This window comes from Hemiscyllium ocellatum, chromosome 3, assembly GCF_020745735.1.
Source record: "Hemiscyllium ocellatum isolate sHemOce1 chromosome 3, sHemOce1.pat.X.cur, whole genome shotgun sequence".
Classification (NCBI taxonomy): domain Eukaryota; kingdom Metazoa; phylum Chordata; class Chondrichthyes; order Orectolobiformes; family Hemiscylliidae; genus Hemiscyllium; species Hemiscyllium ocellatum.
In genome coordinates, this window is record NC_083403.1 from 63968334 (window position 1) to 64040422 (window position 72089).

Genomic DNA, 72089 nt, shown 5'->3' on the forward strand with positions numbered 1-72089 from the left:
TAACACCATTGGCCCTTATCTTTCAGCCTCATGTGCGATACCTTGTCAAACACCTTTTTGAAGTCCAGGTAGATAACATCCATTAGCTCTCCTTGTCTAACCTGATCATTACTTCCTCAAGGACTTGTAGAAGATTTGTCAGGCATGACCTCCCCTTGATGAAACCATGCTGACTTTGCCCTATTTTACCAAACACTTCCAAGTATTCAGAAATCTCATCCTTCACAATGGATTCCAGAATCTTACCTATGACCAAGGTTAGGCTAATTGGTCTGTAATTTTCTGTCTTTTGTCTTTCTTTCTTTTTAAATATGGGTGTCATTTTAGTGATTTTCCAGTCCTCTAGGACCCTCCCTGATTCTAGCGATTCCTGGAAGATCACCACTAACTCCTCCACTATCTCTTCAGCTATCCCCCTTAGAACTTTTGGGGATGTCGCCCGTTCGGTCCAAATGTTTTATCCGTCTTCTGGCCATTCAGTTTTTGTCGCACTTTCTCCTTGGTGATGGCCACCATACTCAGCTCTGCCCCCTCACTCTCTTGAATCTTTGGGCTATTACTTGTGCCTTCCTTTGTGAAGACTGACGCAAAGTAATTATTCAGTTGCCCAGCCATTTCCATGTTCCCACTATTACCTCTACAGTGTCATTTTCCAGCAGGCCAATGTCTACTTTTGTGTCTCTTTTGCCCTGCATATATCTGAAGAAACACTTACAGTCTTTCTTGATATTACTGGCTAGCTTACTTTTAGCCTGGATGCGGAGGACGCCCAAGAAGAGGAATCTCCCACAGGTCTGGCTGCCTCCCATCCTAGAAGGAAATTATATTTAGATATAGTTTGGAGTTTTTTTGCAATTTTGTTTCTGCCTATTCCATATCAGCTTCCAATTATTTCCCTGTACTCATCTGCTTTGTGCTCAGACTGGGTAAGTTCATTTGCATGCTCTCTAAGGAAGACAAGTGGCCACAGAGCAGAGCATGCATGCGTGGAAGTTCGATTTCGCTGCTCCTTGGATGCTGCCTGAACTGCTGTGCTCTTCCAGCACCACTGATCCAGAAAGTGCGTGGAAGTTCTGCTGTACCATTGCTTTGGACTTATGCATTTTGAACTTTCACCCAACCCTGTCAGGAAAGTTTTACAATGCTCTTCACTGAGCTGGCTCTCCTTGTAACTTTGACAATCACCTCAAACCTATTTTGATAACTTTGGGTTATTGACCCTTCAGCCTTTGTAAATAGTTTAGCTTAAGTTACTCCATTATCAAATCTCATCTTAACTTTCTCTGCTCAAAGAATAATCTTAGCTTCTCTGGTCTGTATTGTCCCATAATTACTCATCCCTTGACAAAGAGTTAACTACTCAACAAATGTCATAAATAGCTGATTTCTTCAAATATTAACCAGTGGCTGATAAAATATTAACTATCCTTAACATTAACAGATGTTCAGCTCCTCTAACATTGTGGAATTGAAACATGGCAGAAAGCATGAGTAACTTCCCATCAAAAGAACTTTTCACCTACAAAGGATGTAACATGTCAAGCATCCATACCATTGAACGGCTGGATCAAATGGAAAATTACAATGTGCATGATTACAATGTTTTTGTGGTGACCTATCCTAAATCTGGTAAGTGGTTGAGTAGACAGTTGACATTATTCATGCCCTTAAAATAGTACATGTCCCATACAGAATGGGATCTGTCCAGCTAGTGAGTACAACATAATGAATTATATTAATTCAAATAACTACCAGTACTGAGATAAGATAAACCAAGATAATTCTTCATTCATTTCTTTTTTCATAACTATGTAGAGGCTTGTCCTTTAATGCATGTGAAGGTCAAACAGTTTTTATAATTGCAGCAGAAAACATCGAATGTGGTAGCATAAAAAAGTACAAAATTTTGCAATGGCAGAAGTGTATAAATCATCAATCCTGGTGCAGGCACCACTGCTTACTTATTTTCCCGGTTTTCTTAATTTCAACATCCGAATGGGATACATTGTGGGGATTTTAAAATGGCCGCGTTTGGATCTTGTCAATAGTTACTACAAATTTTATTCAAGTGTAGGCTTAGAACCGCACTTGATAAATATCCATCTTGGTTTCTCATCATGACAACTTATAGTTTGTGTTTTAAAATTCACTTGTCATTGACTATCTCAGCATTTATATCACATACTCTTATCAATAAACAAAGCTACATTAGTTGTTCAGATGTCCCTTTCATGTACTCATTAAGCCTGTGAAGCGTTTTTATCGCTGTAGCTCTACAGTTCCCGCTTGTCTACCTTCTTATGCCTTGAGGGTGTTATTTATCCTTACGAAGGTTGTCTCATAACTTATATCACTGCTAGGTTCCCACATGTATGGAAACATATCCCATCATTCCTCCAGCATTGATTATATTTCCCATCATAATTCAAGAAAAGTGCTCATATGTTGAGACAGGAAGCAACCCACTTGGATACTCAACCCAATTTCAGTCCAGAGATCCTTCTGGATCCTGTTGGTGTGCCATCCCTCAGCTTTTACCTTGCAGTTCGTATGGTTCAAACTGTCTTCTAACCTCCTGATCTTTTTAAAAGTATGTCTTAACCACTTTAAGTCAGTATCGTCTTTTTTCTTATCCCTTGGCCCACAGAGTTGGCCCATTTCTCAGCCAGCTGTCATTGCCCCCAGCTGTAAGCATCAAGCAATAGGGACAAAATGATTACCAATTAGACAATAATGGCACATAGGAGCAGATCACTGTGTCCAAGGATGGATTTGTACACTAAGTTCCCAGTTGCACACATCCTGCCAACAAAGTGGTGATTTTCCTTGTCTTTCCTAGTGGGCCAGTTCTACCAAGAGTTGCAGCAGATTGAGAAGATTGCCATTGATCTAGCAGTGTTGACGTAATTGCTCTGGCAGAGGTGGTATATCCTAGTTGAGCTGTTGACATAGTCCCGAAGGCTACCAGTATCATCATGGGGTTTTGGCAGTATATGTTGATCAATTTCTCATGCCAATCTATACTGAGATGTCTGGGGTGGAGCAGAAGGTTAAGTAGGATATCTCACAGATTTTGTTCATGTAATTAGAAGACCTTTTATTAGAGTTATACAGTAGCTTGCATCACAAGCATTACAAGTCTGTATTGGTTTATAGCTGCACCACTCCAGTTTATTGTGGTTCTGTTCGCCGAGCTGGGAATTTGTGTTGCAGACGTTTCGTTCCCTGTCTAGGTGACATCCTCAGTGCTTGGGAGCCTCCTGTGAAGCGCTTCTGTGATCTTTCCTCCGCCATTTATAGTGATTTGTACTTGCCGCTTCCGGTTGTCAGTTCCAGCTGTCCGCTGCAATGGTCGGTATATTGGGTCCAGGTCGATGTGCTTATTGATTGAATCTGTGGATGAGTGCCATGCCTCTAGGAATTCCCTGGCTGTTCTCTGTTTGGCTTGTCCTATAAAAGTAGTGTTATCCCAATCGAACTCATGTTGCTTGTCATCTGTGTGTTTGTCCAGCTCGGCAAACAGAACCACAACAACGAGCACCCGAGCTACAAATCTTATCACAAACGTTGAACTCCAGTTTAGTTCCCACTAAGCTATTCCCTCCAGGGTTTCACCCAACAGTATGTCATTGTACACAGTGTAATCAGATCCTTCAATCATTCAGATATTTTCAACTTGGCAAACAGTATGTCCCTGATGGTATTACAAATATGGTGGCACCAATCCCAAGAAGATGCAATAATAAATTTGTTTGGACTATTCCCTGAGTTTGGTGAGATGCAAATTTTTCCCTGCTTGCCAAGCCCCTACTTCACTCTGCATATGTCTGGGTATAACCCTGTAATGAACATTCTTAATTTCCCACTCTATGATACTAGTAAGTCTCAAGCCAGTATATAGGACTACCCTTTTAACTAGCTGTGCTTCTTATAAATCTATGGCAAGAGTGCATATTTTGTCACTCCAATCAATTTTTTTTTCTAGAGAATTCTATCATACTTCAATAAGGTTTGCTGCTCTCATTAAACAAACAAAACGAAATTGAACAACAACGTTAATTTTATTAAATTCATTCATGGGATGAGGGCGTCACTGGCTAGGCCAGCATTTATTACCCATCTCTGTTTGCTTCAAGAGCAGTTAAATCACCCACATTGCTGTGGGTCTGGAATCACGTGTAGGCAAGGATGGCAGTGTCCTTCCCAAAAGGACATTAACAAACCAGAGGGGAGTTTTCCAACAACTCATAATGGATTCATGGTTATCATTAGACTCTTAATTTCAGAGTTTTATTGAACTCCCATTCCATCATCTGCAGTTATGGGCTTTGAATCTAGGTCCCCAGAACGTTACCTCAGTCTCTGGATTAACGATTCAGCGATAATACCACTGGGTCATGCGGTGCGATTGTTTATGAAAAAATGGAAAAGGGCAGATAATACTAAACTATTTGCCTATGGTTTAAGGAGAAGAGTAATGGTCATCAAACAAAATTGTGTGTAAGAGATTAAGCACAGAAATCAAGGGGTAAAGAATGCAAAGGTAAAGTCACCATATTCTTACCAGACCATAGGTCTATGATAGCTAGTTTACAAAATAAAATGGTGAAGGCATGAATTATTTCTCCTAGTTTATGATTCTGTAAATTACTGTGTCACAGGTTGGTTAAATATATGAAGAAATAGAGGGTAAAAGAGCAATTGAAGAGATAGGTAGGAAACAAAAGCTCAAAATTTATTGAAATAAACTATGCAAAATATTAAAGCAAACAATAGAAAAGTTGGTGTATAATGGGCAAACAGAATTGAATTGCATTTAAATGAGGAAATACAATTTTGAAAACTAAGCAAACAATGAAGGTATACATTCTATGGAAGATTGCTTGAATGTGGAGATAAACAGACAGACCTAGAGATACAAATGTATAATTCCCTTAAAATGTGGCTATTTGCCAATAACAGTATCTTTTATAAATGAGAGTAGAGTTCAAGAACAAACAAACAGTGATAAATTTAAACAAGTTTTTTATTAAGCCACAGTTGGAGTACATTGTGTATTATGACTGTACAGAACGTTTGGGTCATGCAGAGTGTCATGCACAAAGTTCCAAGAATGATAATTGGTCATGAGATATGATTGACCAGAAACTGAACCGGACCAGGCATACAAATACTTTGATTACATCTGTATGTTAGAGCTAGGAAGTTTGTGGGAGTAAGTCACCTCCTGTCATCCTAAAGTCTGCCCGCCATTTGCAAGGCAGAAGTCAGGAATGTGATGGAATACTTCCGACTTGCCTGGATGAGTACAACTTCAAGAACATTCAAGAAACTTGATACCAACCAGGAGAAAGCAGTCCACTTGATTGACATCCCATTTATCATCTTTAACACTCACTGCCTTCCCCACCAATGCACAGTAACATCTGCAAGTTGTACTGCAGAAACACACCTATGTTTCTTAGAGAGCATCACCTAAACCCATGTCTTCTAGCATTAGGAAGGACAAGCTTGATTTGAAACTGTATCATTATTCTTCCATTGTTCTTGGGTCAGAGTTCTAAAGCTGCTTTCTTAATATCACTATGGCTGACTGTACACCCCGTGGACTGCAGTGCAGCAAGGCAGTTCAGAAACCACCTTTCCCCAGGACAACTAATGATGGGCAATAAATGTTGGCCTAGCCAGCGGTGTCCGTAATATATCTACAAATGAAAACATGATAGATGTCACTTTTGCTTTTCAATAATAATACTCATCACTTAATACATGTATTTGAAGAGATTACTTCATGATCACTCTGAACTTTTATCAAAATGAAGGAACAATATGGATGCAAAGTATTATGAAACATATTTACATGAACAGAGATCTACAAGCAGGGGAGTGCAAACCATCTTATTCTGTAGTTCCCTGGCTGGAGATAACACACAAGGAGATTAATACTAATGATCGCCCATCTCCATGTTTTTTTGTTACACATCTACCTTATCAACTGATACCAAAAAGTCCAAAGAACAAAAAGGCTAAAGTAAGATTTCTCACTTGCGAAGCCATCATGAAATTAAACTACAAACTGAAAACAAAATTCCTGGTAATTATAAGTATGATGATCTGGTTTTCAAATTTAAAATGTACAAGTGGCAAATAAAACTTCTTTGGTATGATTGGTATGGGAAAGGTACATGGCTTTAAAACAATGGGTCAACCATTTGGAACTTAGATGAAGAGAAATTTCTCAATTAAGATGGTTGTGAATTTCCACATTTACTACATCAAAGAGATACAAATGTTTGGTTGATGAGATTGATACATCTTTGATTACTAAGGAATCAAGAGATAAGGTGATAGAGTTGGGTGGGAGCTGTGGGGTGGCATTGGGGAGGTGAACTTGGAAATGGAAGTGAGGTGAAGTTTCACTATGATCTTATTGAATAATTGAGGAAGCTCATTGTTTCGTACAGTGGTTAGTATCCCTGCCTGTAATGTGGGAACTAGGATTTAGTTCCTTGACAAGAAAGGGGCTGGTCTCTGTAATTGGCTATGTGCCAATAAGAATGCATTTTCTTGCATTTGCAAATTGGTTTTACAGAGATGAGGAGGAATTGCTTCTCTGAAAGAGTTGCAAGTCTGTGGAAGTCATTAGTTCAGAGTGCAGTGGGTGCCAGGACACTGAATAAATTTAAAAAGGAAATGGGCAAATTTTTAATTAGTAACAAATTGAAGGCTAATGGGGAATGGGCAGGAAAGTGGAGTTGAGGCCAAGGTGTGATGAGATCAAATTGAATGATGGATTAGGTTTGAGGGGTTGAAATGTTTACTCATGCTTCTAGCTCTTATGTTCTTAAAGTGCTGAAAGATCTAATGTTGCTTCCTTTTTTAATGTTCTCATTTATACATTTCATAGAATGATTCTAGATGCTTCTGTAGCAAAGGGAAGTGTACCCTACATAAGAGAAGCACATCATTAATCAGTTACATATTTGTGTTGATCAATTGGATCTCTACTATGCAGAGACTCGCTCCCATATTTAACATTTTCCAAACCAAGCTACTGAATAACTCACACAGGCAGCATTTATATTTCCCTGGTTTGGAGTTTATACTCTCCCAGTAAGGACATGTCTCATTTGCTGAAGTCCAGAATCTAGACACATCAGAAGTGGGGTGAAAATGTAGGTTTTTCCAATTATGTGCAGAGGTGCTGCAGGTTTTTCATCAGATGTCAGGTTAGTAATAACAATTTTGTCTCAAATAACATGAATATGGTCTCCTACTTTTGATTCAAATTAGTCAATGCTCCCTCAAAAGTAAGAACACAGATTGAAAACTACAATGAGCTTTGCTGTTTACAATGAAGTTTTATTTGACAGGTTATCTATGTGTACAGAAACCCAAAGGATGTTGCAGTTTCTTATAATCATTTTCACAAATTTGCTAATTATTTGAAATTCCTGAAGAAGGGCTTATGTCCGAAACGTCGAATTTCCTGTTCCTTGGATGCTGCCTGACCTGCTGCGCTTTTCCAGCAACATATTTTCAGCTAATTATTTGAAAACCCCAGAAAACTTTGGAGCTTTTCTGCAGACATTTCTGAATGGTCAAGGTAAGTTGGTATAAATTGCTCCTCACTTGAAGGTATTGTATCTCAATCCAGGTACTGGAAACCTGATATTGAACGTGGTGGAAATCAAATTGATGCACTTTATTCAAAGTCCAAAATATGAAAAATCTCAGCAACTTTCTGAAAGACAACATCTTCTCAAATGATATTGGCTGAAGTATGTTTTCTAATTTAGAGAATCAAGTGATTGTCTGGGACCTGCATTCAAATACTACAGTGACAAATCTGGAATTACAAAATAAATAACAAACATAAAACCATTGTTGATTGTTGTAAAAATCTATTGTACACTTAGTGACCTTCTCCCCATCCCTACCCCCCTCCCATTTATCTCTCCTATCCGGAGACTCCCTGCCTCATTTCTGATGAAAGGATTTTCCTGCTCCTCAGATGCTGCCTGACCTGCTGTGCTTTTTCAGCACCACTCTAATCTTGACTCTGATCTCCAGCATTTGCAGTCCTCACTTCCACCCTTTTGTAAAAATCCATCTGGTTCATTGATGTCTTTTAGGGAAAGACATTTGCTGTAGTTACCTGGCCTGGCCTATATGCAACTCTAGACCTACAGAAATGTGACTCTTTGTAACCTGCCCTCTGTAATGGCCTAATAAAGTCACACAGCTGCATTAAACTACTACAAACTCCAAAGGAATTAAACCAGATCAACCACCTGACAGCAAACAAAGCACTGAAACCGACAATGGCAAATTTAGGCTTATTGAACCTTCAAAGCCTTCCTTACTAATATTTGGAGGCAAGTGCCAGAATTGTGACTCAGACTAGTCAAGCAACAATTTGATATAATCATAGTCAAAGATCTATATGTTATAGTGTCCCAAATACTATTGTCATCATCTTTGGATACATCCTGTCCCATGTGTGGTATACAGTCAGGAGGGAGTTGCCTTAGAAGTCTTCAAATGTTGTCTCTTGACCCAATGAAGTCTCATGGCATTGAGTCAAACATGGTACAGATATCATCAAAAACAAATACTGGCAAAACTCAGCTGGTCCGGTAACATTTGCGAAGAAAAAAATAGAGTCAACTTTTCATGTCCAGTGACCCTTCTTCGGCTGCTCGGCCTATTGAGTTTCTCCAGCAATTTCTGTCTTTGTTTCAGATCTCCAACACCAGCAAGTCTTTGTTTCATATTATTATGTTAAAGAAAGCTCCTTGATTATCTTGTATCACACCTCTTAGCCAGAGAATCAGTACTTCTCCATGCTGAACAGCACTTTGAGGAAGCACTGAGGGTGGCACAAAAGCAAAATGTACTCTAGCTCAAGAATTTCAATGTCCACAATCAAAAGTGACTTGGCAGCACCAAAATGACTGAGCTAGTCGAGTCCTATAGGACATAGAAGTCAGACTGAATTTGCATCAAGTGGAGAGGGAGCCAACAAGAGGGAAAAATATACGTGCTCATCTTCACCAATCTACTGCTGTAAATGCATGATGATATCGGGAGGATGTCCACTGCACAGTCCTTGTGGAGTCAAAGTCCTGTCTTCACATTAAGAATGCCCTTCATTGTGTTATGTTGCAGTATAGACTGGCTAAATGGGATAGGTAGAGCAACTGAAGGGTGGGCATCTATGAAGTACTGTGGGCCAACAACAGCAATAGCAGAATTGTATTCAAATACAATCTTCAACCTCATGGCCTGGCAAAATCCCCACTTTACCATCAACAGAAAGCCAATGGATCAACTTTGGTTTACTGAAGAGTTTTTAAAAATTCATTCGTGGGAGAAGGGTGTCACTGGCTAAGCCAGCATTTATTGCCCATTCCTAAATGCCCAGAGGGCAGTTAAGACTCAACCACATTAATTTGGATCTGAAGTCCCATGTAGGCCAGACCCAGGTAGGGTTAACACATTCCTTCCTTAAAGGACATTAGTGAACCATATGGACTTTTCTTGACAATCAACAGTGGTTTCATGGTCATCGCTCGACTCTTAATTCCAAATTTTTATTGAATTCAGATTCCAACATCTGCTGTTGCATTACCTAGGTTTTGGATTAGCAGTCTAATGATTCATTGCCTCCCCTTAAGAGTGGAGACGGACATGCCAGGAGTAGCACCAGGCATAACTACAAATGAGGTGCCAGCTTATGCAGCTGTGGCACACGACTGTTTGTGTACAAAACGGCAAAACTGTAAATGATAAACAAGCAAAGTGGTGATTCCACAATGGACCAGATCGAAGCTCTGTAGTTCTGCCATAACAAGTCATGAAGACATAAGAATTTAAAAAATAGAAATAGGAGATGGCCATTTGGTTACTCAAGCCTGTCCAACTTCCAACAAAATCATGGCTACTCTGACCTAGACCTCACCTTTCATGCCAGTTTATCATAACACACAAGTTCCATAATTGTGGTGGAAAGGTACACATTTCACTGGAGGAGGAGGCTCCATAAATATCCCCATCCTCGATCATGGGACAACCCAGCAGGTCAGTGCAAAAGGTAAGGCTGAAGCAGTTACAATAACCTTTAGACAGTAGTATCAAGTGGATGATCCTTATATCTCTTCCAGAGGTCCCTAGCGTCACAGATAGCAGTCTTCAGCCAGTTTAATTCACTTCATCTAATATCAATAAATGATTGGAAACACTGGATACTGCAAAGGCTACGGGCCGAAAATATTCCAGCAACAGTACTGAAGAAACAAAAACAGAAATTGCTGGTAAAGCTCAGCAAGTTTGGCAGCATCTACAAGAGAAATCAGAGTTGACGTTTCGGGTTGAATGACCCCTTCCTTAGAACCTAGTTCTGAGGAAGGGTGACTCCACCTGAAATTCTAACTATGATTTCTCTCCACAGATGCTGCCAGACTGCTGACCTTTTCCAGCAATTTCTGTTTTTGTTTCCAATTTACAACATCCTCAATTTTTTGTTTCAATTTTTAAGAGTACTGAAGACTTGTGCTTCAGGCCTTACCACACTCTAGCCTATCTTTTCCAGTAGAGCTACAACACTGGGATCTACCCTGTGGAAAATTGCCCAGGAATGTCCTATACATAGAAAGGACAAATCAAACCTGGCCAATTACCACCCCATAAGTTTATTCCCTAAAGGGATAGAAGGTGTCATCAATACTGCAATCAGGCAGCAGCCTCAGCAATAACCTCTCAGTAATGCCCAGTTTGGATTCTGTCAGGGCCACACAGTTCCTAACATCATTACTGCCTTGGATCAAACATGGGATGGCACAGTGGCTAGCACTGCTGCCTCACAGAACCAGTGGCCTGGGTTCAAATCCAGCCTCGGGCAACTATCTGTGTGGCGTTTGCACATTCTCCCTGTGTCTGTGTGGGTTTCTTCCGGGTGCTCTGGTTTCCTCTCACAGTCCAAAAATGTGCAGGTCAGGTGAATTGGTCATGCTAAATTGTTCATAGTGTTCAGGGATGTGTAGGTTAGGTGCATTAGCCAGAGGCAGATGTAGGGGAATGGGTCTGGGTGGATTACTCTTTGGAGAATCGGTGTGGACTTGTTGAGCTAAAGGGCCTGTTTGCACACAGTAGGGATTCTATGGATGGACAACAGCCCTGTATTACCCCAGAGGTGAGGTGAGAGTGACTGCACCAAGAAAGCAACTCATGATAACCTTAAGGGTGAAAAGGGATAGGCAATTAATGCTGACCCAGCCAGTGAAGCCCACATACTGTGAATGAATAAATAAAAACTAATGATCATTGTCATATGGTAGATTTACATGTATTTGTGGACCTGTAGGCCTTTTATTGAATCCTGAAATATGACAATAAATCCAAATTATACTGAAGTTTGTTGTGAGAAGTTCTGAAATAGTTAAAGTGGATCAGCCACTTATTTTCTGAAATGTGATTTTTTTTTACACAACATTGATATTGGCGCCAGTTGGACAGCTGCAGCCACTTGCAAAGATCTGATCCAAGGGGCCCTTTAGTAGAATGTTTCCTTTAAATATAGTTTTCTTAAATATCTTTATCAATCCAGTCCTGGTAAAATCATTAATCTTATTATATTATGTTAAAATTTCATATTTCAAAATTCTAAAATTCTGTTTTTGTCATAGTGGATTGTGACAACTGGTTTGATCATGTTAGGAACTGGTTTGATCACGGGCATGAATTCAACATTATGTTCCTGTCATATGAAGAGATGATCAAGGTAAACTGCACTTATATTTGATTGCAATATAAATTTCAGATGTATGTATTTATATCAGAAGATATATTTAATATTATTGAGACCCACAAGTTCTACCTTTGTAGCATCACTCCTGCCTTTGCACAACTAAAACTGAAACCCTTGTCTGCACCGTGACTAATCTGAAAAACCTTGCATGTTCTAACTTCCAAATAATTTGAAGTCATCCAACCTTCTGTTGCCCACATCATTACAAGCACCAAGTTCACTCATCATCTCTGTGCGCACTAACATGGATTGTCACCTGACTAAGCAACTTTAATTTTACAATTTCCATCCTTGGTTTCAAACGCCATGATCTCCTTCCTACACAAAACTCGACACCCTCGATTTCCAAACCGTCTGACATAGCTAAACTCCTCTCACCCTAGCCTTGTTGTATCTTTAATTTTATCTTCCAACATTGATAGCCACATCTTCACTTAAGCTCCAGAATTCCTTCTGAAGGTCCTAAGCTCTGGAATTCCTTCCTCATGTCGCTCTCCTTTTCTATATTACTTTCCTCTCAAAGGATGTTCCTTAAGAACTATCACTTTGCTCAAGCTGCTTGTCATCTGTCCTCAAACCTCTACAGTTTTTTTTAACCCTCTCCAGTGATGTATTTTTGGACATTTCACTACTTTAACTGTGCTACGAAAATACAAGTTATTTTTAGTTCTCCAAATAACCATTTTATAAACTATATTTTGCTCATGCAACTTGCCTACCCATAGTTGAAAATATTTGATACATTTTGAATTTATAGCATTGTGGCTATTTTAACCTTGAAAACATCATTTTATTTCACAACAACCGTGACCATCTGGAGTTTAGGACTGCCTGTGAGATTGTGGATAAAGAGGTATTAATGATTTGCACCAATCTCCTCAGATCGTAAGAATAATATATTATCCATCCTCGTCCTGAATCTCCCTGCAGTATTCAGGCCATAGTCAATCAAACTTTTTTTGTGGATTAGGTGCAGAGGACTTTTGTTTTTGTTCTGGTCAACGAATTGAAATTCACCATCTGTGAATCCCTCTGCAAATATGCCACACATTAGGTTTTATGGCCTTTCTAAATATTCTAACCTTGGTTAAGCTGTGCATTACTTTAATGTGCAGAAAACTGTAAGATGACAATACAGCAACTGAAGAAACCTGGCCATGGTATGCATTAGTGAGCACTTCAGAAGGCATTACAGCCTAGAAAAAACAGAAGGCGGCCGGCTAGTCTGCTCTGCCATTCAATATTGTCATCCAACTCAGTACCCGATCCTGCTTTCACAACATACCCTTTGATCCCTTTAATCTGAAGAACGATATCTAACTCTTTATTGAAAACATTCAACATTTTGTCCTCAACTGTTTTCTGTGGCAGAGAATTCCATTGGCTCACCACTCCCTGTATGAAGATATTTCTCTTCACCTCAGTTCTAATTGACCTAGCCTATATCCTTAAACTGTGATGTCAAGACTATTTGGAAATGAATCCAGGGAAGAGAACTTGAAGCTGTTTACATAAAAGCAATGAAGGCTATGGGAAAATGGGAAAGAGGTGATCAGAATTATAAATGGAACTTTATTTGATGAACAGTGATTTGGTTACTAGAATGCATAATGATCACCAATTAAAAGGGGAATAGTAAGACAAACTAGACCTTACCAGGAATGTGAACAAAACAGAATCAGTAATAGTTTTTAACAGGTAAGTGGACAGGTATCCAATTTAAAAAAAAATTAAAATGAAATGGAGTATGTGTGGGGACTGGAACCATGTATGCAACTTTTGGTGGGTCAGCAGAAACGCAGTGGACTTTAGCATCTCTTGTGTTAACATGACTACATCAGGCATGGCAACAAAGTGGTCTGTGAACTGTAACTTTATGTAGCATGTTTAGGAATACTTTTGTTTTTTGAGTGTGCCAATTTAAAGACAACTTTTGCATATGGTATTGTTTCTGAAAGAGTTAATGTTTGACCTATGAGTAGAATTAAATAGAATATCTTTTATTGCCACATACTGAACTTCAACCAGTCTGATGATGTCACACAGTCTCTGGGTAGAGAATTAGTTGGAATCTGGCTTGGTCTCTCACTAGTGACACACAGGTCTTTTCCTACTTCTTATTAATAAAGTTAAGATGCCTTGGAGTTGATATTATTTGCAAATAGGTATTGTTATATATAATAAACCATATCCTTTTATCAAAGAAATGAGCCTCTCTTGCGGAGAGTTATTTGTGATCAATCCTTTAATACAGACTAATGAGCAATCCCTTAGACTAACAGGAATGATTGTTGGCAACACTCTACCTCAAGCATGAAACATAAGTGGCTGTGTCCTTGATTTCACATCATATCCAGCAGTAAAGCATTAATCTGAAACCAGATCACATGTTTGTTTATGACAACTATTTTGAAAGTTACTACATAAAGATGATGCAATTGTTAGCTCAAATGCAGATACAAAGGTTAATGTGGGTACAGTTAAAAGATAAGATGAAGCAAGATCAGCATATTATTATCTTAGGCCTGTTTCTTGCTTGAAGATTCTGAGAATTCAGCAGCTTTGGTTGTGTCAATGGTCGAGTAGTTGGATTTGCTTTCACAGGTGAACTGAGCAGAGGAGGTTCTAGAAGGGAGACAAAATTTCTAATTTTGCTTTTATAGCATTGCAGGTCGTAGTCCTTGGTAGTCTGAATCAATACAACAGTCCTTATCTGTTTGCTAATCTTCCTATTTAGAATTCCCTCTCTCATGATGCCTTTCCAAGGCCTTTTTGGAGTCCTGCTTAAGATAGTGACTCTCAACCTGTTATACAGATCAAAAGTTAGCTTTTAACTAGTGTTTAGTAGGTAGTGGATAGCTTCGGGGAAATCAGTACTATTGGAAGTGAGTACTATAAGGGGTTTTTCTCTCATGTAATGGACCACTAATTATGAATATCCTGCTAAACTAGGATTTGAGAGCAGCAATACTGAAATTCATCAGCTTTCTTGGAAGATATCTGGATAATAAAAGTGTTGACATAGTTGTGGAGCGTTCTACTTTTAAGAATATGAAATCAAACCCAAACTCAAACTACAAGATATAGGATTTCCTACGTTTGATAATTCAGTTGCAGGATTCATGAGAGAAGGTAAACATTTTAAGCTCTTAATTGTATTACCAGTAACTATTAATTTGATAAAGTATAACTAGCTATCATTAAAAGATTTCCAAATTTACCTTTGATACTATAGCTAATTTTTTTCAGTGACCAGGAAATCTCTTTTCTGTATTGACAATGAATGGTATCTTGTTATTTAATGCCCTGGATTCAAGGGCCCAACACAAGTTGATAGTGAACTTGCAGGTGAATGCAGGATAATGAAGGTGGCATTTGGTATTGAGCATAGAAATTGGGATGTCATATTATGGCTGTACAAAACATTGGCGAGGCTACTTTTGGAATACTGCATACAATTCTGGTTGCCCGGGATGTTGTTAAACTTGAGAGAGTGCAGAAAAGATTTACAAAGATGTTGCCAGGACTGGAGGGTTTGAGTCATGAAGAGGTTGAATAGCCTGCGGCTTTTTCCCTTGAAGCATTGGAGACTGAAGGGTGACCTTATTGAGGTTTACAAAATTATGAGGGACACGGTTAGAAGGAATAGCCACAGTCTTTTTCCTAGGGTGCGGAAATCCAAAACTAGAGGTGGTAGGTTTAAGGTGAGAGGAGAAAAAAATTAAAAAGACCTGAGGGGTAACTTTTTCACAGAGGGTGCATTGTGTATGAAACGAGCTGCCAGAGGAAGTGGTGGAGGTGATACAATTACAACATTTAAAAGGCATCTGAACAGGTATATGAAAAGGAAGGGTATAGTGGGATATGGGCCAAATGCTGGCAAAGAGGACAAGGTTAAATTGGGAAATGTCTGGTCGGTGTGGATGAGTTGGATCAAAGTTGTTTCCATGCTCTGTGACTCATACTTTAAGCATCGTGCCTGATTGCTGCATCTCATCCAATGCTTTGGTGCATCAATTTTAGTTCAAAAATGTCAAGAGGGCTGCAGCTGAATCCTTAATTTATTCTGCATCTCCTACATTGTGAATATAAAGTGATTTTAACTATGGACAGTTTCAGTTTCAAGTGAAATGAGTGATTATTCTAAGAAACAGGCAGATTAAATGAGTATGTCATGGACCCTTACAGCAAGGAGACAGGCCCTTTGGCCCAAACTTGTCCATGCCGACCAAAATATCCATCTATGCTAATCATGTTTATCTGCACTTGGCCCATATCCTTCTAAACCTTTCTTTATCCATGTGTTCGTCCAAATGCTTTTTAAATGTTGTTAATGTACCAGCCTCAACCACTTCTGCTGGCTGCTTATTCCATGTGTACCACCATCTGTATAACAAAGTTGCCCTTCAGGTTCCCTTTTATTCTTTCCCCTCTAACCTTTAACTGTTGCCCTTTAGCCCTTGATTCGCCAACCCTGTGAAAAAGACTAGGCGCATTCACCCAATCCATGCCTCTCATAATCTTATACACTTTTATATGATCTTTCCTCAGTCTCTTACATTCTAAAGGAAAAAGTCCTAACTTGCCCAACATTTCCATATAACTCAGATCATCGAGTCCAGGCAACATGCTTGTAAATGTCTTGTGCACTCTTTCCAGTTTAGCAACATCCTTCCGAGAACAAGGTGACTAAAACTGAACACAATACTCCAAGTGCAGCCTCACCAACGTCCTGTACAACTGCAACATAATCTCCCAACTTTTATAGTCAATGCCCTGACTGATGAAGGCCTATGTGCCAAACGTCTTCTGCACTGCCCTATCTACCTGTGACTCCACTTTCAGAGAATCACACACCTGAACTCTAAGGTCCCTCTGTTTCACTACACTCCTTAAGGCCCTACCATTCACCATGAAACTCCTACCTTGATTTGACTTTCCTCATCTCACACTTTAAACTCCATTTCTTGGCCCACTTTCCCAGCTGATCAAGCCCTACTGCAATTTCTGATAACCTTCTGATAATCTGTCCACGATACCTCCTAATTTTATCATTGTCTGCAACCTTACTAATCGTGTCTTGTACATTCTCATCCAAGTCATTAATATAGATATCAAAATGTAACAGGCCACGCACCGAGCCTTGGGGCATTCCACTAATCAGGCCTCCAGCCTGACAAGCATCCTTTCACTATTACCCTCTGCTTCCTACCATCAAGCCAATTATATATCAAATTAGCCAGCTCCCCTGGATTCCATGCGATCGAACCTTGACAGAGCAGCCTACTATATGGCACCTTGTCTAAAGCCTTACTGAAACCCATATAGATGTCTATTGCTCTGTTCTTGTCAATCTTTCTGGTCACTTCATCAAGGAACTCTAAACAGATTTTGAGGCACGTTCTCCCATGCACAAAGCCGTGCTATAGAGTCATACAGATGTACAGCACGAAAACAGACTCTTCGGACAAACTCAGCCATGCCGACCAGATATCCCAACCCAATCTAGTCCCACTTGGCCCATATCCCTCCAAACCCTTCCTATTCATATACCCATCCAGATGCTTTTTAAATGTTACAATTATACTAGGCTCCACCACTTCCTCTTGCAGCTCATTCCATACACATACCACCCTCTGCATGAAAAGGATGCCTCTTAGGTCTCTTTTATATTTTTCCCCTCTCACCCTAAACCTATGCCCTCTTGTTCTGGACTCCCTCCCCCCAGGGAAAAAGACTTCGTCTATTTATCTTATCCATCCCCCTCATGATTTTATAAACCTCTAAGATCACTCTTCAGCCTCCGACGCTCCAGGGAAAACAGTCCCAGCCTATTCAACCTCTCCCTATAGCTCAAATCCTCCAATCCTAGCTACATCCTTGTAAATCTTCTCTGAACTCTTTCAAGTTTCATAACATCTTTCCGATAGGAAGGCGACCAGAACTGCACTCAATATTACAACAGTGGCCTAACCAATGTCCTGTACAGCCGCAACATGACTTCCCAACTCCTGTACTCAATACTCTGACCAATAAAGGAAAGCATATCAAACACCTTCCTCACTATCCTATCTACCTGAGACTCCACTTTGAAGGAGCAATGAACCTGCACTCCAAGATCTCTTTGTTCAGCAACACTCCCAAGTACCTTACCATAAAGTGTATAAGTCCTGCTAAGATTTGCTTTCCCAAAATGCAGCATCTCACATTTATCTAAATTAAACTCCATCTGCCACTTCTCAACCCATTGGCCTATCTGATCAAGATCCTGTTGTAATCTGAGGTAACATTCTTCACTGTCCACTGCACCTCCAATTTATTTATATAAATGATGAAAAGTACTGGATTAGCAGTATCCTCCTAAGCCAGTGAGCAAATGACATCAAAGTACAATGTTACTTTTGTACTTTATCAAATATTAAATGTTCAAAACAGATTAAGTATTTTTTACTGCTTGCTTACAATACCTAATTTATAAATTCTACTTTTTAAGAACATTGGATATCCTTCTAAAATTAAACATGCCCATTGTTTGATCTTACTGGTCCACACTAGGCAAATTTTGCCAATCCCTACTCTAGCCTCTTTAATAGATGTCAATCAAAACTGAATCTGAACTAATCCAATGTAAACAAATCTCTTGATTAAATTGGACAAGTTTACAGCCAAAGCTACCCATTTCAGTACTGACTTAAATATGGTTATAATCGTGGCATTCTAAAGATATATTTTCTTAGAAGTGCTGTTTATTACAATTTCTGTTCTTGTACATTGTCTTTCTTACTATGTTGCACCCTTTCTTTAGGGATAGTAGGCGACTGGACGAATTATTTCACTACAGCTGAAAATGAAATGTTTGATAGAATATTCCAGGAGAAAATGAAAAACTTTCCTCTAAAGTACACATAGGAAATTAATGACTAAAAATGTTTTTTTTGCCAAACAATGCTTACAATGCACTGCAAAGTTATTTTTGATTTCATAAAGGTTTAGAACAAACATTTTTAATTGTTTCCCACAAATAACCTCTGAAATCTTCTATCATTTAACATTAATGCATGTCCTCTGGTTATGGACGCCTCAATCAAAGGTCAATAGGGCCTTCCTATCCAATCTATCTTATTTTATATATTACAATTATATTTCCCTTAGCCTAGGAATGATTGAATGGATTCCTTCCATGGTGTATATATCTATGCATTTCATGATTTCTCTAGAAAATATTTTAAAGCAACAGGCAAGCTGCTAAAAATCAGAAATAAATAAAAAAAAACATGGGGAATACTCAACAGGGCTGGCAGCACCTGTCTAGAAATGAAGAGTTAACATTAATTTTGTTTCCCTCCCCACAAATGCTGCCAAACTACATTTTTATCTTTTATTATCTAAACTATATCCAATGCATGGTCTTAGTGATAAAGTTACTACTATATGCTATAAGTACTATATTTTGGGAGATCAAAAATAATGTTATGACAAGATGCTAATAGCTTTTATTGGCTAATAAAAAGCATGCGATTAATGAGCTCGGATGAAGCTTCGCCCAGAGGCTCACTGAAGATGTTATCTAGTATGGTGATGAAACGTCTGAACATGAACCTTCCAGCTCAGCGAGCAAACCTACATCCAGAATGTCAACCTGAGCTACAAATCTTCTCAAAATACGCTAGCTCAAATCTGCTTAATAGAATAAATTAATTTTTGAGAATCACTTCAAACAAAAAGCATTTCTAATTAAATCCAAAATAGTTTTGTTTTGGAAAAAATTTATTGAATACATATGGAAGTATACATGAGGGTGGGCACAAAAAGCTCATATTTTATGACCACTACGTGCTACTTGCAGTACAAAAAGTCACAGATGCTGTGACTTCATCCTTGTTCAATGATGTACAAATTCTACCACTGTGAATGGTGTTTTTTTACAAAATAATTTTTATTGACTTAGTCTTCTTCACTTCCTAAATCAGGATTATAATCTGGATCATCATCATCGTCATCTAATTCTAAATCATCCATATCTTGGAACAGGGATTCATCAACTTCCACATTGTTGCCTGTTGTAAATAGACAGAGTAGTTTTAATCACAATCCAATTAAAGTCAAGTGAAGTAGCAATAATTTTGCAAAGGTTCCAAAGTATCCAGTTAACCAAGCATAATTTTTAAAATCATACATAACTTCCAAAGTATCAGAAAGGCAAAAATCCATAAACTAGCTTTTGTGTGCAATTGTAATAATTTAAACAGAACACTGGGACAGATTCTGCAGGTGTTGGATGTGTTTGGGGGTTTGGTCATTCACTGGAAAGTAGTCATTCAGGACTTGATGGAACAGAAAATGACAAATGAAGCTATAACATGCCAGAGGCGATTAACCTATGTGAATTTGAACCATCCCTCAGTGGGACGAATACTCATTTTTGAGAGTTGCTGAGCAATCTGATTAGCTAGCAGCTCTAGTCACCCTGGTAGTGTCAGAGCTCAGCAGTGAACACTGCCACGACTGTACAAAGGAGCACAAGAATGATGATTGCCAGAACCAGTTACATCCTAAGCTTTTAGGAGTAGGTAGGGACCCCAGAACCCAGGGTGTGGTGGTCATGTTTTGGAGGGCAGGCAGCAAGAAACAAACAGAGTATAAATTGCATAGGTAGCCCTGATGCACACAGGGTATCCTTGAATAAATTCTACTTTCTTCCGCCCCCCCCCCCCCCCCAACTTTCAACCTGACCTCAATTAACACACTGCGCACTCAGCATATAGCAAATTATACATGTCAATTGATTGGACAGCAAACTCAATTCACTTTAAACTACTTAAACATGGCAGTTCAGTAAATTCAGCACTCTCCCAACTATTGTATTATGGAGAACAGCTTGGGATGGGAAGGAAGATGTTGGGCAGAGTAGTCTTTGTATTCAGTATCCCACTCCACCAAAACCAAGCCGAGAAAGAGTTAATAAATTCCAGCCCTAGTTCATTGCTTCATGATTAGAAAATTACAAGGTTAAGAACTGCACTGTTACTTACTATATATATATTAAACAACATACATTGAAATTTGAAATTGGCAAGGCAAAGTGTTTAGCAGCGCTAACCCTATCAGTCCAGTGAACTGGTTATTAGAACAGCATTATAAAATCGAAAACAAAATGGGCTCTACCTTCTTCCAAGAACTGAATGTCAGATGTATCAAGGTTATGGTCAGTTTCAAACAGTTGCTTCCCTAAAATGTAAAACAAAAAACTTTAAAAATAAGCATTAAACTTGAAATCATTAAACACAATCAGACTTTATCAATACTCGGTGACGCAGGGACACCTCACAAAAGGGGTCAGGAAGAGTCACGAGTGACCAGAAGATTGGACAAACAGCTAAGTTTTAAGGGTCTTAGAGGCAAAGAGGAAAGTGCAAATGAAAGGGGCTTGAGGAAATAATTCAATATTACATAGGCAACTGAGGGAATAACCAAAGAGGAGGTAAGTTATTTAGGTAGTTCAAATCCCTTTTAGATAGTAGGACATGAGGGAAAGCATTTATTCCAGTGTCAATCCGATTCAAGATATTTGACTTTGATCACAGCATCTTCCTGCCTTGCACCAAGGCTTTCCATGGTTGACATTTATTATCTCAGTCACAGCTGCATGCAAACCTTTCCACCATGTCAACGTATATTCCTCATGGTGAGGGAAGGAGAATTCAAGAGAGGAAGGGAAACACAGCAAAAGAGAAACTGGAAGTTTGAGAAAGATAGGTGAGAGAACTGGGGAGTAGGAAGATGGGGAGGAATGAAACAATATGCCTTTAAACATAATGATTAAACAATTAAACATAAACATTTTAATTTGTAGACTTGGGAGCCCAATGCAAGTTTATGAAGGCCAGAGAAAGTGGAACTTTGTGCAGTGTAGGATGGAGCTAGAGTTTTGCAACAACAAAAGAGGTCTGTGAAGGGTGAAAGTCTGGACAAGAGTAAGTGGGATAACCCAGTTTACAGGTGAAGAAGACAGTATTAGCATGAAGTAAGGTGCAGAAGAAAGCAAGTAAGCCACTGAAGTCGCATTTTAAATCTGATGACAAACCAACTGGTGGCCACCGAGAGAAACCTTGATGTTTAGAGAAGCCTGATTATATTATCTCTTAGGGAACATATACAAGATGGCAACTACCACCCTCAGATTTTACATAAAGTATCCACATACCCAATATTGTATGAAGAAACCAAGATGAAAACAGATATCACAATTAGAGGAAAAAGACATTTAATATTAAGCTGCATTCATTTTCAAAACCAACATATCTAACATACCTGTTAATTTAACTTTTCCAGCCTGTTCCTCTTCTCTTTGCCGTTTTCTTCTGATTTCAGCCAACTCCGCATCAAATTTTGCTTTCCATGACAAAAAATTCTCAATCGTAACTGGTGTACCATGGAAAACTGCCTACAAGAATGTGCAGAAAATAAAAGTCTTTTAAAAAGGATATTTATGGATTCCAGTGAGTAAATCAGATATCTACAATTCAGTAAGGGAACGAAAAATGTTACGGATAGCAAAACTAAAAATCATGGCAGAATTACAGTCACTGAATATGTTGTTTTTGAACTGTGCACAAAAGTTTCAACGAAGAGTTGATTCCTTTATCCAAATGGTGCAAGGATATATTATTCTTATAACTTTGCTACAGCTGCTTAAATACACAGATAGCAGATATATAACCCACTGTTTAAGAAAGGAGCAATCTGTCAGTTTGTCATCAGTGGTTGGAAAAATGTTAGAAGCTAATATAAAGGATGTGATAACCAGATATTTATAAAATGATAGTAAAATTGGGAGAGGGAAATCATGTTTGACAAACTTGAAGCACAGACAAGGAAAGATCAGTGGATGGGGTGTATTTGGACGTTCAGATGGCTTTTAGTATATTAATTTGTCGGGTTAAAGCACATTAGAATTGTTGTGGTGGGGAAGTAGTGAGAGGTGGTTGGGACAGAGAGAGTGCAAGACATTCTCAGGATGGCAGGTTGTTATTAATGGGGTACACAGGGTCAGTGCTGGATTCATAGCTGTTCTCAGTCTATATATGTTTTAGATGTGGGGACAAATTGTAACATTTCAAAATTTGCTGATGATACCAATTTGGGTGGGAATGCAAGGGCACTTCAAGGGGACTTTGAAAGGCCAACTGAACGGCCAAGCAGATGGCAGGTAGAATATGATGCAAATAAATTTAATGCCATCCACTTTGGTCAAAGAAACAAAGGCAGGATATTTCTGAGAGAGGTTAGGAATCATGGGTTCTAAAGGAATTTGGATATACTCACCCATAAGTCACAAAAAGTTAGCAGGCAGGTGCAGCATGCAATTAGGGTGCAAACATATGTTGGTATTCATTTCAAAGGGATCGGAGTTCATAAATAAAAAGTTCTTCTGTTTACAGCCTTAGTGTGACCGCACCTGGCGTAGAGTGTGCAGTTTTGGTCTCTTTATCTCAGAAAGGATATATTTGCCATAGGGTGAATGCAACAGAGGTTCAGCAGATTAATTCCTGGGATGGAGGGATTATCTTGAGAACTAATTAAGAAAACAGAGTCTGTCTCCCTAGACTTTTGAGGTAAGGTTGAAAGATAAGGATATGATAGGGTGAATGTAGATAGGATGTTTGCCCTGACTGGAGTCTCTCGAACCAGGGACAAAGTCTCAGGAGAAGGAGTAGGCCAAGGATGAGATGGAATTTCTTCACTCAAAAGATCATGAATCTGTGGAATTCGCTACCTTCAGAGAGTTATGCAACTCAAAACACTGACGCTGCTCAAGAAAGAAACACAATGGATTGTGGAGGCTAGTGAAATTAAAGGAAATGGAGATAGTACCAATTTACTGCACTGAGGTAGAAGACCAGCCAAGACCAGCTACTTGAATGAAGGAGTAAACTTGATTGGCCAAATGACTTATCCCTTATGTTACTAAATCAGCTGTAGTATGGAATTTGATAATACACATCCACACATTGCAACATATTAACCTCGTAACTAAACAGTGCATCTTCTCTCCAGGGATAATTGATGCATTGACTAGAATATTCAAAAATTCCCTGATGTAGGAAAGGCTCCAGTGGCTTGGAAAAATGTATTAATATAACATGCTTGTTCAAAAAGGGAGGGAGGAAGCAAGTAGGAAACTACAGATCTTTGGGAAATTGGTAGAATTCATTATTAATTAATGACAGGACATTTGGAGAACCAAAATACAGTCTCAGAGTCTTACGAAGCATAAATCAAAATCATGTTTGACTAACTTGCTAGAGGTCTTTTAAGATGTAACAAGAATAATGGATAATGGTGATTCTGCAGATGTAGTATATCTGGACTTCCACAAAAAAGATTAATTCACGAGGAGTTATGGGTAATTTATTAGCTTGGATAGAGGATTGGCTAACCAACAAAAAGCAGATTGTCAGGATAAATGTGTCTTTTTTTCTGATTGGCAAGATGTACCTAGTGGGGTGCCACAGAATTCAGTCTTCAGACCCCAACTATTTACAATCCATGTGAATGATTTGGATGTGGGGATGTAAAGTACCACAGCCAAATTTGCAGAGGAAATTAAAATAGTGGGAAAGCAAGTTGCAATGAAGAAATAAGACATTTACAAATGGATATAGACAGGTTAGGTAAAGGTCAAAATTTAGCAGATGAAGTTTACCTTGTTAACTGTGCGGTTATCCATTTTGGTCAGAGGAATAGAAAGTCTGCTTATTACCTAAGTGGAGGAAAAACCTGAGTCTTGTGTGCGGAGGAACCGGAGTGTCTTGTGTATGAATCACAAAACTTGTAATCATGTACAAGAGGTAATAAAGGAAGGCAAGTGGAATTCTGGCATTTACTGCTAAAGAGATAAAGTATAAAACAGGGAAGCATTACTGCAACTATACAAAACATGAATGAGACTGCACCTGGGGTACAACATACAATTTTAATCTCCTTACTTCAGGAGGAATGTAGTTACATTGGAATTAGTCCACAGGAGGTTCTCTAGATTCATTCCCAAAATGTGGGGTTTGTCTTATGAAGGGAGATTGGGCAGTTTAGGTTTATACTGTGAAGTTAGAAGGATGAAAGGATATCTAATTCGAGGTGTGTACAAGATGCTAAAGTAGATTTACAAAGTAGATGTAGAGTTTCCTCTTGCAGACCCATCAAGAAAAAGTAAAAGTTTGCAAATAGGGATAGCAGATTTATAACAGAGGTAGGAAGAATTACTTCTCTTGAAGGGTCATGAGTCTGTGGCGTTCACTACTTCAGTATGTGGTGGATGCTGGGACCTTCAGTAAATTTAATGAAATAGACAGATCTTTAATTAGTAATGGGTTGAAGTTATGGAGAGAAGGCAGGAAAATGGAATTGAGAGAGAGATGAAATCTACCATGATTGTATCAAATGGCAGAGCAGACCTGATGGACTGAATGGCCTACTCCTGCTCCTAATTCTTATGATCTAATGCATGTTAAAGAAAGTCACGAAGATCAGGCTAAAAACAAGGGTATAACTCAGTCACAGTTCAAAATCTGATCAGTTTTTTTAAATATTCCCACCGACTATCACTATAAAGAGCTAGCAGTGGAGAACAAATTTGAAAACAGCATTAGCTATCTCAGCCAAAGTTCACAATGGAAATCACTGCAATTTAGTGCTTGTCACAGTGAATCTGAACATTAGTATATGTATATTTTCACCTTGTACACAACTACGAAGCTATAACTCAATGGTAGAGTGAATGGAGTAGTGGGGAAAATATTCTGATTCACTTATGTTTGCTTAGCATAGATTTGTTGGGGAAATGTTGAAAGACAGAGTGCTCTGGACTTCAAACATATTGCACTAGAACATCGTTTCCATTGCATCATATTATATACCAGTGGGGGAGTCAGCGTGTGTGTGAAACTTCACAATGCAAATGATGAGCCACATAAAACATAAGGTAGTCATGGCCACTGGAACTTCTGCCTTCCTGTTCACCAATTTAAGTCCACATATCTTTTAGGCAAGGAAATCAAAGGTTATCAGTAATAAATGGGAATATGGAATTCAAAACAGTAATAGATCAGCCATGATCTTATTCAATAAGAAATTTGAGTAGCAAGTTTGAGAGGCTGTGTAGCTACTTCTGCTTCACATATTCTTATATGAACAGTACACAGTTTGTTAACATATTGGACAACCTGACTTGTAAGTACAGATTACTGTGACAAGGTAATTGGACAAGTCCTGCCACTAAGACCAAGTGCAAAGCTGGTCAGTGTGACTTCGTTTGGTATATCATGGTTGCTGTGATTACACACAAGTTTTTTTAAAAGTTATGTGGTGGTGTTTGGGGGTGGGTGGATGAAAGGATATGTGCAGACAGAAAGGAATTGTTCTAGGTTTAAATTTTGTACCAACTATTATTCGTACTGGCTTACAATATATGGTTCCCTTTAATGCATCACTGGTGGTCGATATTTCAACAATCGCAGCTTTTAACAGTGGTATATTAATTCCCAGATACAAACATATTCTCAAATTCCCTTTCTTTAGCCATCTATACTAACTATAAAAATCCTAGTTGCTACAAATACATATAAATTAGTGGGTTGTAAACCAAAATACTTTGGCATACACAAGAAAGGCATAAGAAACAGAGATAACAACATGATAAAGCAAAAGTATCAGGAAGTGATAAAGAATTTCTACAGACCATAGACCTGGCTTAACTGCAAGAACAGTATTACATCAGAAAATCTTAGTACGGGAACAAGGAATGCAAAGCATAGCTCAACTGATACTGCAGATTAACAGGTGAACTATGACAATATGACTGAAATTGGGAATACTGCAGCTAGACCAGAGAAAAGGTATGTCAGGGAAGAGATTGAGACAATGAAAATTCCAAGACAGTAAACTGAACCTCAAATGCATCACTCAATTTCGAAGTCTAAAAGTGGGTTTGGGACTCAAGTTCAAAAATTGCATATGAACTGATGAATTTAGTTACTTGATACCACGGTGATAAAACATTTAAAACAAGCATCCTTGGTAGCTGTCTGTTTAGATCTTATCAATTGTTTTATAAGAAACCAAATATATGTTTAACAGAAATGATGTTCTTGTGGTATGAAGCTGTATCTGTATAATTTTAAACATTTGGCCTAGATATATGGATCAGTTAGTGTACAGATCCACATCCTGTTCTTCAAACCTTTTCAACTTCTTCAGCTTCTTTTTCTTTTAATAATTTTTCCTCTTCTTTGCGGAACTTTATTTGATCCACAACTTCATTTAATTTTTCCTGTACGGCCGTCACCAATGTGAATATCATTACCATCCCAATATTTTCTTGTATCTGCGAGAAAGACGTAATGCACAGTGTAAGAACATGATGAAAGAACAGAATATAACCAAGGGCAACGATCACTATCATGAACCAGATGCAAAGCCTGAAAAGTGAAACAGATTTGGAAGAAAATTCAATTATTGAAAATAATCAAGTTCCAAAGACTAATACTCAATGCCATCTTCATTCCTAGTTAATTTGATCCTGTTTGATTTTTCTTTCAGAAGTGATTTACTTGCCATTCATTCATCCTTCTAATCTACTCACAAACTGGTAAGACAGCAGATGGCAGCACGTATGATTAGCATAATACTGCAAAATGTGTATGAAAGAATTTTGAACTATAAAACTATAAAATCACACTCCTGACTTGTGTCTTGTAGATGGTAGAGGGGCTTTGGGGAGTCAAGCGATGAGTTACTCACTGCATTATTCCTATTCTCTGGTTTGCTCTTGTAACCACTGTATTTATGTACTGTGCCCTGTTGAGTTTCGGGACAATGAAAGTGAAGACCCAACCCCACTATTTCCCAACGATCTATTTTAAAGGGGCTCATTACTCGGGCGAGGAGCATAACATTTTGTGATCAAAATAGTTTGTACTACTGCTTTAAATTTGACATTTTATAGCACAAATGGGTTGTTTCCCTTTTGTTCACGATGGAACATTCACAGTAAATTTTTGTTTATAATCCTCTAGTTTTGCCAAGAATCTCATACAAATAATACACAGAAAATCAGCCCTCACAGGAGTGCAATACTTTGGCTATTTTTCATCAATTGAGCTGAATTGCACAATGATTTACCAGGCATCTTTCCCGGGTTTCTCTCGTTCACTTACCTGTTCATTTAATAGCGTTATTATATCTGCAACATCAGACTTTTGAACATTCTCTTGCCCAATGACTTCAAAAATTGGAGGTTCATCTGGATATTGTTCTACATATGTAAATTGAATTGTTGCCTCAACGGCTGTAAAAAAACAATTATTGAATTTAATAGTCAGTATTACAGTATCATAACAAAAAAAAACTACTGCAAATCTGAAATAAAAAGAGTGTATGTTAGAAAAGCTCAGCAGTAAGGCAGCACCTAGAAAATAAATCGATATAGTGCTTCAAACTAAAGAAGAGTTGTACTCAATTCAAATCTACTGATCCCGCCAGTTCCACTCAGTTTTTCCAGCATATTCTACTTTTTTTCAGATCACAAAACCTATATAACTTGCACAGTAGCACAAGTTAAGGTTTGAAGAAGATTGTGCATGTTGGAACAGTTAAGACTTTCTGTTAAGACCTTGCTAACAAGGCAGCTCACACTTGCTTTCTGAGCATAAACTGTGCCAAGACAGTAGTCCTTTCTCAACTGGTGATGTATGGAAATGCAGTAACACAATGCACCAATCATATTTTGCTGCTCAACGTTTGAACATTGATTTGACAATATAAAGCATATGCTGTGAATTTGAATATAACCATTTCAATATGGATAGTGGGGTGACAACATTATAAGGGTCATTCTCCACTTAGTACACATCTTGAAATGAATTCGCTGTGAACTGCATTTTGTTACAAGACAAACTGTTCTAGGATATTGAATAAATGGAAAATAATGGTCATCATAAGCATCAATATATTAAATCAGCAAACAGGAAATTGAGAGAAGTAATCTAACACAAGGATGGAATTTTCTTCATAAACTCTGAATTGGTCTGTTAGCACCTTTGTCCCAAGGAGTGAATGCAACATCTTTGATGAAGATGCTCCCTCAACTGTTAGCGTTTATGTATATCGCATGCCTCACATGCTTTCATAAGTCAGTGAAGATCATGATTCATCCCTGGTCAATATGTAGATTCACATGCGAGCTATCAAGCACCTTGATCCAAATGTCCCTAGTACAACAGATATGATATCCTGCACTGGCTTGATTATCTTGTGCCTAATTTCTGCCTGTTCCTCATATCACCATTATCTTAAAAATAAAACTATCCAATGCCCTCTTGAATGCTTCAGTTGAGCCCGCCTCCACCAAATTACCAGGCATTGGTTGTACATCTTCACAGGAACATATTTAATACTGTCAGGCATCCCTGGTTAATGTCTTTCAAACTCTTGCAGTTGTTCCTTTTTCTGGTTTGCTTCTCTCCCCTATTGTTTTCCTTTTTCCCTATTTTCCTTACTGCTGTGCCATTAAGGGGTTGTAATCCTTTTCAAACTGTCCATTAAAAAAATTAGAACTGTTGTAGCAGGCTTCAGGCACTTGATGGAGTTCATGCAAAATAAGGCAAGCTGACAGCATGAGGGCTATCCCTTACTTTTGTTGATTTAAAAAAGGGAAAAAAAACAATAAGCCATTGTACACAAGTGATATAGAAAATTGTTTTCAAGTTTTTTTTAAAGCTACACTTTTTTTGAGGAGAGCTTTATAGTTCTGCTGTGGGGAGCATTTGGTTGCCTCTTGTTTTGTAAAAATAACTCCGAATGTACGTTTTTTAAAAAAAGTCAGAGAGAGGCAGAGAAGTACAGTTCTCACAGTCTCAGCACAGGTCTGTAAACTTGTGTCATTAATTTTTAAGTAAAGGGATTTGTAGGAATGTACAGTATCTTGAAAGAATTTGGATTTTAATCAAAAAATAAAGAGTAGCTATGTTTTCTGGCTGGTTATTCTACACATCTGTACTCACAGTTAAGATGAAGTCTGAGACATTTATACCTTCATGTCACAAGCACGATTTGATGATTATATGATGATCATCTTTCAAAAGCATTCTGACACACTGAGACATAACACACATTATGATTTCCTATGCTGCATTTGATTAACTTCATAACTGAAAGCATTACAATTAATTTTCTTGCGTGCACGGGAACTCAAAAATACTCACTTTTTGAAAATTACAGCCAACTTGATGCACCGTGAAGTGGTTTACAATGGCAAAAACAGACCTGAATCTAAAGTGGGATTGCAGTACAAGTAAAAAATAAATCTAAGTCAGATTTCGAAAAACAGACTAGCAAATCTTCTGACATATCTATTTGCATGGTGTACGATGTAAGCTGCCATCTAGAGGCTAAGTGGAAAAGTATGTGAATGGGACAACAAATAACTGAGAAAGTCCATATAACATGATGCATTGAACACGTGCTACAAAATTCTGTGGTTTTAGTAGAAAAGCTAAACCCAGGAGCTCTCAAAAATGCTCAAATATTTCTGACCAGTGACATAATTCCAAATTAATGCAAATAAAGAATAATGGCCATGTGGATTTGAAGGCATTAACAATAAAAATTATGTTTCGGGCACATTTAGTGTAAGAGGTTATCAAGAGAAACAAACAATTGCTGCTTGAATTATCAATATTACAGCAGAAGAAAGATATCCAAGTTATTTTCTGTGAAACGTCCAGACTTAGTATTCATCTTGGGATTTATGAGCACAATCCATTAGAAATTTGTCTATTTTAATAATCTTCTTTTCTCCAAATATATCATACCACGTACTTTCTCAATCCTTTTTACATCATTCCGCTTCCAGCTGATCTACACTGTCAGTTAAGTAAACAATATCCTCGTTTTAACTTTCTTATTGTTGTTTCTGAATTTCTACACGGTCTTGCCCATCTTTGGCACTGCAATTTCCTCCAGTCCCACAATCTTTGAGATACCTCTTTCCTCTAATTCTGCCCTCTTAAGAATCCTTAGATTAAATTGTTCTGTCACTGCATCAAATTTTCTGTTATAAAGTCCTTGGAATACTTATTATATTTAAGATTAATAGTACATCATGATGATGTCATATGGGGACAGAGTGTTACAACACAGTTAAATCAAATCTCTCATGCAGCGTCCACCTCAAAAAAGACGCAACCACATCCTGGTGAGGTTTTGAGAGTGGATACAAAATTTTCAGTGAGGAAGCATATTTGGAGAAAGGGAGATTAACAAAATAGACAAATTTCTAATGTATAGTTTAGGGCCATAAAGCATTTTTTACTATTATCCCCCATTTAGAACAGGGCCATTAGATATTTTTAAGAGTTCAAGCTTGCACAATTTGCAACCTCTTAAATTTTGTAAGTGATCATTAATGAAAAACAATGACTCAAGGGAAAACACAAGAATCTCAAAACAACCTTAATATATACCAAAGAAAAAGATAGCTTCAAAAGAAGTCCACTCTGCCTGGCTATGACATTGCCAGAGGGATTTCCATAGACTTCCCTAGCTTCCAGGTAATTCAAACAAAGATCACTGGGTATATCTTTTTATTTGCAGCAACCTGATCCTACATTGAATGTATATTGCTTCTCGCAAGCAAAAGAACCAAATAGAGCAATCATCTAAATTGGTTGCTCGTGCGAGCATTAATACAATTGAAGCGCTGTCCAATCTCAAAATCAGATCTAACAGTGGAGCTTTAAATTAAAAATCATTAAAATTTACTTTAAAGCAGATGCTTAGAATCAGGCTTCAAATGAGTTTAGGACTCACACTTCACTAAAAGTCGGAATTATTACTTTAACCTGTCAAAATTTGTTCAGAAGATCCTTTTGGGGTTGCAAGCAGTGTAAGTCAACATCCAAAGTTGAAGCTGATCCTCTGCTGCAGCATTCTGACGTGCTTAATCCTGTCCCAGGAATACAAAATCATCCATTCATCTGTATCTGCTCCATCCTCCCCTTCTCCTCATTTCTACTTCCATCTAACTCAAATTTCTCCATCATTTCTTTCTTTTCTTCCCTTACATGTTCTACAAGCTCATTTTGTTTACCCCTCACACTAATCAAATTTCCACAAGCATCTTCCCGCCCACTGGCCGTCATTCCAGCCGATATCGTAAACTGTTCCTATCTTTAGGAGTTTGTCCCTGCTCTCTTCAGAATTCCTATTTTTACCTCTCCAAACTTCCAACTCAACATTTATCATCAAGCTTGTCAACTGTGCTGCAATATCTCTCATCCATATTGATGCCCCAAATGCCTCTGATGTGGTCACAACACCATCCACGTTCAAATCTGCTTTTCTGTTGATCTCCTCAAGGAACCATGTCATTTGAGTCTACTTTTATATATTTGATCAAACTCTCAAAATCTCTAATGGTTTTACACCTGCCTCTGAACCCATTTACCTCAGTCATAAAGATCACTATTTCTACCAATGTTCTGAAACCCATTTAGCCTTCTGCCTATGTCCAGTCCTAATCTGTGGAGTTCTGCTATCATGGTATGTCAGACATATTTGTTAGCCAATCTGAAATATCCAATGTAACTCTTCTGCAATCACAATCACCAACTACCCTCAAGTTGAACACTTTCTGCTGTCTTCCACTTTGTCCTTTAACACAGTCATTTCCTTTTTTAGGGATTATCTTTTAAGGTGCTTTCGCAATTTCCAACTTGTCTTGTGATCTGTAGATGGAATTTTAAGCAAATGCCTTAGCATCTGCATTACAAAGGCCTCTGTTTTCTTCCATTTTTTAAGTTGATTGGTTTGGTCATACAGAACTGCAGAGTTCCTTAAAAAAAAGTCAAAAGCTTTTAATCGTGTACTCATCAGGACAATTTGCAGTGTAAAAATGTGTGGCTCTGGAAAAGTGCACAGCGGGTCAGGCAGTACCTGAGGAGCAGGAAAGTTGATGTTTCAGGCATAAGCCTTTCATCAGGAAAGTAGAGCTTATGCTCAAAACGTTGATTCTCCTACTCCTCAGATGTTGCCTGTCGTGCTGTGCTTTTCCAGCGCCACACTTTTTGACTCTGATATCCTGCATTTGCAGTGCGCATTTTCTCCTTGGACAGTTTACAGGAAAACCAAAGTAAATGGAAAACATCATTGTTGCTTTTGTAGTTCATTTCTGAATGTAACACCTTGACCACAGTGAATCTGCCTGGTTTAATTTTTTAAACTTGGCAGACAATTATCATTGCCTGGTGTATTCTTAACAAAACCTCCACTCATAGGCAAAGTTACTTAAGACAGAACAAAGATAAAGTATTAAAGTTTGTTATGAAGCTGTAAAAGCTTTCAATTATGTCCACACCAAAACATAGCAATTTACTGAACCGAATTGAACTACTGCCCTTAAAAAGAGCCAATAGTGTTCTATATTTCCACAATTACAAATGTGGTTTCAGACAACCAATCAAGCTTTACATTTAAACCTATACAGAATGAAAAGAAATCCAATGCAATACCCAATAAAGCACAGGAAAGCATTATTTAACCAAATTTAGGCACTTACTTTCTTCATCTTCACCAGTGTCAGATGTTACTGTGATAGTGAAACTTGTGGGATTCTCTGACACCACTAGAAGAAAACTAAATATTAGTATCTGTAGAATAGACCAAAGACTAATAATAACTTCATTCAAATAAGATACATTTGTAAGCCAATAAACCAGTTTAATAAACATTTTTCGCTTTCATATTATAGTATGCAGTGCTTGCTGATACAGGCATATAGATCATTCTGCTATTATGTGACAGTTGCATTTCTCTGCAATCTCACGCTATTAAAAAATCACACTATGGAAAACCGCTATAGAAAACTGCACTGTGGAAGATCATTAATTTAAAAAAAAGTTACTCTACCCGTTCATCAGAAAGTTGGCATTATCCAAACAACATCCACAATTTGTCAACTGCGTTATAGCCAATTCGCGCTGACAAAGTCTGCGCTATAGCAGAACAACCTGAGTTGTGCATGCGCTGAGTTTCAAACAGTGCATGTTATCATTTAGACTTTATATGTTAAGGACTGCACACACACGGAAGTAATCTTTGAACTCAAAAAGGTCAAAGTTCATGAATCACTGAAAAAGTTAGAAGTACAGCTAGTAATTAAGAAAGCAAATGGTATGTTGGTCTTTATTACAAGGGATGTAAGTACAAGAACAAAGATTTCTTACAACAATAAATGTAGCGCCTTGGTGAAACTCCAACTGGAGAACCGGGCGTAGTTTTGATCTCTGTACTTACAGAAAGATGCAAATATTGTAGACTGTGCAAAATGTCTCACCAAGCTAATTCTTAAGGAAGAAAGAATTGTCCACTGAAGATGGATTAAATAGACTGGGCTTATATTCTCTGGAGTTTTGTAAAGACAGGCAATTTCATTCAGATATCCAACATTCTTCCAGGGATTGACAAGGTAGATGCAGGAAGGGTACTCTCTGATTTGGGCGCCCTGAACCAGGGAACAGTCTCAGAATAAGCCACAGCCATTTCAGACTGAGATGAGAAGGAATTTCTTCTCTCAGAGGTGATGAATCTCTGAAATCCTAGAGCGTTGTCAAGATTCTACATACTACAAGACAATGAAGATGGGAGTTTATTTTTGCAGTGTCATAAGTCTTTGGAACTCTTCCTCAAAAGGCGATGCAAGCAGACTTTGAACAGAGGTTGATAGATTCTTGAAAAGTAAGTGGGTGAAAGGGAACTGGGCTTGGGGTGAGTGTGGTTGAGCAGTAATCAGATCTACAATAACTTAATGAGTGGCAGAGCAGTCAGACTCCTGCGCCTAACTTGAATTGTTCATTTCATTTTTTTCACCCTTGACTTCTAGAAGGTTAGCAGAGGAAACTGACAGCCAAACGTAAACAGGTTTATGAGGTTTAGCCAGTGTTATAGTGATTGCTGTGCTTTGGTAACATTTGAGGTGAGCTGGGAGATTAAAAGTGGAAGCCTCATATATCAAAAACAGAAAGGGATTTAAAAGTTAACTCCTAAAGATGACTGTGGCCAAGGATATCTAAGTTTTGAAAAGCCAAAGGTTCCCAATGTTTGGCAGCAGCATAGGTAGGGTTACCTGGGAGTTTCAAGCAGAGTCAATGGGATATTTCTACTTGGGGTAATGGCAATGGTTTAGTAACAGTCAGAATGGAGAACCTTGACATTTGACAGCAGCTTAGGGGATTCTTCAGTGCTAAGTGCCCTCTCTATGTTGGTGCACAAAGGATAAGCAAAAGGTAGCCACAGTGAGATTGGAGAGGTGGACCAAGCACAAAGAAATGTCTGTTCATCAGTTCAGGTCCTCACCTTGAATTGTTCTCAATTTTTTTACTATATTTGCAAGGTAGGGTTCTTTCAGATCCAGACAGGGCTGCACAAGATTATATGCAACAGGAGTGATTCAGCTCATAGGTGGGGAGGATCATTAAACTTTGGATTTAAACATTAGAAATTGGATGAAATAAAGAAAGATAGTAAATGTACAGTGGGCACAAATGTGAAATAGGCACTTCGGGTGGGGTGGTGGGAGATGGGGGGGGGGGGGGGGGGGGGGGGGGGGGGAAAGGAATGCAAAGAAGATGGACAGAGCTGCTTAGACCAGATTACCACCACTGAGGTGTAACTCAATAGCTGGGAACATAATAGCTGGAGACAGTCACACGAACATAATGAGTTACAGCCATGAACAAGAAATGGAGATTCAACTGGATTTAAATGTAAATGATCAACAGGAAAGCTCTGCAGGGTTGTATGCAAAACTTTAAAATACACTACAGATTTCATTTCAAAATACACTTCTTTTAGATTAGGTTCCATACAGTGTAAAAACAGGCCCAACAAGTTCACACCAACCCTCCGAAGAGTAACCGACCCATTTCCCCCTGACTAATGCACCTAACACTATGGGCAATTTAGCACGGCCAATTCACCTGACCTGCACATCTTTAGGATTGTGGGAGGAAACTGGAGCACTGGGATTCATTAAGTTGATATTTGCTTTTCTAATAAATCAATCCAAACACGGGACCTGACAAGATGGCAGCGATTCTGTAGAACTGCTATGGATGGCACTGCCTAACAGCCAAGGCATATTGGGTTTTTTTTTGCCATCCCTGGTCAACTTGTGTAGGAATTATTAGTTTAAAAATTTAAAGAACACATATTTGTTGATAATTTGAAGTGCCAAAAGGTAAAGGAGCAAGCAAACAGCAGCAGGGAGGACACTCCTGTGCAGTACCGGACACACCAGAGGCTGCAGCAGCGGCCTCTCCCGAACCCCCAGGGGACTCAAAGTTTGTGAGAAGATTTGTAGCTCGGGTGCTTGTAGTTGTGGTTCTGTTCGTCAAGCTGGGAGTTTTTCTTGCAAACGTTTCGTCCCCTTTCTAGGGGACATCTTCAGTGCTTGGGAGCCTCCTGTGAAGCGCTTCTGTGCTGATTCCTCCGGCATTTATACTGGTTTGAATCTGCCGCTTCCGGTTGTCAGTAGCTGTCCGCTGCAGTGGCTGGCATATAGGGTCTATGTCGATGTGTCTGTTAATCGAATTCGTGGATGAGTGCCATGCTTCTAGGAATTCCCTGGCTGTTCTCTGTTTGGCCTGTCCTATAATGTTGTTTGTCATTGGAGTGTATGGCTACTAGGGGTAGCTGGTTGTGTCGTTTCGTGGCCAGTTGGTGTTCATGGATGCGGGTTGTTAGCTGTCTTCCTGTTTGTCCTATGTAGTGTTTTGTGCAGTCCTTGCATGGGATTTTGTACACCACGTTGGTTTTGCTCATGCTGGGTATCGGGTCCTTTGTCCTGGTGAGTTGTTGTCTGAGAGTGGCTGTTGCTTTGTGTGCTGTTATGAGTCCTAGTGGTTGCAGCAGTCTGACTGTCAGTTCAGAAATGCTCCTGATGTATGGGAGTGTGGCCAGTCCTTTGGGTTGTGGCATGTCTTCATTTCGTTGTCTTTCCCTGAGGCATCTGCTAATGAAATTGCGTGGGTATTCGTTTTTGTTGAATACCTTGTATATGGTGCAAAGAACACCGAACGGAGAATTCACCACGAAAGTATACAGAAAAGCCACACACACAGACCAAGTCCTGAACTATGAAAGCAACCACCACAACACACACAAACGAAGTTGCATCAGGACATTATTCAAAAGGGCCACAACACACTGCAGCACACCTGAACTACAAAAAGAGGAAGAACATCTATACAGTGAGATGCTTGGTCAGCCATGCATGATGTGACATGCTGCACCTATATCTTTGACAAAGACGCCTGATGCTTTACAATTTAAGATTAATCACAAACAGAGGAAACAGACTGCAGTCTAGAATGAAAAAAAATCGAGGCAAAGACTAATGAAGGGGGAATAGAATGTCTCAGCTATTCTGTTTTTAGGCAATTTTTTCACGAGAAAGCTTCATTCCGCTGCCCCTTTATTTTGTTGCGCTTCAGAACATAATTGCTCATTGCTGCAACACTCCATACACCTTACCTTTACACACGTGGGTAGAAATCAATTAAACTGAATCACGCACATCATTATCGCCAGAGGTAACTCTTGTGTTACAATATAGATGTTCCCATGTACAAAGGATCATGAACTCCCAAACCTTCATCCTCGGACGGTTTTGGGAAGACTAACACTGAGCCAGACTATCTACCCCCACAGAATCCTGAAGGGGGGTAACACCGGAATCGTTGACTTCTCCACTACCTGATGCTGCCTGGCTTGCTGTTCTTCCAGCCTCCTGCCTGTCTATTTTGTCGCTCTATCTACCATACTCGGTTGCCGTTTGAGATGCTGACAGCTCCCAACCGGCCCCAGTAAAGCCCCCGCCCCCTCCTCCTCCTCCTCCACCCCCGTCTCCCCCTTCCCCAGCCGCAGTGCTCAGTCTCAGGCCCAGGGGCTAGCTCCCGCTCCTCTCCTTAGCCGAAGGCCCTTGGCCCGTTCAGAGGCCTCTCACCTGTGAACGAGTCCGGGTAAATGGACTCCAGTGCCTCCAGCTCATTGCGCTGCTCCTCGGTGTAATCGGTCATGTTAAACGACTGAGAAACGCCATTGAGATAGAGAACAACGCCGACCGACAAGCCTGCTCTGCACATGCGCTCCCCGTCCTCTCCCGTCACCCGCCTCCGACAAGCCTGCTCTGCACATGCACTCCCCGTCCTCTCCCGTCACCCGCCTCCGACAAGCCTGCTCTGCACATGCGCTCCCCGTCCTCTCCCGTCACCCGCCTCCGACAAGCCTGCTCTGCACATGCGCTCCCCTTCCTCCCCAGTCACCCGCCTCCCCGAGGGAGGCCTTTTTACGCATGCGTAGAGGCCTAGCCCTGACCGACTGATGGTGTTAATCAGGGCCGGGTCCTCCCAGGCGGGGAGGCGATGGAACTCGGAGGACTGATGAAGGGAGTGGGGAGAGTTCCTCTTGCCGGTATGGCGTCGTTGGCCTGAAGGTGCGAGAGGCTTCACTGTGTGTGACTGAGTAGATTTGCGTTTACATAGAGCCTAGAACATTGCAGCGCAGTACAGGCCTTTCGGCCCTCGATGTTGTCCCAACCAGTCAGACCAATCTGAAGCCCATCTAACCTACACAATTCCATGTACGTTCATATAGATTAGCTGTTTTGTTAGGCCAAATTGAGTATTTTATGTAGAGCTGAAAATGTGTTGCTGGAAAAGCGCAGCAGGTCAGGCAGCATCCAAGGAGCAGGAAATTCGACGTTTCGGACATAAGCCCTTCATCAGGAATCAATTTTGTTATTTAGGCAAAACAGTTAAAAATAAATATGTTTTTCCAAACAATGGATTGGGATCTCTTTAAGGAAAAACAGCGACTCCCCCAAACTGTTCGGACTGAAGGTGAGAGATCTGCGCCCCTGGTAGAACAGGAATTTTCAATGAAGTCAGGATTTTCCTGGTCTCTTCGCTGAATTAAGGTTCACAGATGGTTTTAGGCTTAAAGCCGCTTTGTGCACAGGCGATGATACAGTCCTCTTTGGGATCCGTTGTTGAGTGTTCAGACTGGTTACCATCGGCAACCCAGTTTGAACTGGCCTCAGGAGCGAAGGAGAATTGAGGCAAGAGTGAGGTCCTGTTCTTTGGAAACTGGGTTTTGTCCTCTTCACTGTTGGGTTAGATTACCTGAATTCACTGGGGAAATTTTGGAGACATTTAGCTATGTCTTCCATGTGGAAAGATCCCCACCCATCCCACAGATGGCATTACCAATTTGAAAAGTGCTGCTGAGAGATGACGGCATCTGCTAAAATTTGGATGGAAAGAGTTGCTATCGTCAAACAAAAATGACATGTAGGAGCAACATTCCCTCCATTGCAGGTGAGAATCTGGTCTTTCGTTGCAGAGTGCTCCTGGTGTTGTTGTACATGACACCCAATCCAGCTTCAACATTAATTAAAGGTTGAAGATGAATTATATTTGCAGGGCACAAATCTCAAGATGAAAGGGAGATAAGTGCCAACATTACATTCATTTTTTTTGTATGGAATTGCATCAATCTAAGCATGATCCCTCAGTATATAAACAAAATATGTTAGTACACTCTGATGTTCTACCTGATCGTGGTGTTGGAAGGGATGGGTCTGGTCACACTGTTATGGAATGCTACATTGCTATGGACTATACCATTGTCTGTGTCCCTACTGGGGAAATTTATGAAGAAAAAGTTTGACCACAAATCTATAAAACCATGGTCAACTTTAATGTCTTTGAGCCCTTGTGGGAAAAGGAGATGACAAATCCTGTCAGATGCTTCTCCGAACAAACTTTCAGGGTCATTTGGCAACAGGTGTCATAGCCAGAAGTTTCAAATATGCACCAAGGTGTAAGTTAACCGATGGTGAGAAAAGTCCTTCTTAGATTTTTTGTGTCACCCTCTCCACGTACTCTTGTCGAGGTGGCTGGGGTAGTGAAAACAATTGTTACGTACCTTTTTGTGGGATGTCCCTTTGCAAAAGAGTTTAGACCAGAGTGGTGCTGGAAAAGCACAGCAAGTTCGGCAGCATCTGAGGAGCAGGAAAATCGATGTTTCAGGCAAAAGCCCTTCATCAGGAATAGGGCTTGACCAATTTGGTGTCAACTGTAAATTCACTAATCAGACCTTTTCCTCCACAAACAATAAAGATCCCAATACTGATCCCTGTGGAACAGCACCAATTACTGATCTCCATTCTAAAATAACACCCTTCCACTACTAATCTCTGTCTTTTGTGACTAAAATGAGGAGGTGCCAGTGTTGGACTGGGGTTGACAAAGTTAAAAATCCCACAACACCAGGTTATAGTCCAACAAGGTTTTTTGGAAGTACTGGCTTTCGGAATGCTGCTCCATCAGCTAGCTACCTGATGAAGGAGCAGCCCTCCAAAAGCTAATATTTCCAAATAAGTGTGTTGACTATAACCTGGTGTTGTGTGATTTTTAATTCTGTGACTAAGTCAGTTTTGTATACATCCGACCAGTTCACCCTGGATTCCATGATACTGTATCTTTTGGAAAAGCCTGCTATGCAACCTTATCAAATGCCTTACTAAAGTCCATGTAGACACCATCCACTCCCCTTCCCTCATGAATCATTCTTGTCACCACCTCAAAAAACTCAAGTTGGTGAGACATGATCTTCCTCTCACAAATCCATGTTGCCTAGCACTAACAAGTCCATTCACTTCCAAATAAATCCTGTCTCTCAACATCTTTTCCAATAGCTTCCCCACCACTGTTGCCAGGCTCACAGCCTGTAATTACCTGAATTATCTTTGATTCTCTTCTTAAACAATGAAACAACATTGGCCGTTCTCCAGTCCTCTGGAATCTTGCCTGAAGCCAAAGAGACTGCAAAGATATCTGTTTTTCCTCCCTTGCCTCCCACACTATGCTGAGATACATCCCATCTGGCCCTGGGAACCTGTCCACCTTAATATGTTTCAAGACACGCAAGACTTCCTCCATCAGTGTATTGACCTGCCGAGAGTATTCACACACCTTTCCCTAACCACATCATCCCTCATGTCCCTCTCTTTAATGAGAACTGATTTAAATTTTTCATTAAGGATCTCACCCATTTCATTGCATTCCACATGTAACCTCCCTCCTTTATCCTTGAGTGGGCCAACTCTTTCCCCAGTTACCCTCTTGCTCTTAATATATGTATAAAACGCCTTGGAATTCTACATTTCCCTGCTGGCCTGGGATGTTTCGTAGCCCCTTTTAGCCCTCCTAGTTCCATTTGCGCTTGTTCCTACTTTCTCTATGTTCTTCAAGGACTGTTTAATGCTCTGAATCATGACTGCCTTTTCCTCTGGTGCTAAATAGTGAAATGGGAGATGGCATGGGGCAGGGTGATACCAGGCACCTGGACACAAGATGGTCACTGAACAATAGGTTCAAACACAGAGCAAACACAGATACTGCCCGGGGGCCACCAGAATGCCAGCACAATGCACTCACAATCTAGTTGATTAGTTTAAGGGCGGGTGAAGTAGACAGTATACATGAGTTGCGTATACTGCCTGCTGAAGTGTCTGGGTCCAACCGATACCTTTGATAGAAATGTTAACAGTTTGATACAGACTCAATGCAAAGTGCTAATAGCCAGGGCTGCAGTAATCGTCCTTCTCAGGAATTGCGATTAGCGCCCATTACTACAGCATTGTAGTACGCTGAAATTAACAAAGGCTGCGCTGGAACTGACAATGACTGCACCAAAACTATCAACGATTCTGCAATGTTTTCAATAAGCAAACTATGTTACAAAGACAATAATCTCATCACTGACCTATTATATCACAAAATGTATAAAAGTATCTTGACGTGTCCCAGGTTGAGAGAAGATCGCAGCTGACCACTGGGCTGTTGGTGTCTTTCTCTCCCTGGACCTCCGATATTTCCTTGTACAATAAACACTGTCGTTGAACCCCAATTCTGACTCCGAGGCTGGTGGTTTTTCCCACAACAACAGCAATGTGAGCCACAGAAGATGACAGCCTCCAATGTAAATGCAGAATAACTGCTATGAAAATAAGCTAAAAACCATAAAATGCATTCTGTTTAGTTGCATTTGATGTGTCTATGTTACTGCATGCGAAGTGAACCTGGCAGAAATGTGCAAGTTATAGGTGTTCCTGAGCTCCAGCTCCAGTCCTGAAGGGCTGAGGTAGTGTGTGAGTTGGTCTGAAAGCAACCATGATGATATGATAAAGCTGGTGGTTTATGGTGCCAATTAGTGTGGATAATGGTTGGAAGAGGACAGTGTCTATTAAACATTCAGGGAAATAATGGTGAAGGCAGAGAAGTAAGTGGTGAGCTGTTGCCTTCAGTTAACTCTCTGACCTTCATTTTGGTAATTGGCACTTTCTAGTTTCTTGGTGAGGGAGAGGAGAATTGGGAACTGCATAGAAAAGAGTTGAGTTTAGGTATTTGTCAGATACAAATGCATGGAAATAAAACAGTCACTGCTCATTAGAGAGATCCTGAATTTGCATTTCCTAAGAGGAAAACTGGATTTTTTTTTCCTTAGTGGTAAGAAACTGAAATTTCCATTTTCCCTGAACTTTTCAAAACTATTTCTCCAGTGCCCGCACCATTCAAGGGAGCAGAAGTTCCACCAAATGTAGCATATTATGATCAGAATTAGAAAAATCTAAAAAAAAATGTAAATTTACTGGTTTGTCTGTTATTCTTGTTTTACAATTTTCTGAGTGAGTGTGGCAAGAGAACAGTTTGTTTTGTAAGAAATGAGCTTTAGAATTGAAACTATGTTAGCGAGTTTGGAGAAAATTTGTAGCTCAGGTTGAGGTTCTGGATGTAAGTTTGCTTGCTGAGCTGGAAGGTTCATTTTGAGATGTTTTGTTACCATACCAGGTAACATCATCATTGAGCCTCCTGTGAAGCACGGGTGGTATGGCCTGCTTTCTATTTATGTGTTTTAGGCTTCTTTGGGTTCGTGGAAGCATGGCATTCCAATTGGAACTCTATCAACAAGCACATCGATTTGGATCCCATCTATCACCCTCTGAGAAAAAGAACAGGAAATGACATCACCAACCCATGGAAACCTAAACACATAAATAGAAAGCGGGCCATACCACCCATGCTTCACCGGAGGCTCACTGATGATGTTACCTAGTATGGTGGCGAAAAGTCTGAAAATGAACCTTTCAGCTCAGTGAACTAACCTACATCTTAAAACTATGTGGCAGAACTCCAGCTTGAACTATTTGAAACAGTTTGTTTTAATTTAACTAGAGTTTAAGAAAAAATGATTATTATCTGTAAATTCAGCATACCTGTTAATGTTCTTTTACATATATGTTTATGTGACAAACATCAGAAATTGAAATTTGGTTTAAGGGAGGAAAGGAGATGAATGTAAGAGATAAGGAAAGGTTCTATCTCTCGTTTCTATGATCAAAATTTGCAAGGTTTTTGCAATGTCCGTGGAAAAAGTTCATGTGCCTCTTTTTAGTCTAAATTTCTTTAACTATGAAACCTAACTTGATGTTAGTTTATCTCGCTACAGTTTTATCACAGTTATGTGAGAAAGCACAAGAGGGACAGCAGGAGGCTCACTTAATTTATCTTTACTTCTAAAGTACATGCTACCATGTTCTGTGTTACCATTAATGAGTGTGAATACAATTGGGAGTAGTAAGGTTAACTAATGTTATGGACCAAATCAAATCTCCTCAAAATATATTAAGAAGATAGCCTAGGTCCTAATTTTTCTTATTTTAAAGGCAAGTACCAAATGCAATTTGATTGGTTAAACTACCAAATTTGGGCAGTATAGTGACTCAGTGGTTAGCACTGCTGCCTCACAGTGCCAGAGACCTAGGTTCAATTCCACCCTTGGGCAATTGTCTGTGTGGAGCTTGCACATTTTCCTTGTGTCTCTGTGGATTTCCTCCGAGTGCTCTGGTTTACTCCCACAGTCCAAAGATGGGCATGTTAGGTGGATTGGCCATGCTAAATTTCCCAGAGTGTCTAGGAATGTGCAGGCTTGGTGGAGTAGTCTTAGGAAATACAGGGTTGCAGGTAAAGTGTGGGTCTGGGAGGGTTCTCTAAGGAGGGTTGGTGTGGATTCAATGGGCCGAATTGCCTACTTCCACACTCTAGGGATTCAATTAAAAAATTTGAAACAAAACACACTTTATTAACTATTAGAAAACTTAACCATATAATACATTATTTAACTACTAACAGTAACTGTTCCAATTTACTGTAGTAACATACTGTACACACAACATTGGAAAAGGCAAATTCAGTAAAATAGATTGTCTCACAGGCAATCCTCCAATCCAGGAGGAAAAGTATCAAGAGAGTTGCATGGAGAGATGCACTGCAACTTCAAGACCCCAGCAACTGCTAACGAAAAACTAAAAATCCTGCCTCTGTAGGAGTTTGACCCCACCGATTCAGGCAGCTCCTGTTGTTCCAACCTTAGGGAAAAAACCCCAAGGCCTCACAAGCTGTTTACTTTATGGACTTTGAAGCAGACTGATCGGCACCTCTGATCTCAAACTTTCTTCATTAAAAAAAGGACAAAATGCATCTCTTAAAGCCATAGTATCATCACACCAACTTGTAAATTATGAAATTTTAGAAAGATTAGATTATATTCCCTACACTTTGGAAACAGGCTCTTCGGCCCAACCAGTCCACACCATCCCTCCAAAGAGTAACCCACCCAGACTCATTTCCCTCTGACCAATGCATCTAACACTATGGGCAGTAGAACTTCATTTGATTTTTTTGATTTGCTTTATTATTGTCACATTTACATAAGTACAGTGAAAAGCTTTGTTTGGCATGCAGTATGGACAAATCAGATGATACAATGTGCAAAAGGATAATAGAGCAGAGGGAGGAATACAATACTACAGCTGCAGAGAAGGTGCACAAAGAGTGAGGTCAGCATTCAATCTGAAATTTGAGAGGTCCATTCAGAATTCTAAAACCAGCAGGGAAGAACTGTTCTTGAATCTGTAAGTAAGTGTGATTAAGCTTTTGCATCTTCTGCCTGACATAAGAGGTTGGAAGAGCGTATAATTGGGGTGAGAGAGGTCTTTGATTATGTTGACTGCATTTCTGAGACAGCAAGAAAGTCAAGGGATTTGTAGACATGGTGATATTCTAGATATGTGGGAGTCTTTAATTTCAGATAATAAGGATTTTATATTTAAAACTTAGCAGTTCTGAATTTTGAATGATGGATAGTGTGAAATGGAACTTGAGATACCGTGATAGAGTCAGAGAGATGGAAACAGATCCTTCGGTCCAACTCATTCATGCTGATGAGCTATCATAAATTAATCTAGTCCTGTTTTTCACATATCCCTCTAAACATGTTTAATCCTTATTCTTATTCATATACTCTTCCAGATGCCTTTTAAATGTTGTAATTGTACCAGCCTCCAACATTTCTTCTGACAGCTCGTTCCATACACAGACAACCCTCTGCGTGAAAAGGTTGCCCCTTCGGTCCCCTTTAAATCTTTTTCCTTTCACTTTAAATCTATGCCCTCTAGTTTTGGACTCCTCTATACTAGGGAAAAATCCATGCCCCTCATGATTTTATAAACTTCCATAAGGTGACCATTAAGCCTTTGACACTTAATGGAAAATAGTCCCAGCCTATTCAGTCTCTTCTGTAGTTCAAACTCTTCAACCCTGGCAACATCCTTGTAAATCTTTTCTGAACCCTTTCAAGTTTCTCAACATTTTTTCCTATAGCAGGAAGACCAGAATTGAATGCAGTATTCCAAAAGTGGCCGAATCAATATCCTGTACAGCGCAACATCGCCTACCAACGCCTATAGTAAATGGGCTGACGTATAAATGATGTGGAGTTGCCAGTGTTGGACTGGGGTGGATACCTATGGTCTGATGATTCTGCCTCACTAGCTACTGATAAAGGAGCAGTGCTGCAAAAGCTTGTACTTGCAAATAAACCTGTTGGACTGTAATCTGATGTTATGTGATTTTTAACTCTGACCTATAAAGGCAAGTGTATCAAATACTTTCTTCGCTATCCTATCTACCTGCGATTCCGCTTTCAAGGAATAATGAACCAAGATCTCTTTGTTCGGCAAGTTCTGCCCTGATTTGCTTTGCCAAAATGCAGCATCTCACATTTAACTAAATTAAATTCCATCTGCCACTCCGTGGTCCATCGGAACATCTGATCAAGGTCCTGTTGTACTCTGACATAACCTTTGCTGTTGACTACATCACAAATTTTGGTGTAACCTGCAAACCTACTAACCATACTTCCTATATTCACACCCAAACTATTTATATAAATGACAAAAAGCAGTGGACCTAGCACCTACTCATGTGGCACACCAATTATCACAGGCCTCCAGTCTGAAAAGCAACCCTCCACCACCACCACCCTCTGCCTCCTACTTTAAGGCAGTTCTGAATCCTGTATTCCATGTGATCTAACCTTGTTAACCAGTCCACCAGGCAGGAGCTTGTCAAATGCCTTACCGAAGACAACGTCCACCACTCTGCCTTCAACAAGGTGGGGTATGGGTGGGTTGCGCTTCGGCGGGTCGGTGTGGACTTGTTGGGCCGAAGGGCCTGTTTCCACACTGTAAGTCTAATCTAATTCTCTTTGCCACTTTTTCAAAAGACTCAATCAATTTAGTGAGATACAATTTCCCATGCACAAAATCATGTTGACTATCCCTAATCAGTTCTTGCCTTTCCAAATACATGTTAAATATTGTTTCTCAGAATCCCCTCCAAATAACTTGCTCACCTCTGATGTCAGGTTCCCTGGTCTATAGTTCCCTGGCTTTTCTTTACCACCACATTAGCCAACCTACAGTCTTCTGGCACCTCACCTGTGCCTATTGATGATACAAATATATTAGCGAGAGGCCCAGCAATCACTTCCCTAGCTTCCCACAGAGTTCTAGGGCATACCTGCTCAGATCACAAGGATTAATTCATCTAATGCTGTTTAAGACATCCAGCATATCCTCCTCTAATGTGGATACTTTTCAAGATATCACAATTTATTTCCCAAGTTCCCTAGCTTCCATTTCCTTCTGATGTAATATTTCAATTCGTTCTGATTGTGTAATACCAATTGTAAAATAAAAGATATTGGGTGAGCAACCTCATTTAGAAATGTTAATTATTTGGAAAAAGTTAATTTTAATTTAACATGTTACCTTTATTGATGAGAATGTTCTCCTTTGAAATAATAATGTTACCAATGATGCCTATTGTTTTCAGTGCTTAAGGTTCACTTTGTGGAAAGCTGAAGAAAAATTTAAAAAGCTGTTTTAAATGGTGTTTCATTTTTTAAAAAAATATACCTTCAGTGAAAAATAGATTTTTAATATTACAACAAATACAAAACAATTCAAAACAATACAAAGAAAGAACACCAAAAAAAGTCAAAAAAAGCTCTCATGTACAAATGTATAAATATGTATAAAATATATATATATTATATATATATAAAACTCAACTAACTACTTAACTAAATAAATAATAACTAACAATAAAATGTTGTCCCATTCAAAACTTTCTTAAGCAGGCAGCCTCAGACCATGACTTTGCAATTTGTTTCGGTAAGTATACAGTGAAAATTACTCGGAGTAATTTAGCTAGGTTGACTCCTAGATTTTAAAACAGACAAAACTTTATTCACAAAATTACACAATGAAACACAAAGAACAGAATGAAGAACCCCTACAGAACTTAGTCTATCCAAAGTAGTCTTAATTATGCTGTTCTGAATATACACAACAGTCCCAATAAACAAACTCCCTTTAACCCAGTATAAATGGAACACGTCCTTGCAGGTTGAATTTGAAGGGTAGAAAGCTGAGAGAGAGTTTCCACACAGCTCACTATTGAGCTCCTCAACAGTTCAAACTGAACTAAACTGCTCAGCTTAGCTATAGAGTTGACGACTCCCCTTTCTTTATACAGGACACTCCTAAAACATGACCACTTTGGCCTGAAGTCTCATCTGTTCACATATAAACAAAAGTCATCTCAAAATCCTTTTCATCTCTGTACCAACCCAGAATGATCAGAGCCCGGCCTAGCTCTGATAAAAATCAGTGTCCTTGAGCCAAGGTACAGCTTTTAGAAAAGAAAAGGACTAGCTTTGTGATGAAACTAATAAATAATAATAATACAGCTCAGCAAAACAAAACACTAACTCTCAAATATCGAGAGCATTAATTTTCACCTATTCATAAATTCACAGTTCACCCTCTCTGGATATTGGACTCGTAAAGCACGATCATTACAGCTATTTAAAAGCCCTTGTTAGTGTGGCGGACAAATCTGTGTCCAGGAATTCCTTAAAGGACCGCCGTGTCTTATAGAAATTGTCAGTTTTGTGGTGTATCATGCTTGTAAGAAAATCCAAGGGGATATACTCCATGACAATCTTAGGCCAACCCAATAGACCTGGGGGATTTTCAGACACCCAACCTAACAAGATTTTCTTTCTTGCACAGAAAGTGAGGATATTGAGAAGTTTTTCTTATGCGCATCTACAGGGAATACCCTGGGCAGACCAAGAAGAAGAGAGATCGGTTGTTCTCCACCCTTACATCCAAAATCCCCCCATTGCACCTGGTACAGCGCTCCAGTATGTTTGAAGCCTACCACATCATCAGAGACAATGGGTAAGAGTGCCCGTACTAACTTTACACTTGAGGCATGTTGAAGATACCCCTGGCTTAAATTTTGACAAATGAGCCAAATGGACCCTCTGGAGAATCTTCAACTGTAAAGCATGGGTCCTATTGCAAATTGATATCTTTCTTGTGTTTTCCCAAATATCTTCCCATGCCTCTGAGGAGACCTCAACACCTAGCTCTCCCACACGCTGCAAAGTCGATTGAACACATCTGAGGGCCCCCTTGCCAATTGATAGAACATAGAACAGTAGAGCACAGAACAGGCCCTTCAGCCCACGATGTTGTGCCGACCATTGATCCTCATGTAAGGTAAACCTAAAGTACGAACCCTCAAATTTCTGTGACCATATGCATATCCAGCAGTCTCTTAAATATCCCCAATGACCTCGCTTCACAACTGCTGCTGGCAACGCATTCCATGCTCTCACAACTCTCTGCATAAAGAACCCGCCTCTGATATCCCCTCTATACTTTCAGCCAAACAGCTTAAAACTATGACCCCTCGTGTTAACAATTTCTGCCCTGTGAAAAAAGTCTCTGGCTATCAACTCTATCTATGCCTCTCATAATCTTATACACCTCAATTAGGTCCCCTCTCTTCCTTTTTTCCAATGAAAAAGGTCCGAGGTCAGTCAACCTCTCTTCGTAAGATAAGCCCTCCATTCTAGGCAGCATCCTGGTAAACCTCCTCTGAACCCTCTCCAAAGCATCCACATCTTTCCTATAATAGGGCAACCAGAAGTGGACATAGTATTCCAAGTGCATTCTAACCAAAGTTTTATAGAGCTGCAACAAGATCTCACGGCTCTTAAACTCAATCCCCCTGTTAATGAAAGCCAAAACACCATATGTTTTCTTAACAACCCTGTCCACGTGGGTAGCAATTTTAAGGGATCTATGTACCTGCACACCAAGATCCCACTGTTACTCCACACTGCCAAGAATCCTGTCTTTAATCCTGTACTCAGCTTTCAAGTTTGACCTTCCAAAATGCATCACTTCACATTTATCCAGTTTGAACTCCATCTGCCACCTCTCAGCCCATCTCTGCATCCTGTCAATGTCACGCTGCAGCCTACAACAGTCCTCTATACTGTCAATGACACCTCCAACCTTTGTGTCATCTGCAAACTTGCTGATTCATCCTTCAATCCCCTCATCCAAGTCATTAATAAAAATTACAAAGAGTAGAGGCCCAAGAACAGAGCCCTGTCGAACACCACTCATAACTGACTTCCAGGCAGAATACTTTTCCTTCCACTGCCACTCGCTGTCTTCTGTCGACCAGCCAATTCTGTATCCAGACAGCTAAATTTCCCTGTATCCCATTCATCCTGACCTTCTGAATGAGCCTACCATGGGGAACCTTATCAAATGCCTTGCTGAAGTCCATATACAACCACATCCACCGCTCAACCCTCATCAACATGTTTAGTAACATCCTCAACGATAATATAAAGTGCTGACAGAAAGTGCATTCTTAGTACTGAGCACCTTCCTCTCTATGTCAGATTTGTAGGGATCAAAAATGTATTCTTTATTTGAATAAAATCCCTAACTTGAAAAAAATGAAAGAGTTCCCTGCTAGATAGCTTGTATTTCTGCGCTAATTGATTAAAGGACATCATTGTGTCTCCCTTAAATAAATCACCCATGCTGCCCAATGTTTGAATCCTGAATCCATCATCTCCAAATGAAAACCCAGCATACCCACTTACAAGCATAAGAAAAGATGTTTTGCCAGTATTGCCTTTCCTGTGCCGAATTGCCCTCATCCTTTAATAGTATTGATAACTATTGGGTTATGGCAACATTCGTTAACTGTCCTCATTTTGTCCAAAAACATCAAGCTGGTAAGGGAGCACTTTGCATGCGAGGTTTCTATATCTAACCATATTGAAAGAGGGTCCCCACAAGCTAAATCACACATATAAGATAAAAGCAAGCTTAGTTGATAATTTTTAATGTCTGGGACATCCACTCCCCCCAATCTGCGAGGCGATTGTAGTTTAGCTAATTTAATAAGAGGCTGCTTATAAATCCAAATAAAAGGGCTGAACCAATCTCCTGAACGTTTGCTTATCAAAAATCAGTGAGAGCATCCGTACAGGGTACAACAAATGGTGGAGAATATTCATCTTAATAAGATCTATCCAACCTGACCATGAGACCGGAAGTGCCTCCCATCTTTGAAGGTCTTGTTTGATTTTGTTGATGAACAAAATTAGCTTTAAACAACCGATCAAGAACTGGAGTGATGACCAGGCCCACTACATAAAACCCTGCTCTGACCACTTAAATGGGAATCAATATTCGCCTTCAAGAGCTAGCACCTTCATAAGATCACCCATAGCGTGTTTTGAGAAGATTAGTAGTCCAGGTTGAGGTTCTGGATGTAGGTTTGCTCACTGAGCTGGAAGGTTCATTTTTCATCCAGAGGCTCACTGAAGATGTTACATAGTAGGGTGATGAAACATCTGAAAATGAACCTTCCAGCTCAGTGAGCAAACCTATACCCACCACCCACAGGCATAGCTTCTGATTTTACCAAATTAATCTTGTACCTTGAAAAGGTGCCAAATGAGCTGATGCACTGGCGAGGCACTGAAAATGCTGGATTTGACAAAAAAATGATGATATCATCCACATACAACAAAGTCTTATGTAATTTGACCCCACTTCTGGAGCCGATATATTAGGATCCCTACGAGTGGCCTCCACCAACGATTCAATCACTGATGTAAAAAGCAATGGTGAAAGGGAACCCTTTCGGCTGCCTCTAAAAGTTCTAAAATTGCTTGATCATGCCCTATTAGTGATGACCACAGCGAGAAGGTTACTGTAGAGAACCTTTATCCATCTGATAAAGGCTTCGCCCAAGCCAAACCGCTCTAGAGTATAAAAAAGGAACGGCCACTCAATTCGGTCAAATGCCTTCTTTGCATCTAGAGAAACCACCAATCCTTGTATTGACTGTTGTTGACATGCTTGAATTATATTAAGCAGCCTCCTAACATTATTGGTGAATCTGTGTCCTTTATGAAGCCTGTCTGGTCCTCTTTAACAATAGAAGGTAATATAGTCTCCAGCCTTAATGCAAGAGTCTTAAAGAGGATTTTAAAGTCAACTTTTCAGAGTGAAATGAGCCTGTAAGAAGCACAGTACTCCGGGATCTTCCCTTTTTTAAGAATAAGTGAAATATTGGCCTCTCTTAGTGATGGCGGGAGACGATCATGACTGTACAAGTCATTGAACATGATGAGCATTGCGCCTGACCATATGCATATAAATTCCTTATAGAATTTGCTGGGAAGTCCACCAGGACTGGGCGCCTTACCACTCTGAAGCTGTTTGACAGCCTCCTGAACCTCTTGCTCTGATAAGGGGGCATTGAGAAAAGACTTTTGTTTGGGGGTCACACCCAGAAGCTCCAGATCCTTGAAAAAAGACTCCCAGCTTGGCCTGCCTCTCCCACAACCCTCAGATTGGTATAATTCAGAGTAAAATCTCTGGAATGCTGCATTAATCTTTTTGGTATCATGTGTTAGGTTCCCAGACCCTTCTCTAATCTATGTAATGGCTTGGGGACCACTCCTTTTCCTGGTGAGATACGTTAGGTACTTGCCTGGCTTGTCACCATTCTCACATAACCTCTGTTTTGCGGAAGTAAGTTCCTTCTTTGCTGTCTGTGTGAGCACGGAATTCAATGCAGTGCTGTAATCCTCTGTATACTCTCGAGTGGTAATGTGTAAATAGTGGTCCATGGGTTGACAAGTGTCCAGTTCCAGATGAAGTTTGACTGAGGTAGTGCGGCAAAGGAATGTCAATTTGTTCATTGAGATATATATGATGAAGTGATTGCGATTGTTTCCATTGAATGAGTCACACCAGAAATGATTAAATGAATTTCCTGAATTTAATTTATATATGTCCACAGTATTGAAGTGCTGTAAGAGAGAGTGTCAACTTGATAAGTGGGAGTAAGGTTTTTCAAATGAGAATGAGCTTCATCAGTGTAGGTACAATGAGACTAGTCACTCTGTGCTGGATATCTAGAACACCACAGCACAATCTAAAACTTAGTGTTGGACCAAAAAATTGAAAAAAAAGGTACATTTTGGTACACAGCTTTGTATAAAGTTCTTTTCTCAAAAGCATGTGGGTGTTGAGTCAAATTGAGATTTCCAATTCTTGTTTAGGCATGAATATCATCAATGAATATAGCAGAGACACTTGTAAGTAAAAGCAAAATATTGTAGATGGTAGAAATCTGAAAAAAAGACAAAAACACTGGAGAAACTCAGCAGATCTGGCAGCACCTAGGGAGAGAAACAGAGTTAACCTTTCAAATCTCATGTCACTGTTCTTCACAGTGATTCCAAGAAGTCACAGCAGACACAACATTTTAACTCTGTTTCTGTCTGTCCAGATGCAGCTAGATCTGCCATGTTTCTCTAGTCTTTTCTGCTTTTATGATAGCAGAGATACAAACCAAATATCTTACGCTAATTATTCAGTCAGTCAGAAACATGGCACTTGTTCAACAGCTTTTGAGTCAGCCACCTTCAATACAAACTCAAATAAATGAAGTAAAATTGCTCCTGGTGTAAATTCACTGTTGTAGCAATTGGCACCAGATGGACCTCATTATCTACAAGTGATTTGGAGATGCTGGTGTTGGGCTGAGGTGTACAAAGTTAAAAATCACTCAGCACCAGGTTATAGTCCAACAGGTTTAATTGGAAGCACTATGAAGGTCTTGATTGCAGAAGTTAACTTGGGCAAATCAGAAAAGCCTTGGCTGACCAACAGAGGTGGACACTGTGGAGCACGGAGTGTTTTATTTCCCCCTCCAACTCTATTTTGATTTAATCCCTGCCCTCCCCTTCGCTTGTTTGATCACGCAGCATTGCCCTTTGATGAGAAGGGCATTGCTTGTCACTGGTCACTCGGGTGTTTCCTTTCTTCCTGCTGGTGGAAATTGAATGAAGATTTATACACCTGTTATTCTTTTCTGTGTCTCACACCTGCACACACACATCATGGGTGCTGGGGAATATAAGCACTACCACTGTTAGGCGGTAGTGTGGGGGTAAAGTAAGGGGGAAAAAAAATATATATAACCAGGAGAGTTAGAATCTCCTCAGCTGAAGGGACTGATTCTGAACTGGCTGGGCCACAAAAAGAAAATAACCAGGAGAGAGATGGGCACGGTGGAGCATGGAGTGTTTTATTTCCCTCTCCAACTCTATTTTGATTTAATCCCTGCCCTCCCCTTCACTTTTTTGATCGCGCAGCATTGCCCTTTGATGAGAAGGGCATTACTTGTCATTGGCCACTCGACTGTTTCTTCTTGGTGGTGGAAAATGAATAAACATTTGTACTCCTGTTGTTCTTCACTGTGTCTCACACCTGCACACATGCAACATGGGTGCTGGGGAAAATATAAGCACTACCGCAGTTAGGTGGCAGTGTGGGGGGAAAATAACAAAAAAAGAACAATATATATAACCAGGAGAGATGTGGGCACTGTGGAGCATGGAGTGTTTTATTTCCCCGTCCAATTCTATTTTGATTTAATCCCTCCCCTCCCAGAATAAAGATTTCTGCGCTCATTGTTCTTCACTGTGTCCTAAACCTGCACATACACGACGTAGGTACTGGGGGAAGTATAAGAACTACCACTGTTTGATGGTATTGTTGGGGTTTATATTAAAAAGAAAGAAAAAAAATATGAAAGAAGAAAGAAAACAAAACAGGAGTGAAGTGGGTGCTACAGGGCATGGAGTGTTTTATTTCCCTCTCTAATTCTATTTTGATTTAATCCCTACCCTAGCCTCCCCTGACGTTTTTGTTCACATAGGCATTGCCCTTGATGAGAAGGGCTCTGCTTGTCACTGGCCATTCGGGTGATTTTTCCTCCTGGTGGTGGAATACGAATAAAGATTTCTGCATTCAATGTTTCTTCACTGTGTCCTGCACCTACAGGCACACAACATGGGTGCTGGGGAGAAATAAGCATTACTGCTGTTTGGTAGTAGTGTGGGGATTTAAAAAATAAATCTAAAAAAATATGAACAGGGGATTTAGAATCTTCTCAGTTTAGGTGACTGATCCCAAGCTAGCTGGTGAGTTGACGTTTCAAGCATAAGCTCTTCATCAGGAGGGCTAAGGGGGCTGAGAGATAAATGGGAGGGGGGGGGGAGGATGTGCTGGGGGGAAGGTATGCAGCTGGGAATGTACTATGTATTTGAAGGTGGAGGGTGATGGTGATACGTCGGAGTGGAGGGTGGAGCAGATAGGCGGGAAGGAAGGTGGACAGGTAGGACAGTTCAAGAGGGTACCAAGTTGGAGGGTTAGATCTGGGATAAGGTAAGGGTTGGTCTCGATGTGAACTCCTCTACATAGGGAAGACAAGATGCCAACTTGTGGAATGTTTCAGAGAACATCTTCGGGACATGGACCAATCAACCCCACTGCCCAATGGCTGAACACTCAACTCCCCCTCCCACTCCACCGAAGACATGCAAGTCCTGGTTCTCCTCCATCCCCAAATTCTAGCCACCCAATGCCTGGTGGAAGAACACCTCATCTTCTGCCTTGGGACCCTCTGACTACATGAATAAATGGCTGTTATTACTGCACACTAATAAATAAAAGGTGACTTGCTGACGGGACACTGGCCTGTGCGCAGTTATTTCAACTGTCTACAAAGGCGTCTTAGCTCTGAATGAGAAAGACATTTCAAGATGAGCTTCTAACTACTCTAAACTGAACTGCATTTTTCTGTGGACCATTACCATTGATTCCTCTATGCTTACAAGTTATTCATCTAGTTGTATAGAATCACACTTGAATTTCTGCAGTCCTGTCACATCCAGTCGTGAATGATGGTGGACAATTAAACAATTCACTGGAGGAGGAAGCTTCACAAATATCCCCATCCTCAATGATGGAAGAGCTCAACAAGCAAGTGCAAAAGGTAAGGCTGAAGCATTAACACCAATCTTCAGCCAGAAGTGCCAAAGTGGATGATCCATTTCAGCTTCCTCCAGTGGTCCCCAGCTTTGCTGATTGCAGTCTTCAACCAATTCAATTCACTCCATGTAGTGTCAAGAAACTGTTGGACACACTGAATACTGCAAAGGCTATGGGCCCTGACAACATTTAGGCAATAGTATTGAAGATTTATTCTCCAGAACGTGCCACTCCCCTAGCCAAGTTCTTCCAGTACAATTACAACCCTGACATCTACCCAACAATTATGAAAATTGCTCATGTGTGTCCTGTCTGTAAAAAGCAGGACAAATTCAACCCAGCCAATTACCACCTCTCAGTCTACTCTCGATCAGTTAAATGTTGAAAGTTGTCATTAACAGTGTTATCAAGCAGCATCTTCTCAGTGACGCCCAGTTTGGATTCCACCAGGGCCACTCAGCTCCTGACCTCATTATGACCTTGCTTCAAACAGCTGAATTCCAGCGGTGAGGTGAGAGCCCTTGACATCAAGGCTGCGTTTGACCAAGAGTGCCATCAAGGAGCCTTCACAAAACTGGAATCAATGGGTATTGAGGACACACCCTCAGCTAATTGGAGTCATACTTGACATTTAAGAAGATGGTTGTGGTTGTTGGAGGTCAGTCATTTCAGCTCCAAGACATCGCTGCAGGAGTTCCTCAGGATAGTGTCCTAGGTCCAACCATTTTCAATTGCTTCATCAATGATCTTCCCTCCATCATTATATCAGAAGTATGAATATTTGCCAATGACTTCACAACATTCAGCATCATTCGCAACTCCTGAGATACTGATTGCAACAAGTCTGGACAATACCCAAGCTTGGGCTGACAAGTGGCAAGTAATAATCACAGCACACAAATGCCAGGCAATGACCATCTCCAATAAGAGACAATCCACCTTCCCTTGACATTCAATAGTGTAACCACCATGAATCCCCCACTGTCAATATCCTTGGGTTACCATTGACCAGAAACTCAACTGGACTCATCACATGAACACAATGGCTACAAGAGCAGGTCAGAAGCTAGGAATACTGGAGCGAGTCAGTCACCTACTGACTGTCCAAGCCTGTCCACCATCTACAAGGCACAAGTCAAGAATATGATGGAATACTTCCCACATGCCTGAATGGGTGCAGTTTCAACAACACTGAAGAAGCTTGACATCATCCATGACATAGCAGCTTGCTTGATTGGCTCCACATCCACAAACATCCACCAGTATCCACTGTCTCTACCACCGATGTTCAGTAACAGCACTGCGTACCACCTAAAAGATGCACTGTAGATATTTAGACAGCACCTTCCAAACTCACGAGCATTTCCATCTAGAAGGACAAGGGCAGCAGATACATGGGAACACCACCACACCTGCAAGTTCCCCTCCAAACCACTCACCATTCTAACTTGGAAATATATCACCGTTCTTTCAGTGTAGCTGTGTCAAACTCCTAGAATTCCATTCCCAATGGCATTTGGATCAACACATAGTGGGTGGTCTGCAGCAGTTCAAGAGGGCAGCTCACCACCTCAAGGTAACCTAGCGATGGGCAATAAATGCTGGTCAGCCAATGACATCCTTGTCTTGCAAGTGAATAAAAGCAGGATCCATTTCCTATTCTTTGATCCCAGGACATACTCAGTAGTCAAATGTAAATAAAGAAAAGGCAAAAGATGTGGAGATGAGTGATGCTAGATATTTGACAACTTTGTATGGCCCTGCACTTGCCAGAATTTACATCCATGCAAGCTTTTTAATTGAATATAAAGGAGAAGTGTAACAATATTATTTTACTTGGATGTCCATTGTGAACAGCATGGTAAACCAACAGATCTTTATATCATGAAAGCAAAATGGTGCTAATATTTAAAATCTGAAGAAGGTACTGATTTCGGAAATACTCAGATAGTCTGGCAGTATTTGTGGGGACAGATACAGTTAATGTTGTAATTTCAATACAACTCAGAAGACTATCATAAGTCTTTCATTTTTCTTCAATAGTATCTGGGTCCCATTGGCAAGGTCACCATTTATTGCTTATACTTAATTGCCCAGAGGACAGTTGAGAGTTAACCATGGTGTATAGATCTGGAGCCAGATAATAGGCCAGACCAGGTAAAGTTGGTTCAGAAAATAGATGTGTTCTCTGCAGCAAAGTCAGAGTCCAGAAAGCTGTAATACGTATCTAGTGTCAAGGTTGAGGACATTTCTTCTGGGCTGGAGTGGAACATGGAGCAGGTAGCGAAGGAATCCAGTTATTGTGGTCTAGTAGGTACCAACAACAGGGGTAGGATGAAGAAAGAGGTTCTGTTGATGGATTCCATGCAGCTTGGGGATGGTAGAGACAGTTGAAATATTCAAGAACTCATTAGATTCCAGGAGGGTTTCACTGAGTTGGAAAATTACTAATGTGATAACCCTGTTCAAGGAAGGTGGGAGACAGAAGACAGGAAAACTAAAGACCAGTTCGCCTAACATTTGTCATAAGAAAAGTGCGAGAGTCCACCATTAAGAAAGACAAAGCAGAGCATTTAGAAAAGTCTAGCACAATCAAACAGAGTTAACAAGGTTTTGTGAAAGGGAAGTAAGATTTGACAAATCTACTGGAGTATTTTGAGGATACATCAAGCTAAGTTAATAAAGGGGATTCAGTAGATATAATGAATTTTGATTTTAAAAAGCAGGTGGATAGATTTTTCAAATATCAGGCTATGCTGAGCTGGCACTGGAAGGTTAGATTTCCTACAGTATGGAAACAGGCCCTTCGACCTAGTAAGTCCACACCGACCTTCCGAAGAGTAACCACCCAGACCCATTCCCCCAGCCAATGTTCACCCTTGACTAACACACCTAACATCATGGGCAATTTAGCTTGGCCAATTCACCTTACCTGCACATCTTTGGATTGTGGGAGGAAACAGGAGCACCCGGAGGAAACCCACACAGACACAGGGAGAGCATGCAAACACCACACAGACAGTTGCCTGAGGCTGGAATTGAACCCGGGTTCCTGATGCTGTGAGGCAGAAATGCTAATCACTGAGCCACCGGACCATCCCAAGGGAGACAGTTCAGGCCTGGGGTAGAGGAGACATGATCTTGATGAATGGCGGGACAGGTTTGAACAGCCAACTGGCTACGTCTTAGTTATTTATTATTCCCTATCTTTTCTGTTTCTGTTCTGTAACTATGTCCCCTAATTTGAGGTTCTCCCAATTAGCTGCTTTATTAATTGCTACAAGGTTATGGTTCAGTTATACAGGCTACTAGTGAGGCCTCATTTGGAATACTGTATTGGTCATTTTATTTAAGAAGGAATGGAGAAATGCACAGAAGGTTCATTAGATTAGTACATTGGAATCGGTAGAAAACATTATGAGGAAAGGTTGAACAGGCATTTCGAGTTTAGAAGATTAAGAGGTGACTTGATTGAAACAGAAAAGATCCTGAGAGTTCTTGACAGTGTAGATAAGAAGAAGATGTTCCTCTTGTAAGAATCTAGTATGGTTTAAAAATCAGAGATTGTCCATTTTTATAGAGTAAGGTGAATTTTCTTTTATACAGGATCCTGAGTCTTTGGAACTCTCTTCCTGCAACTGTAGTGGAAGCCGAACCCTTGAATGTTTCTGAGGCAGAGGTAAATATAATCTTCTCAAGCAAAGGGTTGAAAGGTTAGCAGGACGAGGTGAGAATGCAGATCTGAGCTTTAATCAAATAAGCCATGGTCTTAATGAATGGCAGTCGAGAGTGTGGTGCTAGAAAAACCCAGCAGGTCATGCCGTATCCGAGGACCAGGAGAATTAATGTTTTGGGCATAAGCCCTGCTTCAGGAATGAGCCTTGTGAGCCAAGGGGTAGAGAGATAAATGGGATGGGGGTGGGGCTGGGGGGGAAGATCGTTGAGAGTGCGATAGATGAAGTGGGGGTAATGGTTATAGGTCAGTGAGGAGGGTGGAGCAGATAGGTGGGAAGGAAGATGGACAGGTAGAACAGGTCATGAGGGCAGTGCCGAGTTGGAAGATTGGATCTGGGATAAGGTGGGGGCAGAAGAAATGAGGAAACTGGTGAAATTCACATTGGAGGGTCCCAAGGCAGAAGATGAAGTGTTCTTCTTCCAGGCATCAGTTAGTTAGGGTTTGGCGAAAGAGGAGACCCAGGACATGCAAGCCCTTGGCAGAGTGGGAGGAGAAGTTAAAGTGTTCGGCCACGGGGCGGTGGGGTTACTTCATGTGTGTGTCCTGGAGATGTTCTCTGAAGTGTTCTGCAAGTAGGTGTCCTGTCTCCCCAGTGTAGAGGAGACCACATCAAGACCATCGGATACAGTAAATGATGTGTATAAGTGCAAGTAAATCTCTGAAGAATGTGGAAGGCTCCTTTAAGGGGCTTAAATGGAGGTGAGGGAGTGAGGTGTGGGTGCAGATTTTGCAATTCTTGCGGTGGCAGGGGAAGGTGCCAGGAGGGAAGGGTGGGTTCCTGGGGGGCATGGACCTGACAAGAGATTCGCAAAGGGGTGGGGAAGGAAATATATCTCTGGTGGTGGGTTCCGTTTGTGGGTGGCAGAAATGGTGGAGGATGATGTGATGTATCCGGAAGTTGCTGGGCTGGAAGGTGAGAACCAAGGGGGTTCTGTCCTTGTTGCGGTTGGAGAGGTGGGATTCGAGGGCAGAGGTGCAGGATGTGGATGAGATGTGCTGGACGGCAGCATCGACCACGTAGAAGTGGAAATTGTGATCTTTGAAGGAGGAGACCATCTGGTGTGGATTATGGTGGAACTAGACCCCTGGGAGCAGATGCGGTAGAGGCTAAGGATTTGGAAATAAGGGATAACATTTTTACAGGAGGCAGGGTGGGAGGAGGTGTAAGCCAGGTAGTTGTGGGAGTCGGTGGGTTTGTAGAAGATGTCCATGTTGAATTGGTCACTGTTGATGGAGATAGAGGTCCAGGAAAGGAGGGAAGTGTTTGAGATAGTCCAGGTGAACTTAAGGTCGGGGTGGAATGTGTTAGTGAAATTGATGAACTGTTTAACCTCCTTGTGGGAGCATGAGGTGGCGCTGATACAATCATCAATGTAGTGGAGGAAAAGGTGGGAATTGGTCCTGGTATAGCTGCGGAAGATGAACTGTTCCACTTATTTGACGAAGAGGCAGGCATAGCTGGGCCCCATGCAGTGCCCATGGCTACCCCTTTGGTGTGGAGGAAGTGAGAGAATTCAAAGAAGAAATTATTGAGGCTGAGGACCAATTCAGTCAAATGAATGAGAGTGTCAGTGGAAGGGTACTGGTGGACACCGGGAAAGGAAGAAACAGAGGGCTTGGAGGCCTTTATGATGGCAAATAGAAGTGTATAGGAACTAGATATCCATGATGAAGATGAGGTATTGGGAGCCAGGGAAGCGAAAGTCATAGAGGAGGAACCACCCGACCCCTGGATGAAGAACGCCTCATCTTCTACCTTGGGACCCTCTAACCACATGGCATTAATGTGGCTTTCACTAGTTTCCTCATTTCCCCTCCCCCCACCTTATCCCAGATTCTACCTTCCAACTCGGCACCGCCCTCATGACCTGTCCTACTTGTCCATCCTCCGTCCCATCTATCTGCTCCACTCTCCTCTCCAACTTATCACATTCATCTACCTTTTGCACTCTCAATTACCTTCCCCCCAGCCTCATCTTCCTCCCATTTATCTCTCAGTCCCCTTGGCCCACAAGCCTCATTCCTGAAGAAGGGCTTATGCCCCAAACGTCGGTTCTCCTGTTCCTTGGATGCTGCCTGACCTGCTGTGCTTTTCCAGCAACACACTCTCAACTCTGACACTCCAGCATCGGCAATCCTCACTTCCTCCTTAGTTAATGGCAGGACAGGTTCAAGGGATTAAATTGCCTACTTCTGCTGTTCCTTTATGTGGTCATCATAGCACCATATTTAGAGAAGGATTGACCTAAAAAAAAGTCAAGCACAAACCTCAGAGAACTGACTGCAGCCAGTTCAGAAGAAAACAGGTTAAATTGAGTGCTAATAGATCGATTAAATAATTTGAGATGCTGGTGCCACAGATCATTCTCAATAAAGATGTCAAGAGCATTTACTTGAATGAAAATAAAACTCAAGAGAATTGTTAAATGGACTCCTGACTTCCTATAACTTGTTTCAAGCTATCACAAATTTAAAATTACTGTAAGCGTTCAACTGCAACTATCAAATTAGTAGCCATTTTATACACTAAAGCTGAAAATGTGTTGCTGGTTAAAGCACAGCAGGTTAGGCAGCATCCAAGGAATAGGAAATTCGACGTTTCGGGCATAAGCCCTTCATCAGGAATGATGAAGGGCTTATGCCTGAAACGTCGAATTTCCTATTCCTTGGATGCTGCCTAACCTGCTGTGCTTTAACCAGCAACACATTTTCAGCTCTGATCTCCAGCATCTGCAGACCTCATTTTTTACCCGAAGATTTTATACACTAAACTCAATCTTACCTTTCCACTGGTTCTGATTGCCTTTGTTTTGCAGCAAGCAAGTTAAAATGAAATAACCCTCATGATGTTGGCTGCAAATTTTTCTGATAATATGGATAGTCCTCACTTTTTTCTTTTTTTAATCGTAGGTGGCTGGATGAGTTTCAATTGCTTCTGTGACTATCATTGTTTTTTTATATATTGTTTGTATTCCAAGATATTGTTCTCCACTCTGTTTTTGTCAACTGTGTTACTAGTCACAGCACCTAGAAAATGACAGTTCACTCATTCAGGAAATGGCTAAAAGACACTCTTAACTCTACGCTTCAAAACACATCAAGAACTTTTTGAGTTTCAACATGCGAAAATAAGGTGAAGAAAATCTGCTTGCTGACCAGAAAGGACTGGAATATGATCTCCGACATTATCATATTCACTAAATTTGATTGTGAGCCTTGTCAGTACAGTCCCCTGCACACATGGACTAATGAAATAACTGCAGATGGGGACTATATTCCAGTAGGTGATGTGATTTCTGAAGCATGTCCCTGATTAGAGAATAAGAATGGGTCCTTCAGTCAGGGTATTATTTTTTTTAAGATTGGTCCAAATCCAAGTTTACCTCTACCAATTCCATACAAAGTTTTAACTGAGTTCCAAGGCAGAATTAATTCCTGGCTTAATGAATCCCTAGCCTTTGCTGTTCTACCCACCACATAATCTCACTTTCCCCCACCAAAGCTAACAACCTTGGAGGGATAGCCAGAAGCTCTGCAAACACACGGCTATCTCAGAAATACAGAGATAGAGTCAAGTCTTAGTGAAGGTGAATTTCAGAAGATTTCTGCTAAGGTTACAAGAGGATTTTCACTTAAGCAATTGAAGAATTTTCATTCCTTTTAACATTAACTATGAAATTTATGCAAATTGACATTCACTGAAAACTTTATTTGGACTTTATTATTCTGTTATGTTATAGTCAAAAATGTATTCATGTTCTGACCAATTTAGTAAGGAAATCAATTCCTTTCCTTGTCCCATGCCTGTATTGGTCATAACAACATATCAATTTAAAAAGGGACATGATATTGTCAACTACAAATCAGACCATGCAAAGCTCTGTCATGGAAATGACTCAGCCAGATGGATTTGGTAATAAATAAAGATCCAGTTTATTGTAAACATAAATATGCTCAAGAGAAGATACAGCACCTAACTAACAAGAATTTAAACGTGTAACTAATCTTCATGAAAACTAAGACACACATAACAACTATGTCTGAACTTAAAACTAAACTGCAGTCTTAACTTAAAACAAATATCAGTTAAATTTATAAAAAGAGAATTATCGCATTGTCCAAATGTTGGTCAAAGTTACTTTGCTCACAAGCTATTGTATTGGGATTTCTTTGTGGATTGTGTACAGCTGGCTGACTTCCATTTAGTCTAGGGACAATGAAAATTGTTCCCAGACTCTGCTTTTGATAACTCTTGGGTTACAGTAATAAAGACTTCTCCTGTAGAAGTGTTCCAGTGGATTTCTGATTGTCAAACCTCAATGAATGAGTCTCAGAAAAAAAAAAGAAGGCTCTGGGCAAAATAGCTCATACTTTCTGTTGAAAATCTAATACCTTTGTTACATATATCCACCTTGTGATTTAGGGTGGTTGATTTATATGTATTTTAATTTCATGTAGTTTTGAGTTTGGGTTTTTGATTTTGAGCTCATGACGTATTGGATTTTCTGTGTTTCTGAAGGGGTTTACTGATCAATGTTTTTTTTTGTAGATATTTTTATTGAAATTTAACATTTTTGCAAATTTACAAAAATAAACAAAACTCTCAAATACAAACATTGATGTACAATTAAATCATATATACAATAGTCATAATTTAACAAAGAAAAGAGAAAGAAAGAAAACAAAAAAAGAAAAAAAAAGAAACGAAAAAAGAAAGAAAAAAAAACTCAACTTTCTACTAATCTAACTTATAACTAACCAGAGTGTATACCTAAGTCTCTTACATGCTCGGAATGTATAAACATCAAATATAATAAAACCCGTATTCGCGCAGGATTCCTCTCCCAAGGGGCCCCGGAGCAGCCCGGTCTGAAATCTTCACTAAATAAAAGCCCTTGTTAGGATAGCCGAAATATCTGCATTTATATAATTCAAAAAGGGCTGCCATATTTTATAAAATAATTCAGTCTTTCGGTGCACCATATTTGTGAGGAAGTCAAGGGGGATATATTCCATAATTAATCTGTGCCAATTTGAAAGTCCAGGGGGGCTCTCAGCCACCCAGTTCACCAAAATATTTTTCCTTGCACAGAAAGAGAGAATAGAAAATAGTCTCTTCCCATGCATATCCAGAGATGAGAGGTTCGAAAAGCCCAAAAGGAGAGATACAGGGTCCACCCTAATTTCCGTTCCTAAAATTTCTGTCAGGGTATTTGCCACTTTAGTCCAGTATCTGCGGATTTTCTGACAAGTCCACAGACAATGTACAAGAGTACCCACCTCTATTTTGCATTTGGGACACATTGGAGATGCTCCTGCCTTAAATTTTGCCAGTCGAGCCGGAGCTATATGGGCCCTATGAAGTATCTTTAGTTGGATAGCCTGAGTTCTGTTACAGATAGCAATTCTTCTAGCATTTTCCCAAATGTCATTCCACATATCCTCAGAGATTTCTAGCCCCAAGTCCTGCTCCCATGTTTTAAGCAGGTCATCCATGTCTCCTGAGACTCCTTCATGTAACAAATGGTATATAGTACTAACGGAGGATGCCCCCGCTGGTCGTAAGACATTACGTTCTCTGTCTGATTTATAAAGACTATCTATTAATGTAGTCTTCCTCTGTATATAATCTCGAACTTGGAAGTATCGAAAGAGATCCCCATTAGGTATTCCGAATTTCAGACACAGCTGCTCAAAGGACATCAGGATCCCATCTTTAAATAGGTCCCCAAAGCATGAGATGCCCCTGGATCTCCAGAGTTTAAAGGTGGCATCTGTAATCCCCGGTTGGAATCCCCATGCGCCTACTATTGGTGCATGGGGGGATGTTTTATGTGAGTTACCCTCATTTTGCCGCATTATATTCCAGGCCTTAATTGTGTTTAATATTATGGGATTTTTACAGTGGTCTGTAATGATTTTCCTCTTATCTGAAAATAAAAGGTTAATAAGTGGGTATTTTACTTGGGAGGCTTCGATATCCAGCCAAATTGATTGTGGATCAGATGAAACCCAATCAGCTATGTAACTTAGTAGGGAGCTTAACTGATATTTCCTAAAGTCTGGGAAGTCCAGTCCTCCCCTTGCCTGTGGAAGCTGTAGCTTCTTCAGCTTAATAAGGGGCCGTCTATGGTTCCAAATAAAGGAGCCCAACCAGCCATATAATTTACGTAGGGCTAGCCTTGGCAGCATCAGCGGGAGCATTCTCATAGGATATAAGAGACGGGGCAGAACATTCATTTTAATTAATGCTATTCTCCCTAGCCAGGAAATCGGAAGGTCTCTCCATCGCTGGAGGTCCTGCCTTATCCTTTCCATTAATTGTACAAAATTAGCCCTATACAGCTGATCAAATACTGGCGTGATAAAAATACCTAAATATAAGAAGCCCTCCAGGGACCAACGGAAGGGAAAAGGGGATCCGTCCATTAAGTGGGGTATCATAGCCAGGCCACCCATTGGCATGGCTTCCGATTTTGAAAAATTAATTTTATAGCCTGAGAATGCACTAAATGTATTAATAACTTGAATTAGACGAGGCACTGACATTAAAGGATTACTGAGGAATAAGAGAATGTCATCTGCATAGAGGGTAATTTTGTGTTTACCTGTACCAATCCTCGGGGCCATTATATTAGGATCAGTCCGGATGGCTTCTGCTAATGGTTCGATTATCAGTGTAAACAACAATGGTGAGAGAGGACATCCTTGACGGCAGCCCCTACCCACACTGAAGCCATCCGATCTTAACCCATTAGTAATAACAGCTGCTTTGGGGTCATTATACAATGTTGAAACCCATTTGGTAAACACCTGTCCAACGCCAAACCTTTCCAATGTGTAAAATAAATATGACCATTCAACCCTATCAAATGCCTTTTCCGCATCCAATGAAATTACTACTCCTGGTATCTTTCCCTGATGACAGGCTTGGATCATATTCAAGACCCTTCTGATATTATTGGATGATCTGCGGCCCTTAATAAATCCCGTCTGGTCCTCCTTTATAATATATGGCAGTACCCTTTCTAGTCTTAGTGCTAACATTTTTGAGAGAATTTTAAAGTCTACATTTAGTAAGGATATTGGTCTGTAAGATACACAATCTTCTGGGTCTTTTCCTTTTTTGAGGATAAGAGAAATATTTGCTTCTTTCAGCGTGGGCGGGAGACAGACCTGACTATGCGCAAAATTATACATATCCATAAGTGGGTCAACCAATATTCCTGTAAATTCTTTATAGAATTCAGCTTGAAAACCATCCGGGCCCGGTGCTTTTCCGCTCTGAAGTTGCCTAATTGCCTCAAGTATTTCTTGGACTGTTAAAGGGGTATTTAGGGCCGACACCTGTTCCGGAGTCAGGCCCGGGAAGGTCAAATTTTTAAAAAATGACTGCATCCTCCTAATCCTATCTTCACAATCCTGCGATCTATATAGTTCAGAATAAAATTCTTTAAAGGTCGCATTGATCTTTTTATGATCATGAGTCAGGGTACCTGTACTTTCCTTGATGGTCGGAATAGTTTGAGGGGCTTTCTTTTTCTTTGCAAGAAATGCTAAGTATCTACCCGGTTTGTCGCCATATTCATATAATCTTTGTTTCGCAAATAATATTTCCCTTTTAGCCGTTTGAGTAAGCGCGGTGTTTAAAGCTGTCCTAAGAGCTGTAATCCTCTGCAATTTTGTGATAGAAGGTCTATCAGCGTATGCTGTTTCGGCTGCTTTTAGGCGAGCTTCGAGCAGACGCTGTTGCTCTCCCTTCATTTTCCTCTGGGTCGCTGAATAGGAGATGATCAAACCTCGTGCATAAGCTTTGATGGTCTCCCACATCATTGACGGATTGCTAGCCGTACCAGTATTAATTTCTAAAAAAGTTTTAAGTTCTTGGGAGAAGTACTTTAAAAATTTGCTATCTTTTATCAGGAAGGGGTCCATACGCCAATGCCGAGCAGATGTCCCATTGTTCTTTACCTTAGTTTCCATGTATACAGCGGCATGGTCAGAGATTGCTATAGTACCTATTTTACAGGTTGCTATAGAGTTTAGAAAAATCGATGGGGCAAAAAACATATCAATTCTTGTGTGACATTTATGTGGATTAGAGTAGAAAGAAAAATCTCTACCCTGTGGATGGAGACATCTCCATACATCTACCAATCCTAATTCTTTATTCAGGTCCGCCAGTTGTCTAGATCTGGGAGATACTCCAGCGGCACTCTTGGGAATCCTGTCTATTTCCGGATCCATAATACAATTAAAGTCTCCCCCTATAATTGTATGACGGGCACCAAAGGCCATCAGTTTTGAAAAAGCTTCCGTTATGAATTTAAAGGGGTGTGCCGGGGGCAGTATACATTTAAGATCCCATATTCCTCTCCATTTATGAGGGCTTTAATCAAAATATATCGTCCAGATTCGTCTTTTATCTGATTTAGAATTTTCAAAGGGAGGTTCTTCTGGACAAGGATAACGACTCCCCTGCTTTTTGAATTAAAAGAGGAAAAAAAGGCCTGATCGAATCCGCCCTGTCGTAATTTTAAGTGTTCTTTATCCGACAGGTGTGTCTCCTGTAGGAGAGCTATATCAACTCTCTCCTTCTTAAGATTTGATAATATTTTCTTCCTTTTAACTGGCGAATTACTCCCCCTGACATTCCAGGTGCACCACTTAACCGACTGTTCAGCCATAATCATCTGGACAGATCCGAGACCCCTCGGGAGGGGAAACCCTATCTAGAACATCCCGAGCATGGAGCATACAAGATTTACAAAAGTAAAGATTCTCTGATACACTCAAAACAATATAACAAAAAACTCTTTCTAAGTATAAAAAATATAAAACATTCCGAATTGGAGATTTTCTCCCTTGTTTCCAGGGAGCGTCACTTCCTCTCCCACAGTCCATCTTACCCTCTTCCAACCAGTGCCCCACCCTTGACCCAGGTGTTCCTCAATAAAATGAGGAGAGTTCAAATATAATATAAAGCTAGAGTTAACAGTGAACACCCCACCCCCACCCACACCCACATCTAAATATATTTGGGAATATTAATACCATATATAACTATAAGATTACAATCTCAACACGTAATACTTAAATATAATACCACAAAATAACAGGGGAAAGAAAAACAACCCCGCTCCTAAAAACAGAAGTAAAATAGAATAAGGTAACCACCTCCCCCCATCAACATTAACCAAACGCCCCAACATATATATGTACATACACACATAGGGGGAAAGATAAGAAAAGATGAAGGGATGTAAACCAAAATAATGGGAAAGGCAGACCAGCGTCCACAATCTCTTACAGCTTATTTAAGAGAGTCCAAGAATTCCTTAGCCTTCTCCGGTGATCCGAAGTTATATATGGATCCTTCGTGGCTAAAGCGTAGCGTCGCTGGATATCGTAAGGAGTACTGGATATTTAAGTCCCTTAAACGCTTCTTCGCCTCATCGAATGCCTTCCTCTTTCGGACCAAAGCTGGGGAGAAGTCCTGGAACAGCATGATCCTGGATCCTTTGTGGGTCATAGCTTGGGGATCTTTTCCCAGATTTCTTGAGGCTTCCAGGAGCATCTGCCTCTCCCTATAGCTCTGCAGCTGGAACAGGACCGGGCGTGGGCGCTGGGTTGAGCCGGGCCCACGTACTGTGACCCGGTAGGCCCATTCTACCCTTACCTGGCCTGATCCAGCCTGCAGATTTAAAAGTTGTGGCAGCCAATGCTCTAAGAATGCTGTCAGCTGGCCTCCCTCTTCCTGCTCGGGAAGGCCCAACAACCGAATATTTTTTCTACGACATCGATTTTCGAGGTCATCAATGTGGTTTTCTAGGTTCTGAACTCGATTCTCGAGAAAACGGATGTGGTCGGCTGTTGATTTTATCCCAGTCTCTGAGGCTGCGGCCTTCGACTCCACCTCTCTGACTCGGCACTCCAATTCCTGAATGTCTCTGCCCTGCTTCTGCAGCTCGGCTGATAGTGCTTCTCTGCTCTGCCGAGACTCATCGATAAAAGCATCAATCTTCGCCTCCCACCTGGCAAACATCTCCTCAAAGCTCATCTTCATTGGTAAATCTCCTGAAGTAGCTGAAGACACCTTTGTTGCAGCTGAAGAGGGAGAGGGTGGGGGAGGGGTCCCTGCTTTCTTAGAGCCGCCTGTTCCCTTCCCTTTACTCATTTTCCAGCTAGTATTAGACTATTTAAATGTACTAATAGGTAACTATTTAAGGTTAACAACTATTATAAATGGTTTAGTGAGTGTGGTGGGGGTGGATAGCCCACTTTTCCCAAGTTTTGGGTAGAGCACTGTGGACTCAGTCTTGCTGGGTCGCCGCCATCTTGGATCCCCTACTGATCAATGTTTAAGTAGCAATGTTGATTTTTTTTTAAACAGTTTGCTAGGACATCCATCCTTTGATATGGGACCCAAAACTGCTCACAATATTCAAAATGCAGTCCGCCCAGAGTCTTATACAACCTCAGCAGTATATCCCTGCAGTTCTATTCTAGCTTTCACAAAATGAATGATAACATTGCATTAGCCTTCCTAACTGCCAATTGAACCTGCACGTTACCTTAAGAGAATCCTGAATTAAGACTCATAAGTCCTTTTATGCTTCAGATAATAGTCTATGCCTCTGTTCTTCCGTCCAAAATACATAACCCCAGACTTGCCCATGTTGTATTCTGTCTGCCACCTCCTAGCCTGAGCATGTCCTTCTGCAGCATCTCCGCTTCTGCAATACTATCTGTCCCTCCACCTATCTTTGTGTCATCTGCAAGTTTAGCAACAATGCCCGCAGTTCCTTCGTCTAGGTTGTTCATGAATTACATGAATAGCTGTAGTCCTGACACTGACCCCTGCAGAACACTCCCATTTACTGACTGCCATTCTGAAAAGGGAACCTTTATTTCCACTCTGCCTTCTGCCAGTCAGCCAGTCCTCTGTCCATGCCCTAACACAATGGACTTGTTTTATTTAACAGCCTCCTGATTGGCTCCTTGTTAAATGCCTTCTGGAAATCCAAATGGGTGACATCGACTGTCTGTCCTTTGCCTAATTTATCAATTGCCACTTGAAAGAATTCTAACAGATTTGTCAGGCATGACCTCTAGTTGATGAAGCTGTGCTGACTCAGCTCTATTTTGACATGCACTTCCAAGTACTCCTCGATCAGTCTATAATTTTCTGTGTTCTGTCTTCCCCTTTTCTTAAACAGAGGTTTTACAGTAGCCATTTTTTTGTCTTGTATGATCCTCCATGACTCCAGTATTTCCTGAACAATCACCACCAATGCCTCCACAATTTCCTCAGCTATCCCCTTCAGAATCTTGGGTGCAGTCTAGCCATTCCAAGTGATTTATTCACCTTCAAATCTTTCAGTTGCCCCAGCACATTCTCTAGGGGTGGCCCATTGTGGCCGCAGTGAATTTTACATCAAGTTCAGCTCTATATCATCTAGTGCTAATCTCCATATCCCTGCATACCACTGCTATCCAAAAAACAGCCAATGCCCTCTTGAATGCCTCAACTGAACCTTCCTCCACCACATTTCTAGGCAGTGAATTCTATATGCTAGTACAGAGGAACCTTGATTATCCAGCATTCGATTATCCGAACATCGGAATATCTGCAAGATCGCAAGATCCTGATGCTTCACTAAGCTACGTTATCTGGCTTCAATTAACCGGAATTCGATTAACCGAATGAAATACTCCCGGCGTGTGTCCTTCGGATAATCAAGGTCCCTCTGTAAATCATTATGTGACAAATCTCTTTCCCACATTGCCTTTATTTTGTTTGCACATTGCTTTGAATCTATGGCCTCTCGTTCTTGTTTCTTTTCCAAGGAAAACAATTTCACCCTATCTAGCCTGTCCAGCCCACTCATGATTGTTACAATATCAGTCAGATCTACTCTCAGCCTTTTTTTCAGGTTCTTCAATCTATCATCATAGCTGAAGCTTCTCATACTTGGAACTATTCTCGTAAAATCTCTCCAATGCATCTCGTCTTTCCTTTAATGTGGCGCCCACCATTTTTCAGTTATCTAACAAATGTCTTATACAAGTTCAACATCATAGCCTATGATGTCTTTTACTTTTAAATAAGCTGATCCATGGAATTAATCAGTCACTAAAGAATAATTAGTTATTAGGTTATCATCATAGGTATGAAAGCCACATTTACTCTATTATACCTATTGATAGAACTGAGGGCACCATGATTTATTTACTGCTTTCGTTCCCCCCCCCCCCCAAAAATGTGTAATCAGATCAAAATATTTAACATTGAAACACATTCAGGAAATCAGAAAACTGCATCTTAGGTTTGCATCAACGACTACACATCTAGGTATAGCTCCAACAATACTCAAGAAGTTTGATACCATCTAGAATAAAGTAGCCCTCTTGATTGTCACTTCATTCACCACCTTCAACATTTACTATCTCCAGCACTGGAACACTGTGGCAATTGTGTATCATTTACAAGACACGCTGCAACAACTCACGAAAACACCTTAAATAGAACCTTCCTTTCTCATGAACTTTACCGATTAGAAGGGAAAAGGCAAGAGATGCAAGTTCCCCTCTGAGCCGTACAGCACCCTGACTTGAAAATATATCACCAAGCGTGCAGTATTGCTGGTTCGAAATCCTGGAACTCCTTCCCTAACGGTATGAATGTAGCTACATCACATGGGCTGCAACAATTTAAGGAGATAGATCAATATCATCTTCTCCAGGACTGGACAATAAATGCCGGCTTAGTCAGAAACACC

General features: G+C 40.4%; 2 protein-coding genes and 1 long non-coding RNA gene across 3 annotated transcripts; 2 read left to right on the forward strand and 1 right to left on the reverse strand.

The window, feature by feature from the left end:
* The first annotated feature begins 1475 nt into the window (after positions 1-1475).
* On the forward strand, positions 1476-18718 carry LOC132835332 (amine sulfotransferase-like). Its single transcript, XM_060854781.1, has 9 exons — positions 1476-1629; positions 2840-2903; positions 5869-6031; positions 7374-7452; positions 7559-7606; positions 11688-11782; positions 14762-14885; positions 14921-14941; positions 18615-18718. Exons 1-9 carry the CDS (start codon positions 1476-1478, stop codon positions 18716-18718), a joined length of 852 nt encoding a protein of 283 aa, XP_060710764.1.
* Positions 18719-19558: 840 nt separating this feature from the next.
* Positions 19559-38088, reverse strand: rwdd1 (RWD domain containing 1). Its single transcript, XM_060821074.1, has 7 exons — positions 37869-38088; positions 33423-33488; positions 28024-28154; positions 27048-27191; positions 22121-22253; positions 20975-21037; positions 19559-19866 (listed from the first exon to the last, which is right to left on the reverse strand). The coding sequence occupies exons 1-7, from the start codon at positions 38005-38007 to the stop codon at positions 19754-19756; spliced, it is 789 nt and encodes a 262-aa protein (XP_060677057.1). The 5' UTR covers positions 38008-38088; the 3' UTR covers positions 19559-19753.
* A 150-nt stretch (positions 38089-38238) lies between these two features.
* LOC132805806 (uncharacterized) lies at positions 38239-45881 on the forward strand. The gene is made up of 2 exons (XR_009640956.1): positions 38239-38357; positions 45649-45881. It is a non-coding gene; the product is annotated as an uncharacterized LOC132805806 (long non-coding RNA).
* Positions 45882-72089: the final 26208 nt, after the last annotated feature.

Bases quoted from the DNA above. Each gene is read 5' to 3' on its own strand.
- LOC132835332 (XM_060854781.1), top strand. From the start codon at position 1,476: ATGGCAGAAAGCATGAGTAACTTCCCATCAAAAGAACTTTTCACCTAC. The intron at 7,453-7,558 runs TCCTGAAGAAGG...ATTATTTGAAAA, and splicing joins ATTTGCTAATTATTTGAAAT to CCCCAGAAAACTTTGGAGCT. The intron at 14,886-14,920 runs ACAAGATATAGG...TTGATAATTCAG, and splicing joins ATCAAACCCAAACTCAAACT to TTGCAGGATTCATGAGAGAA.
- rwdd1 (XM_060821074.1), bottom strand. From the start codon at position 38,007: ATGTGCAGAGCAGGCTTGTCGGTCGGCGTTGTTCTCTATCTCAATGGC. The intron at 22,254-27,047 runs GTTTGAAGAACA...ACATTCTTGTAG, and splicing joins AAGCTGAAGAAGTTGAAAAG to GCAGTTTTCCATGGTACACC. The intron at 19,867-20,974 runs GTAGAGCCCATT...TATTTACAACAG, and splicing joins CATTCAGTTCTTGGAAGAAG to GCAACAATGTGGAAGTTGAT.